General features: G+C 30.2%; 5 protein-coding genes across 7 annotated transcripts in view; 3 read left to right on the top strand and 2 right to left on the bottom strand.

Moving 5' to 3' along the window:
* Positions 1–7,419: 7,419 nt before the first annotated feature.
* Positions 7,420–9,290, bottom strand: LOC25487871 (dof zinc finger protein DOF2.4). Of its 2 annotated transcripts, none has more exons than XM_013609929.3 (2): positions 9,042–9,290; positions 7,420–8,803 (listed from the first exon to the last, which is right to left on the bottom strand). In XM_013609929.3, the coding sequence occupies exons 1-2, from the start codon at positions 9,090–9,092 to the stop codon at positions 7,988–7,990; spliced, it is 867 nt and encodes a 288-aa protein (XP_013465383.1). In that variant the 5' UTR covers positions 9,093–9,290; the 3' UTR covers positions 7,420–7,987. The 2 variants fall into 2 exon arrangements, with proteins under 2 accessions (XP_013465383.1, XP_013465384.1); XM_013609930.3 differs by having other exon boundaries at positions 7,433–8,848; positions 9,042–9,288.
* Positions 9,291–34,565: 25,275 nt separating this feature from the next.
* On the bottom strand, positions 34,566–36,260 carry LOC25487870 (uncharacterized). The gene has a single exon (XM_013609928.3). It carries the CDS (start codon positions 35,602–35,604, stop codon positions 34,786–34,788), a length of 819 nt encoding a protein of 272 aa, XP_013465382.1. The 5' UTR covers positions 35,605–36,260; the 3' UTR covers positions 34,566–34,785.
* A 13,411-nt stretch (positions 36,261–49,671) lies between these two features.
* On the top strand, positions 49,672–54,237 carry LOC25487868 (ubiquitin-conjugating enzyme E2 7). Its single transcript, XM_013609924.2, has 6 exons — positions 49,672–49,860; positions 49,950–50,052; positions 51,267–51,364; positions 51,608–51,708; positions 52,497–52,574; positions 53,790–54,237. The coding sequence occupies exons 1-6, from the start codon at positions 49,818–49,820 to the stop codon at positions 53,865–53,867; spliced, it is 501 nt and encodes a 166-aa protein (XP_013465378.1). The 5' UTR covers positions 49,672–49,817; the 3' UTR covers positions 53,868–54,237.
* An 8,312-nt stretch (positions 54,238–62,549) lies between these two features.
* LOC11411472 (uncharacterized) lies at positions 62,550–68,480 on the top strand. The gene is made up of 3 exons (XM_003597305.4): positions 62,550–63,150; positions 66,147–66,314; positions 66,631–68,480. Exons 1-3 carry the CDS (start codon positions 62,587–62,589, stop codon positions 68,281–68,283), a joined length of 2,385 nt encoding a protein of 794 aa, XP_003597353.3. The 5' UTR covers positions 62,550–62,586; the 3' UTR covers positions 68,284–68,480.
* A 2,669-nt stretch (positions 68,481–71,149) lies between these two features.
* Positions 71,150–72,089, top strand: part of LOC11420132 (UDP-glucuronic acid decarboxylase 6) — a 4,839-nt gene continuing 3,899 nt past the window's right edge. Inside the window, exons 1-2 of one of the 2 annotated variants that reach the window (XM_003597303.4) lie at positions 71,150–71,314; positions 71,763–71,892. In XM_003597303.4, the coding sequence (XP_003597351.1) occupies positions 71,788–71,892 (105 nt within the window). In that variant the 5' untranslated portion in view covers positions 71,150–71,314; positions 71,763–71,787. Of the gene's footprint in view, positions 71,315–71,512; positions 71,655–71,762; positions 71,893–72,089 lie in introns of those variants that run through there. The other variant, XM_024777173.2, reaches the window with a different exon arrangement.

The following is a 72,089-nucleotide window of genomic DNA, read 5'->3' as shown; positions in this document are numbered from 1 at the left end:
TCATTTATTAAATGTATGGATGAGTCATACGACATGGGCTCACAACGTTTTTCTTTTAAGGGAAAGGAAAGTTTTTCATTCATTTTTGAAACATAAAGAAATTTCTCATAAGTTTCCACGAACCGTACTCAAGTGTCACTCATTCTCTAGTAGTAGTTAAATGCCGTTCGATATAACCGATTTAAAAAAATTTCCCAAACTGCAGTTAACGGGAGTATTTTGCTATTTTTGGGGTGGCTGGGAGAAAAAATGAAAGCCTAAATAGCAATTTTCTAATTTATGAGCCACACACAAAGCAGTCAAGCTGTCAACCCTTAAGATTGGGATCTTGGCCCAAGAGTCTAACATTCAATTCTTATCAATAACATTTTGCAAATTACTTTTCACACCCTTCAGGTTATTAAAACACCACTTTTTAAAGTATATCCTACACTTTTCAGGATAGCCCGTGCGTATTTTTCTATATTTTTACATTAACTTTTTTTTTTTGGTAGGGTATACATTTATATCAACTACTCAAAGTATAATAGAATCCGTTTATTTTGTGAAAATACATTTAACTTTTGAAGTGAGTATCCTTAAAAAAAAACTTTTAAATTGAATAAAGCAAAAAATAATGCAAGTATGTTATTTACTTATTTTATCTCTTTATCCATGATACTCACTATTAAAGTCTATTTTCTTCTTCTTCTTCTTTTTTAAGTATAATAAAGTCTATTTTCTTCTAGTTTACAAACAAATGTTTAAAAACAAAATAGAAAATATTTTCACAAAGTAAACTAACCCTAACAATTCAACCATTCATATTTTGAATTTCACAATATAACATTTTCAGAAAGTAAGCCGACCCTAACATTTTTAAAAATTAAATTTAAGAACTGATATAATATATTTTCATATTTAAATTTCAGAATATCAAAAAGTTAGTTGTATATGGTTAGTTCTGAAAGCTATTTGTTTTGTTGATTCCAAACTTAAATATTCTAGAAACAATGGTTACATGATTCACTCTATCTCATGAAACATGTTTTGAAAGATGTTATCTAACCATTAGGGTTATATATTGGATCTAATTCATCCATACATAACATGTTGTGTAACGATGATTTATGCCTAATTTGAAACTTTAATTTGGTATCAGAACATGTGGACTCGAGCTATCCACCATTTAAATTTATGCACCTAACTCAATAGTCTTTAACATAATAGGTGCATTGAAATGAGTCAAATTCCACATAGAATAAAGATAATGTATGAAATCAATTTATAAAGAGTAACACCCCTTACATCATAAGTCGGATTTCTAAGAATGATTTAACCTTATAACGTGCAAATCTAACACTCATGGTATCAACATTTTCTTTCAATCAATTTTTGTATCAATCTTTCTGTCAAATTTCTTTTTTTTTTTCCTTTGTTGGACTTTATCATGCTTCTCAACATAGTATGAGAATCTATCCAAGATGTATTGAGCATTCTACTATTAGAAAATCATTAGGCATCAATATATTTTATTTGGCCGTTAAAAAAAAAAAAGACTCGTTGAATTTAGCGCCATCATAATTAGGCATCTTTTTTTCTACAAATTCAAATTTAAACTTTTTTAAATGACAAAAAAAATTAGATATTAAATGAAAAACGCTAGTAGTTAGTTGTTAGATTAATATTTATTCTTTTGTTCGATTTTGAACTCAAGACCTATAACCAGTGACGAATCCAAAAAATTTAATAACTGAGGTCAAAGTTATATCATAAAAATTTATATAAAACTATATAAACGTGTAAGCGTGTAAAAATTATATATGTTATGTTTATAATTGCTTTAAAATGTTGATTTTTTAAATGTTTTTTCCAAATATAGTAGAGTATAATAAATATAACCCTAATTAATTATTATTTTTCAACCACCAACAACAAACAGAGAGCCTTTTTCAACAATTATAATAATAGTTTAGAATATCATAGCAGTTTTACGGTTTGTTATCGATATGTTGTAAGAGAATTGGTTAAAGATTTCATAAAAGAAAATTTTATCTTAAAATTAAGTGTTATTTTCATCGATATAATAATTACAAACCTTTTATAAAAAAAATTACTTCTTTTAATTCTAAACGAGTGCTCTTAATTAAAACACTCATTAGAATCCTTTTTAGTTTGGGTATCGGCTAGCCATGCTTTGGTTTTTGATTGTTTCTGTTTGACTCTTTGTTCTTTTTGAGTGGTTTCTTTATTGTAACACCCCCAATATTTTTAACTATCAATTTTATTATTTTATTAATTGGTCATTTATTTGATAATTTATTTTAAGTTTATTATTATTCATTAATATTTTCATATATTTAATTGATAATATTTGACGTGACCTAGCCTTCTCTGTTTTACTTCAATTTGGTCATCACTTAGTCACTCCTTGAATTATTCCACCAATATTTATTGGCCTGTATACACGTGTAATTGGAGGTTGAGAGAAACATGCATAATTGATTTTAACTTGGCTGCATAAGGATTAACCTTTGATGCCTCTTGAACTAATAGAACAGTTACCTAGATTGAGTGCATGATATCTCTCTCTTCCCCATTATCTTTCACGGTACCTCTTAGTGGCCTTTTGTATTGTGTGCATACTAAAATCCCTTCATATACGGTTGGTCCCTTTCTAAAGAAGTAGAACACTTCACTTTGTTTCTCCATGAGAATACATTAACAAACCTGAGAAAACCACGTTCCTTGCCATTCATTACATTATTTCATGATGATGATATTTGTATTGGATTACCTTGTGTTTCATACAATTGCATAACGATATTCAAAGTCCATCAATCAATTTCTATTCTGGTGAGTCCTTGCACACATATGTTTCTAATTTATCTCTTGTTTCACTTCATGAAAATTCTGATTTAAGTCATTTTCGTTTTCCTCAAACCAGTCAGCGTAGAACTGCGACTACGCCTTCGTTTTCAACCGTCCATCCGTCAAATAATTCTTGGAGTGAGAGAAAACGTGTCTTAACCGTAGTTGTGAGTTTGAGGTTGTTTAGAGTTCGCCTAGGAAGAAAAGCTCTCTAGGTAAGGGCTTTTTCCCATACGTCCATACTAAGTGTTAGAGATGTGTCATTAAATAGTGGTAGAAAGAAAAATAATTAAAATGTATTTTTATGGTAAAAATTATTCTTACTTATGTTTTATATGAAAGTTGTGTATGTGGATGTGATGTGAACTGGTATGTTTTATATTATTATGCTTGATATGTTCTTGTGATGTAGGGAAAGGGATGTTAGATTTTTGATAAATTAGAAAAAGGAAAAAAAATGGAAATGTGAGTTTTATGAAAATGATATAAATTTTAGAAATAATGATATTATGATTATGATACGGTACTTAAAATCTTTCTTAAAAGAATTAATAGAAGTCTAAATTTAAGTATATGTGTGGCTAATCATTGTTTAGAGAAAATATACCACAGTCTTATTATTTATCATTTACGGCCATCCTATTCATACCTGGGAGACACTTTTGTAGGATTTGGCAGCTAGATAGTCACATAGCTATATTTGGTGATATTGTGTTTTCCTATGTTGAATGCTTGTGCAGCTAAGTTTGATGGACTATAAAATTGGTGCTTGCTTATTATTCATGAAATATGTGTGTCTATGACTTGTTATATGAAATTTGATTCTCTTTTATGTGTGGGTATATGATCATGGATGTTGCATGTAAAATTTGAGATTGTTATCGAACAGAAATAATAATAAGAGAAATAAGCTTTTTATGAAAGATTTTTTTTGTCGTGTGCATGATGTGGTATTATTTTCTGTGTGGTTGTCTAAGTTGTGGGGATTGCATATATTTTTATTCTCATAATATGTGCATTTTTGGTGTGCCTTAGTGGTGCCTTAGTGGCGGGTTTTAGTCTTCATTTTCATGACCATGCATGGCATATGCACCTGTGTGGTGCCTTAGTGGCGGGAATTGCAATTATATTCTCTGTGGATGCCTTAGTGGCGGAAATTGCAATTATATTCTTTGCGGATGCCTTAGTGGCGGGCATTATATCCGGATCATGTAGTATCTAAGAGCATGCATTTTACACATCATTGCATTGGGTCTGTTATACATCTGTGTGTTGATAAGTGATTAAATTTTTATATATACAAAAGAAATGTGTATGAACTTTACCTTAAAGACTTAAATGTATTTTTATTATTTCTTTTTTATTGATAAGTTTTGATATTATCTACTTTATGACTTTGTTTATGGTGCTTTTGAGTATGAACCAATTTGGATAAGGAAATTGACCCTTACACTAATATTTTAGGTACGAAAGAAAAGATGGTCCATGCTTTGAAGTTTTTTGCTTGAAGTGCGTATGGGGGACAAATTAGGTTTTTTATCGAATTGTAAATTTTAAAGGATATTTATTTTAGGAATTTTTATTAAATTATGTTAAGAATTTTGTATAGATTTTACTAAGAATGTATTATTGATGATAAAAAGAAAATAGTAGTAATTTTTGAAAATGAGAATGAATTAGGCGTAATGTCTTGGATCAAAATCCGGGGCGTCACATTTAGCATACCTTGTGCTAAGGACCGACTCAATGTTTGTTAATATATATAATCCATTTTTGATTCTTCAAATAAAAAGGATCCTTTTTAGTTTTGTTATTTTTTGTATTGTTATGAATGAACTATGTGAGGACAATAATATCAAATAAGTGGGATCAAACCCCATAAATATCTAATTTTAGGTTAAAAATACAATAAGTAAGTGGAGGCAAGTAGGATCGACCGACCTCAATGTCCCCACATTGACTCCATTTGAGTTACCAAACCTTAAATATAAACAATGTAATTTATTTATATAGTCTATCAACATTGAGATTTTAACTTCAAACTCAAATCACAATACGAGGGCGGGAGATTCTAGCATATGTACCATTTGTAACTTTTGGTTGGTTCCATTATTTGAGTTTGAATTTTAGACTAGAGAAGAAAGCCACTAATCAAGTTATAAAAAGCTTTTTATTGTCAAAAAAGAAGTACAAAGCACTTTTGATTAAAAAAGATGTCAAATAATGTTAAATTACTCAGATAGTTCTCCTAAACGAAAATTTAACTTTTTAAATTAAACAGGAAAAACAATTTTATTCTATATATGTATGTTAAGGTTTCCATAGGTGACCCAATAACTTAGTATTCTGAGTTCCATGACCAGTCCAAATCTATAAAACTGGTGATGGATAAGTGAGGTCCCACGCATATACACGTTATTTACGTGAAAAGAAAAAGTAGAAAAAAATAGAAGATGCAAATAAGGGCAAAGAAAGCAAATCTAACGGTTCATATCACGCTTATCCAAATAATCAACGGTCAGCAGCAGTTATACATAAAGCAAATCCAATGCCATTTCATTTCACGAAGCATTATTATTTTGCATGAATTTTTGAGCCCTAGTAGATTCATAATTCGTACCATAACATCTTCAAATTTAACCCACACATTTCTCTTTACTTCTTTAGTTATTTTCCTTCATAACCCTCAAAACGTTTTTTTGCAATCACAAACCGACATTTTTGGAATGAAAGGGCAACCCATGTTACAACCTACGTGATGACGACACAGACATGAAGATAGCTTTTGTCTGAAATATATCGGTCTCTGCTGCTCATGTTGTTACTTGCTTTATTCGTTCTTTAAAGCCAACATTGGTTCTTACAAAAGTTATATATATCTTCCATATTGCTTTTCCTTTTTTTCATTAGCTAATAGTTTTGTTTATTGATTAAATTAATACTATAGTTTGTAATAATTATTGAGTTGTATATGATCTGTTGCTTGATTAACTTTGAAACACAAAAGCTACTCGGAATAAGAGGCATAGAGGAATAAACTCGATCAATGACAAATTGCCACAACAAAAAGGTCGATCATACACATATTTTGACCAGCTACTCTTTTACTTTTCTTTTGAAGTGTATGATAGTATAATAATAAGGGACTTAAAAGGATTTTATGGCTCTGATTGACAAAGCAAATTTTTAGAGCTAGTAGATATACTGCCTATAGTTTATAAACCCGTTTAACTAGAATAAACTCATTTGTTAACATTTTTTTCTCATGAGTTTATAAGATTTTTTCTAGCGTATAATTTTTTGACAAGCTACTTTAACTAGTTTATAACTTATGGTCTTAATTGAAAAATAAATAAAAAATTCGTTTTGTGATTGAACATTTTTTTTATTAAACACTATAATTTCAATTTATTAGCTTATTTGCTGCTAGTTATAAGCTAGTTTTTTTTTTTTTTTTTTTGTGGTCAAGATAAGCTAGTTTATTATGCTATCAACAATAAATTCATCTGTTATCATTTTCTTATTAAATAAAGCTTATATATCCAATTGTATTTTTTTCCTTTTTAAAGATAAACTAATAGTATTATTATAAGAGTATCAGATGTCAACATTTTTTATCAAACAAACCTTATATATCAATCCAATTGTAATTTTTCATTTTTTTTAAGGTAAACTAATAGTATTAATATAATTAATAAAATATATAAAAAATATTTAATAGTATGAATTAAGAAATATATTTACAGATAAAAATTCTAAGAAAATGCTACAAGCTTCTTACGTAGTAAGTAGTAGTACCAATGTTCGTATCTAGTCATTTCTTCAGAAAAGTTCTACTCTTCAAGAACTAATGAATAAAATGTTGTTAATCTCTATCTTTCCCTTCCATTAAGTCATTAACTAACACTCATCCCTAGTGCATATATACATATCTAGGTTAAAACGGTTAACTAGAATTTTCAAACCTAGAGTTGATTCGGATAAAAACTTGCCAACACAAATCTGCTAAAAGTACAATGATTTGAGCTTTCTTGGAATTCCAACCTTACCGGTCTGTATTTTATTTTGAGGACAAGTAAAAAAGAACTACCTGTGAACATTAAATCACTGTCACTCTCAAGTTTCCAAGAACCTCTTTGACGAAATTAAGAATCACATATAGTACGAAGTAACCTAGCCAAATTCTTTGTCTGGATGCAAAACCCCCCAATGTATATGGAGCAGAAAAAGAAAATAAAACAGAAAGAAATTGAAGAAGAAACTTACCTTACTATGCATATTTTGAATATTATTTAGATTATCTCAACTATATGGAATAATATCTAGCTATATGCAAAAGATCTAATTTAATTTGCGGGTTTGCATGATGAGTATTACTTCATTTCTAAAACTTAGTAAAAAAAAAATTCATTTCTATAAAATTAAGATAATATTATAAACTTGTAAATATAGAGGCACTGCATGTGAGAGATTTACAAAAAAAATAAAAAATCTGACAAACATGTCCACAGAATCTTACTAGCTTATTGCCGTACGTGACCAAAACCGTTGCATAAGTGTAAGTAAATATAGGAGAAAATGATGTACCCAAATAATATTGATATCATAACATTTCTGAAAGCAATCACATAATAGTTGATGATTACTACAAGCACACATTGTTATACAACTTAAAGAAAGTTCATATAGAACACACCATAAACTCACACAATACATAAACATAAACAATTAATCAATGACAATGACAATGAAAATATACAAGAACAAAAAACCAAATACTACCATGCCTGTGTTAATTTCTTTTAACACTAAGCCTTGATTTTCGCCATTCGAAGATAGTGCAACTTGTAAAACTTCATTTTTTGTCTGATCCATCAAAGATGATGCCCTGGATTTGATAACTGATGATAAGCAAAGAGTTACAACAGAGATGATGGAAAATTCGACCACAGATATTACTAGAAAAATTGAATTAGTAACAAAAAAATTAGAAAGAAAAAATACATGAAATTCACCTCTAATTTCATCTCTAAGTATAAGTTAGAGGTGTAAAAATTAGAGATCAATTTAAATATTTTTTTTCATCTCTAATTACTGCCAATAATTCAACTTTTTCTAGCAGTGCAAACGATGAAAGTTATAACAGACGACTAGCCGAAGAAGATGCAAGACCATGAAAATCATTCCATGAATTATTGTAATGGTTGTTATTCTCTGACATATTCATTGGAGATCTAAGAAGATTAAAACCTCCGTTGTGTTCCGATTTAACCGATGCAGGCATCAAAGTAGTAACCCTAGAAGTAGTTGTTGGTTCAACAATTTCACTTTGAAATGGGAAAGAAACATTTGAAGTACTTGAATCAAAGCCATTATTCATGAAAGGAAACTGCTGAAATCTCCACTGATCGACAACTCCTCCTTCTCCTCCACCAGTAGTTGAACTATAATCACCAATTTGAAACATATTTCCAACACCGAACCGGTTCAGATTCTGAAGAGATGTCATGTAATTAGGTCTATTAGTTGGGTGTAAGAATTCACCAAGAGGAGTTGAAGTTGAATGGATTGCACTTGCACTTGTTGAATAATCTTTGTCATTACTATTTGATATTGGAGATTTGGAGGGAGTAGAAGAGGTGTTACTCTTTTTGGTCTTTTTGCTTCTACGACACCCTCCACCAACAGGAACATTTCTTAATGCACCCCCTCTTGTCCAATAACGCCTACATGTCTTGCAAAAGTGTCTTGGTTGAGACAAGTTATAGTTGTTGTAGTAACAAAATTTTGTATTGGTTGATTCGCAACGAGGACACTTCAAATTTGTCTCTGAAGGTGGTGGTAACTTAGCTTGGTGAGTTTGAACCTGACCTGTATGAACTTCATGAGCTGCCTGAGCTTGAGCTTGATCCGGTATCGAACCAGGCCTGATAATTGAGCCTGCACCATGTACCTGTGATGAGGATAGTGGTGGAAGTAACTGATGTTGATTAGGTTGCTGCAAAACATATGTATAATGAAATTCATATATAGATATATCACAAGGTTACAAGAAAGGGAAAAAGATGAAATTATTCTTGAGTTGTAATGAAAAAAATCTGCAAGTATATTCAAGAAGATATTATTATTACAAAGGAATAGGAATAAATAAATTCACTCTTTAGTGAAAGAAAAAAAAAGAAAAAACTTACTTGCTGCCAATTGAGAGGATCTAAATAAGATGGAATAGAAGAGAAAACCATGGTGTTTCAATCCTTTAGCGTTTTTATTTTTTTTTGTCTTTAATAAAGTTTGATGGGCTCTTTAGGGAGATGGTGGAGAATCACACTATAGTGGAATAGCAGAGCTAAGAAAGTAATAAAGCATTAAAGTGGAGATGGGAGGAAGGAGGAAAGCAAGAAGAGGCTTTATCTTGTTTTTCTTTGTGGTTATTCTCATTATTCTTTTTGTTTTATTATATTTTTAGGGTTTTAAGTGGACGAAGTATCTTAACCTATAAGCATCTTCTTTTGACGCGTCGTTGGCCTTAAAATTTGTTCATAAAAAAGGATAGTGGCTCCCATGCACGGAACGGTGTCGTATACGTAGCAAAATTGCAGCTGCTAGGAAATCGTTAGAGCATCTTCAATGGTTCAATTTAGCATTAATCACTTAAGTGAGTTCCATTATTTTCCATCACATTAAAACAACTTTTTTTTTTCTAATTTTTTTAACAACAAAGAAATCGCGAATAATAATAAAATGAATATTCAAACATATTAATGTCAATCACTTCAAAAACTTAGAGAGTCCGCCTTGCATGATAATCACCGTGCATCTTGAGCCATCTACAAACCTCGTACCAAACAAAGAAAGAGAATTGCCTTGTAATAAACAAATGGTAATTGGTTTATTTAAATCCATAACCAAAAAATAAATAAAAATATGTATCCCAAATATATATCTCCAATGACCCTCCTCCAATACAAGTGGGAGGTGGATCATGTCTTGTGTTTGGGCCGTTAGTTATTTGTCATGTTAGTCGATTTAGTTTTATGTCTATGATTGTTTCGGTGAAGGGCTAATGTGTATTATTTTTTCTTTAGTGTGTTGCTCTCTCTTGATGTTGTGTTGACTTTTATATATATATATAGAGAGAGAGAGATGCGTAAAAATTGATTAGTTGGGTGAAGTTCTTCTTTGTTGATTTTTTTTCTTCTTTAGCTTTGTTTCTCTTTGTTGTTGTAGTTTTTGCCTTGTTTTCTTTTTACCTCTAAGAACACCTCTGATAGTGCAACTTAACATTAGTATTTTGAGTGGGCCATATTACTACATCACTTTGAAATAACTCATTTATTTTTCACTCCAATAGTTCAACTTTGAAGAACTTAAATTGGGACGCACTACTCTGACCAACATATTAATATTTTGATTATATTTGATTTTATATGCATTTGCCAAACAAATAACAATTGTGAACAACCAATAATCGAGTGACATGTTGGCGGACGTGTCAAAGAGTGTTACTTTAGAAAATAACGATGCTACGTCTACTAAAAAAATTTGGGTAGTGTTCAAATTTGATACTTAATTAACTAGAATAATATTATAGTTAGCCTTTTGACCGAGCTTCAAATTAGTATAAGAGTCCAATTTCGCAGAAAACCAAATAGTTAATTAGATAAGAAAAGTTAGCATAAATAAATATAAAAGGGTCATCCATGTCCCAAATCAACAACAATAATCAATGTTTTTTGAGACATATGCTCTTAGTTGACGGTAGTCCCTATTGCGGGCCTCATTACATTACCGAATATATGTTATATGAGCTTAACTTTCAAATTATGTGGACTCTCCCAAAATGTAAATTGCTAACGCCGAATCTTAACGAGCATCTTAGTTACTTATAGTTTTCTTCCCTACTTCTTTAAGTAAAGCAATTAATAAGAACGTGGAAACATTTGAAATTACTAAGAAAAAGATATGATATGTAACGTTCATTTCGGCGCATATTTATCATTTAAGTAAATTTATGTTGAAAAATATTTCTGTCTTCAAATAAATACTGGTTTGAGTCGCATATAACGTCGCTTTTTTTAAATTGTTTCGTGACACTGTACAAATTATACAATTCTGTCTTCGGTTCTATCGCACTTCTACGGTACACATTCTAAACATACACCTTTGAGTATGTTATTTGTTCTCAAGTGTGTAATCATGTAAGTGTTTGTAACAATGACAATAACATATTAAATCTTTTATTTGATATTATAAATAGTGAGTGGTATCTAGCAACACATCATTGTTATTCAAATGATGTGAATGTCAGTGTGATTAATTTGATGTAATATTTACTCTCCCCGATCTCAATAATAAGTAATCTTTTACTTTTTACATTTATTGAATAATTGATGTATTTTGTCTATATTACAAACCAATTCATTAATTATTCAATGAACTTAAAAAATAATTTTTTTCGCTTACAATTGAGACCAGATGGAGTATGTGCTAATGTTCATGTCTATAGTTACCATTTTTACCCTTATAGATATATATTGAACACAAAACATAACATGTGTCACCATTGAACAATTCATTTTATTCCTTGATAGGCGAGTATTTTAGTAGAAACAAATTATTTCAACATTCTATATTGACTTATTTCAACATGGTCATGCATTTTTCATTCACGCCCAATCCACAGAACCACAAATTTCACTTTTGTTATGTAGGAGGGGAAAAGCTCACATAGATCTAAGGTTGGCAATGAACCAAACCAACTCGAATATAGTTCGAAACTCGATTCGACAATTAACTTGTTGAACTTGGTTCATAAACCAATTGAGTTGAATTTGAGCTGAAAATTAAGTTTGTTAAATAAATGGGCCGAACATGAGTTGTACATAGTTCGACTCGGTTGGTTCACGAGCTTGCTCGATTATATATATTAGGTTAGTAAAAATTAATACAGTACAAGCTTAAATATTAAAACATAAAATATGTAATTTATAACAAACTCCTCTATTGCTTATGTACTTGTTTTTAGAGAAATTATCACTAATTTAATTAACAAGAATTATAATAAAAGAGAAAAAGAAAAGGAAAAGGAAAAAAGCTAATAACATACTTGTGCAGGTTTTTAACCAAATATATGTGTACGAAAGTCCCACTTTGGGGAGTATAAAAACATTAGAGAGGAGGAGTAGATATAAAAAAGAAGTGCATGTATATGGACTATAAGTAATTAAAAAGTGCAACTACATGTTTCCTTAGTGGTCTTAAGACCGACATGAACCATAGTTTTATTTTAGTTCAATTTTTGTTTTTTTGAATAAATCAAATGGTTAAGATATACATTTTTGACAAATACAAAATAAAAGCTTTTGAATTATGTTAATCGAACAAATGAATCGAATCTAACAAACCAAACCGAGTTGTTTGTGAACTTTAAACGAACCGAACTCGAATTGAAAAAAGGTTCATATGAAACTCAAATTGAGTTTCGAGCTGAGTCAGTTATTATCGAGTCAAGTCAAGTTCAACTGAGTTCGACTCGACTCGATTCATTTCTAGCCTTATCTAGCTAGATACAATTTTTATGTAATTTCTAGAAGTTATGCATTTTTGCTATGTAATATTGATACAATATATGATTATGACTTATTATGTTATCAAGTTTGAGTTTTATCAAATTATGCATTTTTAGAAGTTATGCATTTTTGCTATGTAATATTGATACAATATATAATTATGACTTATTATGTTATCAAGTTATAGACACTAATAACTTCTAACAGTAGTACACGGTCTTTGTGACTTTGATTCATAATGTCAAACAAAATAAATTTTGAGTTTCATTAGTTTACACAACAATATATGTTGATCAAGTTTTAGGCAATTTGCAGATTATATGTCAGGTTCTAATAGCACTTTTGTACTTTTGTTACCAAATTTTAGTCTATTTACACATTATATGTTATCTGTCTTGTGTTGTTATTGAGCTTCATCACTAAAATTTCTTCACCAAATCCAAAATTTTGAGTTTAGTCACTAAAAATTTAATTAACTTCATAATGATATATTAAACAACAATATACCAAATTAAATAATACATGAAATCAATCAGCAACAATTACATTAACTTTATAATAATAGTACATTGGATAGAACCATTACATTCATTCATCATAATCAAACTACATTACAAGTGAAACAACTACTAAATAAACTCTCATTGTCATATCAAATAAAATCCACTTCAAATGGACGTGGTTTTGCAAATTAACATTGTGCCTAACACCAAAGCATACAAATCGAAAAATCAAAGCCATTATCAACCATTTTTTAGTATTTGTTAACTTCAACTTCATATTCTTTTTCTTTTGTCTCTCAATCTTCAATTCCCTTTCGTCCATAACATCAACTAATGTCTGTGTCACTAGAATTTATGTAGTTTCCGCAACCATAGAACTGTACACTTACCCACTATTGTGATTAAGTTTTTGATGACTGGTTCAACATTTTAGCGATAAAAAATGAGAGAAGATGAAGGTGGAATAAGTAAAGATGAAAATAAAAGAATGTATTTTGGCGCGGCTAAAGGTGGAAGAAGATTAGATGAAGAACCCTAATTTTCCTCAATTCATCCCCATTTATATTGTTGAATCACCTGTTGGTTTCGCCAAGTAATAGGCCACCTAGACAAAGTTAATGTTTTCTAGAAAAACTAACAGACATGACCGCAATGTTAAACAATACAATACTTACCAAGCCAAAATCAATTTTTAATAGTTTTGAGACCAAATTGAAACAAAGAAATAAGTTAAGGACCGACTGATCAATTAAACCTAATTTCTATCATTTTTCTAAGTCTTCGTGTGCCTCTAATGATTTGACTATCCTTCCTTTGATATGTTCTTCTTACAACGTAATTCTCTCTACATGTTCAAACCATCTAAGCCTATTTTTGATCATCTTTTCTACTAAAGGTGTTACCTCAACTCTCTAATTTATTTCTAATCATATCCTACATAGTTTTACCACACATCCAACACAACATCATCATCTCAACTATTTTTTTTTTTTTTAAAACTCGGTATCCGGTCCAAGAACCGACTAATCTGAGGGGACCAATCTCACCGCCCACTTGTGGGGGCCCCATTTAAAGCCAGAGCAAGCTCTTATGGACTTAGCCCGCCAAAATTGGCACCAGAGGGAATCGAATCTGAAACCTTTGGAGGAGCAAACTCTAAGATCCCAAACTAACCACTAGGCCAACCCCAAATTTGTTCATCTCTACTACTCTTATTTTATTTTTGTGTTGGATCTTGGTCATATTAGCACATTTAGCCACGTTAAAAAATTATTTGTTAAGTAAAGAAGATCACCTTCACTGAAATAAATAAGTAAAGAAGCGAAGGAATTTGGCGACGAATTGAAACTTTGATGACTAGCAGCAAATCTGGGCCATTTTAATTTTTGAACTACCCGCTCATGATTTTGTTTGAAATTGATGAAGGATCGATATATAGTTATATGAATCATATAGATATGCACTGCTTTTAATTTACACTAACTACAATAACGATCGATCATTTCTTTAAACTATTGTTTCCCTAACAAATTTTAATGATTACAATATGTTAGTGGTGTTGGAATCTAATTCCCTGTCTGTTTTGACAGGTTACTGCTTTTTTTTCCTCTCATTTTTATGTGAAAAGCTTACAACTTCATTTTGCGAAATTTTAGTAGGAAAGACCCTAAAATGGCAGCTTTAACCCTACACACTCACATTGTAGAGAGAATGATAAATAATAAACCATTAAAGGTAGCCATGCACGTGCATGAAAAAGAAAATGAAAGTGGGACCTACCTAGTTGCATTGCATGAAGAAATGCATCCCCACAAAGGCACAAATGCTGCAAATTAAAGAACGGAAACAACGTACCAATTCCATGGATGTAATGTGGCTAATTTTGGGCCTAATGGGTTGCAATAATTTAATTAAATTATGCAATGCAATTTCATATAGTTACGGGAGGCATTTGCTTATTGATTTGAATTGTTCAATTATTAGCCACACATACAAACCCCACAATCAATGTGTCATATTACAAACATATAGACATGTATAATTGCACATGCAACCTATCACTAATTAGATTCCCACACCAACAATCGCTTTCTTTCTAATAATTGTCGTCATCATCATCACAATCCTAAAATATTTGTACCATCTTCTTCTCTTCTCCACACAGTTCATTTTCATTGTAACATTAGGACGAAACTAATTAATTCACATCAACTAGTTCGTACCAATGAATTAGTTAATGTATGTACGAGTCAATGAATAAATCAGCAGTTCATGAATCATGAAAAAGACATGAGTTTTAATGTTTTAATTAAAAAAATTACTTTTAATAAATTTTTCATTTAAAAACTAAAATAATATGCAGCTTTAAAACATTTTTCTCTTTAAGGTCTTAGGTTTGATTCTCCTAAATACCAATATTTATGGGGTAGTTTATAATTTATATTGTATCACGGGGTATTATTTTGTTTGTGTGTTTAGTAATTCTTCGATTTTCATTAGGCTTTCTTTGTAATGGCCTCTAGTGTGAGTTTTCTATGTTTCTTTATTGGTGCCTCTGCATAACTATATTTTTTGTTTGTTGGTGCTATTTCGGTGGTGTTTATTTCATTCATTAGCTAATCAACATAACCACGATCTGGTAGATGTTAAGTGAGGACCAAGTCAGGTGTTTCAAGGTGTATTCTTTTATTTTGCATGCATTTTACTCTGATATAGGGTAATTGATCTATACTTAAAAAAAGCTAATTGAAAGCACATAAATTATTTTTTTGATGTAAACGCATAAAAAAATTAGTTAGATAGTGATTTTACTATCAATTACTGTGTAAGAAACGGACCCAATGTCATAGATAAATCGACAACAAGAATAGTTACTAAATTAACCAAAACCAAATTAGGGTTGTGTTATTTGAAAGTCAAAATATAAATATGGTGTGTGACACATGGTTCTATAGATTTATTTATATCTTTTTCTTCTTCATCTTTTGACAAAAACAAAACGATATTCATTCATTCAAATTGATAGAGTAAATTGTATACAACACAGTTTCAAAACTTAAAGGGTAGATATGCGAATAAACTCACATCACCTAAGTTAATAGCATACAATGCCAAAATGCCTACAAATAATATGATATTCCCTCCGTCCTTGTATGTAAGCCCCCTTTGTATTTTTCACATTTCATAAGAAAAGTTGTCAGTGCAATTAATGTGCATTAAATTTGACTTTTCATATTTCAAGACAAAAGTTAGTAGTATGAATTACGGGTATGCTTATGGGAAACAAATGCATCTAGTAATTTGAAAAGAGATTTACATTTATGGACAAAAATAAAGTCAAATGGGTGCTTAGATATATGGACGGAGGGAGTAAAATCTAAGTGGTCGGGATACCCATGTTTATGGATCTGTAATGTTGACGTCCAAATCATTGGTTGAATTTGTAATTGACTGAAATAGATCTTTCAATAGAAACCAAACGAACACCGCAACAATACGTGAAATCAAACAATGCAGCGCAAGATAAAAAATAACATAACGTCATACTTAGACGACAAAATCACGAGAAAAACACAAGAAAAACTTGAAATATGTGAAACAAGTTATTTATTGAAAGAAATATATAGGAAAAAAATGCAGGGGATGATTTTAAGTTAAAAAATGACCTAAAACCACTCCCTCGTTAGTGATTGAAGAAGAAAAATAACTTAGAGAAAAGATTGAGTTTCTCTCACAAAAAAACTAAGACCGGCAAAATATTCAAATCTATTTCTTATTTTTATCTTCTACTAGATTTTTAACCCGTGCTCCGCTCGGATTTATTGTAAAGGGATTGACATACGAATAATAAAATGCAATATATAATTGATAACGGTGAAAAAAATAAGTTGTAAGGTCATGTCTTTCTATTTGCAAAGCTCTAAATATCAAAATATATGATTTTTGAGTTGTGTGTGAAATTTTTACACGGTTTAGGTTTTTTTTTTTTTTGAGAGAAACACGTTTAGGGCTTGGTATATATAGCCGAGTTTGCATGGAAATTAGGGTAGCCGAGTTTGCATGGAAATTAGGGTATTCTGTTTGTAAACGTATTAAATAATTGTAGAAAATGTTGTAAAAAAAAAAAAAAGGCAACATGATAGGAATGAAATAAAGGCATGAAATTGGTTCAAAGAAAAGTGTACAAAATATTGTCAAAAAAAAAAAACATGAAATTAGTGCGATGAATTTTTCTAGTATTGTGTTCAAAATATTATCAAAAAAAAAAAAAAAGGCAAAAGGATAGCAAAAAAAAAAGGCAAGAGGATAGAAATGAAATTGGTGCGATCAATTTTTTTAATATTAAATAAGTGTTCAAAATATTTCCTTAAATAAGAAAATGTACAAAAAAATTATCAAAAAAACATTCCAAAAAATATATATATAAAATAGAAGGCATCAAAGGTGATCATTGATATGCTCATAATTTCTAGAACAAATGTGCAGCATCAAATAAGTGTAAAAAATATTTTCTTAAAAAAAAAACAAGAGGATAGAAATGAAATTGGTGCGATGCATTTTTTTAGATAAGATTTATTAGGTTAAATAATTGCAAACTTAATAAAACAAATGAGCGGGGAAAAATTAAGTTAAATTGTTGCAGACCTAACAAAATTAATAAACAAAAATAAATTACACGCATTTGAAGAAACATCATCTATAATTTACGCATATTTAAAAAAATACACATTTAAATTAAAAGACATTATATTTGATATCGAAACTTTGATGTCTACCTTATCATTTCTCTTTTATTTTTGTGGTGAATTAGTTAATAATGTCGTGCAATGAAGGTGTGTTTCCAAAGTTTAAACTTATCCTTTTCTTTATACACAATTACATAAATATGTTTTCAACCATAAAAAAAATACTAATGTTTTTAAAATTAGACATTTTTAAAAAATTATCCATCTTTAATCTCTATATTATCCAATAAATATGTGTGTATTTCATTTGAGGTCTCTACAACTATGATTAATTCCCTTAAAAAAAACTATGATTAATTATTTGATTTGCATACAATAATTGATGCAACACCTACCCCACTATGTCTAAATTGTAATGCAGCCTGTTTATTCAAATCAACCCTTGAGAACACTCTCAGGTATCTAATATTTAGTCTAAAATTCTAATAGACGATTCTGAACCCTAGAATCTTTATTATACTTTTTCTGCAAGTACACACATAATTTGATTTTTATTTTTTATACCAATAAAAACGCAAGACAAAAAGATATGGAAAATTTCTTTTTCGTTTTTGGTATCTCATAGAAAATGTAAATCAATAAAAAAAAACTATATAATGGCTTTTTATACTCTTAATAATAACTACTTTTTTTAAGAAGCAAAAATCGTATATATTCATACTATCGAAACGCCTCTTTAGCACAAGACGTACTAAAGAGGTCGCTCAAAATACAAAGTGTCTGTCAGATAATAACAAAAACATAAAGCATGCATTAGCCGATACCTAAACAAGACAACGAGTCCGACCACCACTGCCGACAACCATATACTAAAGTGGTATTATTAACCCTCAACCACCAATATAAATGAAATTTTACCTTTTTCACAAGCTCCGTAATGAAAGTGTAAGTATTATTAAATATTCTATTGTTACGTTCTTTTCATATTAGCCAAATACAAAGGAGTCAAATCAATTGGAGGAATGATCGACGAGTCCTCAAACCACTAAGTGACTTTTATATTATTATTTTTGCATGAGTGATTATTGCTAAGAGTGCCTTGAATTGTTGATTCACAAATATTGTTTTTGCAACTTCATGTGTTCTTTTAATTACTTGCATCTCATGGAATCTTATCTCATCTCATGAATGGTTTTACTCTGTCTGTTGGAGAAGGACTTAGAAACCATGTTTCATTTGTGTCCTAGGCAGCAGGATTGCTTGGAATGGCTTAGAACACTAAGTGTGCTATTTTGACATCCATTGTTTCTTAGAAACACATGGAAATAACCAAAAACATTTCAATGGTAGTTAACTATCACTGACTTCAAAGCAGAAAATCGGCGGTAGTTAACTACTGCTGGACTTTTTGGTAATTTCAATGTGTTTCTAAGAAACAATGGATGTCAAAACAGCAGTTTCCTAGAACACTAGCAAGTCCTTTATTGGATTTTTTTAATAGGCCCAATTGATGGGGTGATAATATACTGGGCTTTTACTTTTCCCACCCTATCTACTTCTCACATGCTCTGTAATTTTTACCAAAATGTCCAGGTGGTTTCGGATTATATAATCTGAACACTATTTGAATGTGTTCGGATTATATAATCTAAAATATGTTTATACGTAATCAACAATCAGAATCTCTCTCATTTCAGCAGTTTTGAATTTTGATTTTAAAAACAACCAAAAAACAAAGTGAAAAATGATAATAAAAAAAAAAAAAACTAGTCAAATTAAATCATAAAAATACCATAAAAAAAGTTCTAATAATTAAATAAAACTAATGCAAATTTTTCCGTGTTTTCCCGAGAATATTAAAAATTATGAAAAAAAAAAAAAAATGGGTTTAACCAACGGAATTTTTAATTTTGGAATCCCTCTTTTTTTCTATCTCGTAAAGTTTGTTACATGTGAAGAATTGAATCATAGTACGGGTGCGGGTGCGGGTATAATACGGTACGGGTATGCGGATATGCGATTTTTTTAAAATTTAGGATATGATACGGTTAAGATACGTTAAAAAAAATATGATAAAACTTATATGTATGTAAAATACTTGAACAAAATAAACATTGATTACCCTTCATTATTATATTATTATAAAAGTATCAATTTTTTAAAAATAATACATGTGATCAAAATATATAAAAAAATATATATAAATTTTTTTTATAAACCATATTATATTTTCATATGTTGGGATATCGAGAGAAGTATCATTAAAAGAACTCAACACAAATTGTATCTAATGTTATAAACTGAATCACCTCTCTCGTTACCTTCATCCACAAGAAGTATAATTTTAAGCGGTTCATCGAGAAACAATTTTACTGATGCATATCTAAAATTGAATCATATACATCTCTACTGAATTTTTACAACATTGTCTCACTTTTTTACCGTTCATCTTTTTCTAGGATACATATATGTGAAGTATCCTTATGTATCTGCAGAGTATCATATAAGTATCCGATAAAATGTTTTTTTAAATTTAAATATTTAATTATGATACTTCATGGTACGTGTCAGTGAGTATTCGTATAGTATCAGTATCTGATACGGGTACGTGTCCGTTTTGGAGTATCCAGGCTTCATAGCCACACGGTCAAACTGCATATAGAGTTAACAAACAACACTTTCTGATAATGTTAACAAGTCAAAATCGTTACGATTGTGAATTAAATAGTTGTTCTCTCCTATAGATTTAGGCTCTGTTTGGTAAAAATAGCGGATAGCTGATAAGCTAACTGATAGCTTTTAGCTGATAAGCTAGCTGATAGCTTTTAACTTATAAGCTAGCTGGTAGCTTTTAGCTGATAAGCTAACTGAAGTGTTTGGTAAAAATAGCGGTTCAACTAGCTGATAAATGTAAAATGACATAAAGGGTATTCTTAATTCATAATAAAAATTATATCATTAATTTAAGTATTTGTAATTTTGTAAACTAATTTTTCTTTAAAAAAATACTTTAAATTTATTAATTTAATATATCCTATGTATTATAAATTAAATTAAATTTTATTCACTAAAATTTTATCTTATATTTATTATTATTTAAGTGTTTCTACTTTATAAAGAAAATAACATTTACATCAAAAACAAAAAAAAAAAGGTAGCACTAATAGAGTAATATTAATAACAGAGAATAAAGAAAATAACACTTACTTCAAAAAAAAAAAAAGTAACACTAATAGAATAATAGTATTTTGTTTCGTAAAAAAAAAACGAAGGTATATATTTTTTCAAAAAAAAAAAAGGTCAGCTGATATATATACAAAAATTGGAATAAAGGGATAGTAGTCTTTATTACGTAGCTTATTATAAAAATTATAATGGATAAAAATACAATTTAAATGAAATAATAAGGGTAAAATTGGAAGAAAAAGTGAGAAGCTATAAGCTATAAGCTCAAACGCTACTTGGAATAGCTTCTGAAAAATAGCTTATAAGCTCGTGAAATAAGCTATAAGCTCATGGTGAAAAAGTGTTACCAAACAGAGCTTTTTTTGTCAAACGAGCTTATAAGCTATAAGATAAAAGCTAAAAGCTCTTTTTTTTTATTTCCCAAACAGACCCTTAGGCTTCCTTTTTTTGGGTCAAACTATGTTAACAAACAACACTTTCATTCCTCTACTCTCTATCTTTGTGTTCTTCGTTTGATTGTTTGGATTTGCACTTGCATATAGCGTTATTTATGCTATTTCATTTTGTTTTCATTATTTAATAATTTCTTTCTAAAGCCTTTTTTGTAATATTTTCATGATATAATTTCTTTCTAGAAATGTGACAATTAAAAAAGAAAGAATATAGTTCAATTGATAGTGAGATTCCCATGAATATTTGTACTTAATTATTTGAAGGTACAATGTTTAAATCTCACATAAGGTAAAACTCACCATTCATTAAAGAGGGTGAGAAGATCGTTCTTTTAAATAAGAGATTGGGTCCTCCACTTGAGTTCAAACTTAACCGTGGAGAAAGTGGCGGAGCCAAAAAATATTCTAGTTGTGCCATAAAATATTTGTTGTAATTAATGAAAATAAAAATAAGATATGAACAATGGACAGTGGCTGGAATGTAATCAGGTTTGTATATTATGTTCACTGATATCTCTAAAGTACATGTTACACTTACATATATATGTTGAATAACCAACGGTAATAAACATGATATAAAGAGATATACATTAAGGGTGTGTTTGGTTTAGAAGAGAAGTTGTGAAGAGAGAAATAGGTAAGAGAGAGTATGAGAAGAGAGAGAAAAGTGAGAAACGGAGTAGATTTGATGGGTTGTTTGATACAAGAGAAAGATAAAAGAAATAGAGAAGAGAAAAATTTTGATTGAATCAAAAAGTACAAAAATACCCTTGAGATCAAAAAATCTCATAAAAATAATTTAATTAATTCAATCACTTCATATAATTTTGAGTTCTTTAAATAACTAGATTAATTTAACTACCTATTATATTACTTATTAATTAAAATTTTAAATTAATTCAATCACTTAGATATAATTTTGAGTAGTTTAAATAATTAGATTAATTTAACTTATATTACTTATTAATTAAAAGTTTAAATAGTTTAGTTATTTTAATTATTAATTAATTTGATGAATTTAATGTTTTAATTAAAAAAATAACTCACGCCTTAAAAAAATAAGAAAGGAACTTGTAAGAAAAATAATAATAAGGGAACTCACACCTTAAAAAATACTCACGTAAAAAAAGAAGTTTGAAACAATGAATAAGACAAGGAAGGGCAAATATGGAAATCTGAGAAAAGTACCCCTTTCTCAACTCTTTCTTCGCTCATGAGAAGAGAAATAAAAACACTAGTATTTAGACCCGTGCGATGCACGGAAAGTTAGATATGTCAATGATTAATAAATAAGGTAATCTTAAATGAAACAATAATAGTTGTAAGCTAAGTGAGCATGAAATAACGTGTCCAAAATAAAATCAATAAAAATTTGAAGTAATTTAGAATTCTCGTTATCACATCGGATAGACAAATAAAAATAACCAAATGCAACTACTAATATAAGTTTGTCTTGAGTAATAATATACAAATTTGTGAATAATAAAGACGTATCAATTCTCAACAATTGAATCGGTAAAACTCAGTTTTGTGTCCATGACTTTTGCTGATTCCAAATCAAAAATTTATCATAAAGATGATGATCAACTTGGCATGAAATAAAATAAATTTGTATGATTATACACGATTATTTTAAATGGCATAAGGTATAAAGAGAATTACAGATTACATAACCATATAAAAAAGTATAAGAAAAATGCATAACATATTGTTAATTTGTGAAACAAATTTAGTTGATAAGTTTTGACTTTTTTGTCAACAACAAAATTCTAAATATTATTTCTTACACACGCGTGTGCGCCCACACACACACACACACACACAGATATATATATATATATATATATATATATATATATATATAGAGGAGAGATATTTTGACTCCAATAGTAAGTTTATAGACTTACTCCAAATCTCCACCTTTCATCTTATTTTAATCTAATGGTTTAAATGTGAATTTTAATTGTTAATCATGCGACCATCTTTTTGGATCTCATTTTTAGAAATATTTTCTCCATTTAATCTCCCTTTTTAATTAACGTAATAAATACCTCCCCGATTTTTTCTTTTCTTTTTGGCGGACCTTTGCCAATTCAAAAAGTGTTTTTTAATCTTTCTCTCCAACATTAGAGCAAGGTTGCAGTTTGAAATATAAATTAAAATGTAAGCTTTCCACTCTCACCTCTTGAACCTATGGATGAGAAGATTTTTTTTATTGAAATCTAAATCAAAAAGGAAAGAAATGGGATTGAGAGCCATCATGTAGAATTGAGGTTGGAGTGAAACGGAGAGCCATCACTCTATATCCTATTGTGATTTATATGATTATCCAATCAAAGAAATTAGGTGTATACAAAATCCATTAGGTGAGTTAGGGTACAAAGCATTAGGAGGAAATTTTGTTGTTTTCTGAGAGTTAAAATAAATAAAAAAAGTAATTAAGGGACAAAGGAAATTTGTTTTATGAGAATAAAATAAAAAACTTAAAGAGTGCATTTATGAGAGAAAGGAAATTTGTTTTATGAGAATTAATTAAGGGAGAATAATTGGAGAAGGTATTTAGATCCACAAAGATGGTCACATGATTAACAATTAAAACTCACATTTAAGCCATTAGATTAAAATAAGATGAAAGGTGGAGATTTGGAGTAAGTCTATAAACTTACTCTTGGAGTCAAAATATCCCTCCTCATATATATATATTTCAAAAGAAAGGCATTATTTTAAATAAAAGTGCTTTGAAAAACATAGCTAGATGCACGCAACAATAAACAGATAGAAAATATATACGAATATACAAAGATAAATAATATCATATAAGATGTCGTTAGATTCGTCTCGATGAGTATTTTCAAAATATCAAATTTTCATAATTTTTTTCAATATATTATTCAAGATATTTAAACTCAAAATTACGCATTGGTATGCGTAATTGGGTCAACTGTGTCACTTATTAAGGGACGGAGGGAGTATTAAATAATAATAATAATAATAATGAGATGTCAATATTAAAATGACAAAATTAACCTCAAATTTTGGCTCCAAAAAGTTGTTTAAGACAACTTAAGACCTTTTATAAATAAGATAATTAAATAATAATAATAATGAGATGTCAATATTAAAATGATAAAATTAACCTCAAATTTTGGCTCCAAAAAGTTGTTTAAGACAACTTAAGACCTTTTATAATTAAGATTTAGTAAATGTTTGTTCAATTGCTTAAATATATATTAAATAATAATAATAATAATAATAATGAGATGTCAATATTAAAATGACAAAATTAACCTCAAATTTTGGCTCCAAAAAGCTGTTTAAGACAACTTAAAACCTTTTATAAATAAGATGTGGATCCCATGTGTTTTAACTCTCTCTTCCCTATTTCTTTGGTTTCCAAACAAGAGAAATTGTCAACTTCTCTTCTATTTCTCTCGCCTCAACTTCTCTCTCCCCTAATTTTCTTCTTCCAAACACAGTGTAAGTGTCTTCATGGCTATTATTTGCTTTTGATAAGTCAACGGTAATAAACATCATATAAGTAAATATACTTATGGTTTGACTCCATGTATTAAGGCATTGCATTCACACATATTCCTTTCCAATGGTTTGTTTGATTTCTCTTGATTTGATTCATTAAGAGAGGAATCTTCATTATTCTTTACAGTAATAAGCATTAAACACAAATGTAATCACGTTGCATGGCGATGAGTTGATTAATAATATGTTTGTTTTCACGTATGACCAAATGTATGACCGGAAAGAAGCTGGGAATTCTAGAGTTTTAAAATCACAGCAATATTGCTTTGGGGCGTAAGAAAAAAGAGAGAAACGTGAAAACAAACACACTAAAACTATTACAGGATAATCTAAACACTTGGACGGGTCTATACGACTTATATGAGATTCAAACCTCGTAGCTTAGAGATAAGTACAAAATTCATAGTATCCATCTAATTAATAGGCAGTCGGATTGCAAAAACTCATCAAGAGAGTTAGGAATTCTAGCAGTCGGTTCAATCCTGAGATTAAATTTGAACCAGCGGAGGAACAAAGCAGTTACATATGAGAATAGTTGTAATAGTCATATATTTTGTTGGGAGGATCTTAATAGTCAAATCTTGTGTTGTGGTCTCTATTTTTCTTTCCATAAATTTTGTGTGCACCCTTTGAGGGTGTATACACCTTAAACCAAAGGAAAAAGAAGTGAAATGATAGATATGATAGTTTAGTCAATGGCGGAGTCAGACAAAAAAGTTTGGGGTGGCCGCCATCAAAATAAACTAAAATATATAAATCATATTGCATAAACACATTTAAGTTGTAATAAACAAAAAATCGATCATTTAAAATTTAAACTACATAATATATAGAGCCGATCATTAAATATTTAAAGTGACACTTTACGATTTTCGAGTGACTTGAAATCATCAATAATTGACTCGGAAGTAATATGTGCACTAATTTCCCTTTCAATATAACCTGACATGATATTTGCTAGAAATATAACGCTTTCCGAATGATATTTGTTTCTCAACTTAGATTTGATAATTTCCATTGTTGAAAAAAATCTTTCGTGGTAGTAGAAACTTAAAGAGTCGTAATAAGACGCAACAACCTATCAATCAAGAAGTATTTTTTGGTTTGTCTATTGGTAGCTAAACATGAGCATAATTCTTGAATAGTTGATAAATTTTTCAAACAAATAACCAATTTGGCCAAAACAATTAACATTACTATAATTAATACTCATCACACCAACACTAAGTTTCTGCATTGTCATGATCCCACTTATGTTAACTATGACATTGTACTATTAATTAATGACTTGACAAAATGCTTTCTCATGAGTCATAACAGTTAAATAAGCTATTGTGTTTAGTAATTGCAACTAGTAAAAAATTAACAAGCTACTTTGTGTTTACTATAATTGCTACTCTGGGGTATAAAATAAAAATTATTTTTTAAGATGGGGTGGCCATGGCTCCCCCATGCCACCCCTGGTTCCGCCATTGAGTTTAGTGATGTGATAGAAGTAGAGTGGTAGAGATAAATGAGATGTTAAATGATTGTAGGAAAATAAGGATGTTTATATATCATTGTTGAACTATATGAGCACTTTTAGCGGTTTCTTTTTCAAGTTCGTCCACCAGGTGTAATATCAAATATGAGTTTTTTAAGCCAAAAATCATGCAAGGAGTTGGCCATGTGTAATAGAGGAATGATATTTTGACATCCAATTTTCAACAACTTTTTGGGACAATCTTTTTTCTCTATTCTTATTGAACAATGACAATAGAGAGAGAAAAAGGAAGAGCAAGAATAAAAGTATGAAAGAGAGTTGTCCCTAAAAATTGTTGAAAATTTGATGTCAAAATATCATTCCTCGGTGTAGTAATCGTTACTTCAGAAAGTAACGTTACTTTGAATAAAAAATAATAACAATTGTACGGTTCCTAACAATGGGCAGGCATGAATATAAATTTTTAATATTACTTTTTGTTACAATCAATCAATATAATATTAATATGTGACGAAAATTTGTGGGACCCAATATGTGTTTTTTTAGAGTGCACCATTGGAGTCAAAAAATGAATGAGTTATTTTAAGATGAGGTGTCACAATGAGACTCGCAAAATAACCATTCATGAAATGCACCATTGGAGGTGCTCTAACACTTTGAGGAATATGTATGTTTAGTTAATCACACGTTCAAATTGTCATGACTTAAATATCAACTTTTTTACACTTTTTTGTTTTTTTTTTGTACGGTCACAAAAAGCTGTGTTTGTTGGTGTGAGCTCTAGATACCAATAGTTTTATGTTAAACTTATATTTCTTATAAGATTAATGAAGTTCAGATGATTAATAATTCAAGTAATGAAACATTAAGTGAGACTTAATTGTGAGGTTACATTAAGTCTATACAAGCATAGTAGTCCATAGAATATAAAGTTTTAATATAAATTGGGATAGTAATAAAGTGTATAGACTATTATGTATGTTGATTGATGACCACGTCTCACAGGTAATAAATATGATATATTAAATCTATACATAGGTCTCCTAAAAAAAGTCTATACACAAATGTAAATATTATGAGTAATATTTATACTTAATCGACCCACCATGAGAATATTATATAGTATGTTATGAAAGTGTCATAAGATATTCTCATACTGATAACGGAGAATACCATTCTTAGACCTGAATCCACTATGATCCCTAGATGTGGACTTAAGGGCTTTATTGTCATTCAAACGTTATCTGTAACAGGATAACTATAAAGTTGATTATTGGGCAATTGATGAATCATGTTGAGACTTGACCCTCATGCATAACAGACGATATATCTTTAAGATGTGGTTTGGGCATGTGTCTTAGGGATGATGATGGTGCTTTTGTACTTGCAAGAACAGAATGGTTTGCCCCTATTTGTGATATAGATGTGGGGGAAGCTGTTGGACTACACACGGCTTTGGATTGGCTCTCTAATCAACAATTTGATAATGTAGATTTTGTTCTTGATTGTAAAAAGGTTGTTGATTGTGTCAATTCTAGTCTAGAAGATAGTAGCGAGTTTGGATGTATTATCACTGCTTGTAAACAGCTGCTAGTTGATAGATTTCAGAACTCTCATGTTGAGTTCAGCCGGAGGCAAGCAAATAGGGTAGCTCACGAGTTAACTCAGGCAACCCTATCTAATTCTAGCCCCCATGTGATTGATGATATACCTACATCTATTTGGCATATTTTATCTAATGAAATGCAATGATTTCCTTCCCTAAAAAAAAAATATCTTTAAGCCTATTAATGAAATATGACGGTTAAATTGCATGGGCTTGCCAAATTGAGTCAATATAAGATATTGGACTTATTCGTAGCTCGATATATTCTAGGATCAAGAAATATAAATATTGGACTATATAAGGGTGACACAATCTATGTCTTGTGTTCAATATAGATATAAGGAAAAATGAGTAATTATACATATGACCTTTATCACGAAAAAAGTTTCGTCAGATCACATGACATTCTCGTCATTTTGGTGACAACTACTTATTGTCAGAAGCTTATCGTTGTTTATCATATAAATATATAACTAAATATTATTACCAACGTGACGGAAACTTATAGGGTCACTCATATATGATAGATAGATAGATGAGAGAAAATAAATAAATAAATAAATAAGTAAAAATTATTTATAAATTAATAAGTGAGACTTATTCGTAATTAAGTTAATAAATATGATTTATCAATTAAATTATAAAATGCAATACACTGTAAGGTACAATGTGTTTTAAGTGAAATGTGGTTATAGTGGGCACATGTGAGTCTATAAATAGAATTCATTTTTGCAGAATTCAGTTACCACTTTACAAAACCTTAAATTGCAAATCGTAGTTCTCTCTGAAGCTCTCTGATCACTTGGATAGCATCGAAAATCAAAGAAAATGTGTTCGTCTTGATGAGTAGAGACACAATTATTTTGCTTTGATTGTGATAAAAATTATTTCTATACTTCAAGAGGTAACAACACTTTCACTAACTCATGTTAAATTCATAATGATCAAAGGAATGGAACACAAAATTTTAAATTTCAATGCCTATTCTGTATCATGGTTTCCTTCGGAGAAAAATCCATTAGCATTAGTACAATTTGTCCTACTGTTGATGCATATGGTTTCTTGTACCGTGCAAGTGTCTCCGATTATCTTGAGTTAGGCTATCTAAGTAAGCTTGATTGATTACCTATTAAGATAGTTGTCTATTACATACATATTTCATTAAATTGCTTAGCTAAATGCTTCTAAATATCCTTTGTCTATTACATACATATTTCATTAAATTGCTTACCTAAATGCTTCTAATTATCCTTTTCATATATGCAAATGCAATAAATTTTAGTTTTGGATCCTATACATGGGACAAAACTATAATGAGGTTTTGTCAAGTACCTAAGAGAAATCTTAGGAACTCAAATGTGAACAAATAATTGATATATTGAATGGTGAGAGTTAGCCATTCACGATCGGTTGTAAGGTTGTTAAATGCACCTATTTCATTTTTTGTGCAAATTACAAACACCTACCTCTTCGGTTTTCAATTATAAGTAAATTTAACTTCTTACATTCATTCAATTAATTATGTATGTATTCTATTTTTGAAAATTTGACACAACTTTAAAATAAAAAGAGAAATTACATACTAAAGAAATACAAAAAGTGATTAAGTGATATATTGCTGTCACATGAGTACATGACGACTGTAATGTGACCATTTATCTACCACATAATCACTTTAAAGAAACTACATGACAACATGGACTAGGTGCTTGCTTTAGTTTAAAAGAACAAGAAACCAAAATCAAACAAAAAGTTTAACAAGAGATTTTTTTTTATTTGAAAACTTGGTATCCGATCGAAGAATCGATTAATCTGAGGGGACCAATCCCACCGTCCACTTGCGGGATCCCGTTTAAAGTCAGAGCAAGCTCTGTATAGACTTAGCCCACCGAAATTGACACCAGAGGGAATCGAACCTGAGACCTCTGGAGGAGCAAACTCCAAGATCCCAAACCAACCACTACGGCAACCCCAAATGGGTTAAGTTTAACAAGAGATTAGAACTAAACTTTGGAATTTGACCGATATATATGTCATATGCAATTAAATCTACATCAAACAACAAATGTCTCCAATTCATGACTAAATTGAAACTTTGTGAAGAAGGAAAGAATTAAGGAAAATGATAATGTAGAACAATTATCACAATTTTTGAAAACAAATTCATGTAATTTTTGGTTTATGCTCATTGAATCCAAATTACATGTCAAATCTAGAGAATTAAAATAGTGGACCCACGCAATTGACTTGTACAGAGGACCACGACACTGTTTGTTCCTTATTTCACATGGAACCTAGCCGAATTTCCAATTTTCCAGCTATTAAATGAAACATTGTTTTATTTTATTTTTTATACTAAGAATAAGAATGAGACTTTTTTAAATGTTTTTTTTAAGACATTGTCAAATGTTAATTCCCGGATTGTAAGCCATCGTGTAACAAGTTTCTTTATATTAAGTTATAAATTAATAACTTAGACTTTTCCTCTTAGGATGTGTTTGGTTTGGAAGAAAAATTGGAAAGAGAGAAGTAGATAAAAGAGAATGTGAGAATACATATGAAAAATATAATATTTTTTTGGCTTAATACATGTTTTGGTCCCTTAACTTATTTTCGAATTTTATTTTGGTCCCCTAACTATAAAGTGTCTGAATTTGATCCCTTATGTCTTTTGCCGTTACCTCTTTTGGTCTTATCCGTTACATTTTAACTGTTTGATCTATTTTTCAAATAGAAACCGTTGGATCATTTTTATAAAATCTTTTCCAAGATTTAAAAATTTGAATTTTTTTTTTTTATGAAATTTCAAAAAAAGGTCAGATTTTTTTTCCGAAAAGAAAATGTTTTTTTAAATTTTTTATACAAAATTCTGGAAAATATTTTAATTTAAAAAGGTTATAAAAAAGATCATATTTTTTTTCGAAAAAAAAGGTTTTTTTTATTTTTTCTACAAAATTCTGAAAAATATTTTAATTTTGAAAAGTATATAAAAAAATTCAGATTTTTATAAAATATGAAAAAAAATATTCCTGAATTTTATAAAATATTTTTCAAAATTTGAAAAAAATATATTTTTTTATGAAATTTAAAAAAAAAGGTCAGATTTTTTTTTCTACAAAATTCTGAAAAATATTTTAATTTTTAAAAATCTAGATACAAATTATTTTAAAAATAAAATGATGAAGATTGATGGTGATTTTAAATTTATATTTTTAGGAAAATCAAGAAAAATAGAAATGATTATATGTTGTGAGTCCATTGTATACCTGTGTACTTTTCAAATCTAACCCTTGATCACCAATCTTAAATGACATGTGGACAAGGGTTAACTATTTTTGAAAACAAACTAACGGAGAGGACCAAAAGAGGTAACGGCATAAGACATAAGAGACCAAATTGAGATACTTTATAGTTAGAGGAACAAAATGAAATCCGAAAATAAGTTAATGGACCAAAGCATGTATTAAGCCTATTTTTTTAAAGGCATACGAAAAATATAATAGATTTGATGCATTATTTGGTAGTATAAGAGAAAGAAAAGAATATATATTCTTTTTAGGGTTAAATATGTTTTTGGTCTCTATAAATATACCAACTTTTCGTTTTAGTCCCTTTAAAATTTTCAATCACTACTTTTGGTCCCTATTTTTAAATCAATTTTTTATTTTTTTAATGAAATTGCGCAAAAATATGTAGAATATTGTAAAAATCACCCCAAATTTTTTTTGGAATTTTTTAACAAAACATAAATTAAATATGAATTGTTAACCGCAAAAAATATACAAATTTATATTTAATCTATGTTTTGTTAAAAAATTCTAATTTTTTTCATGAGAAATTCTTATAATATTATAAATTTTTATACAAAATTTTATTCAAAAATATGAATTCTATATGTGATTTTTTTTTGTGGTGGTCATGGTTTGAACCACAAATCTTGCATATATTATGCATTGTCCCTGCTAACTGAACTAAGCTCACAATGATTAAAATATGTGAGTTTACTTTAAAAGGAGAGCAAAAGTGAAGAAGAAAAACTTTTGGAAGACTAAAATTTGAAGAAAAAATTTTAGAGGGACTAAAACGAAAAGTTGACATATTTACATGGACCAAAAACATATTTAACACTATTTTTTAATGGATCTTGCACACCTGTTAAGGATTCAAAAATGTAAATGATTTATAAATTTTATGTAGAAAAAATTACTTTTTAAACTTTCAATTTGTTAAATGCATAATTTTCAAAACAAAATTTTCTCTTTAAACTTCTTAACAAGAACTTGTTAGCATTTCCTTTTTTTAATTCCCTAAAGATAATATATCTTGCAATTCATATGACTTTAAGCCACAAGATCAATTACACCGCGAACATCCCCATCTTCATCTACAAAAAAGACATAAATTTTTAAGTTTGGTTCATCGAGAGACATTTCTACTAATTTACCTTTTAAATTAAATCATATGCAACTTCATTAAATTCTCAGAACTTTTTCACCCTTCATCTTTTCTAAGATACGTATTTATGAAACATTTTGTAAGTATCAAAAAAAATATTTTTTATAAAAATTAAAAATTAATTATGATACTTCATAAATACATATCTACAAATATCCAAAAAGTATAAGTATCTTCATGTTTAGAACATCCAGTGTTCATAGTTGCTCTCCTCTTTCTCTCTTTATGTATCTCACCTCTATTTCTCTCCATGTTTGTTAGATACATCAAATTTGAAAGAGTGCAGAATTGATTTGCAAGCTGTTAGTTTGGGAAAATTGGAAATTTGAATTTGAAAAGCAGGCGCTGTTACTTTGTAAGTTGGGTTTGGTTTGGTTGGAGAAAAGTTTGTAACAATTCGCGTGATAACAACGACATCACTTGTTGTTTAGGTAAAAGTTCATAGACACAATAACCTACCCATTCATGACACGCACCGTTTTCCACTTTGTCACTTCATGGTTTGATTAAGACACACTCATGTTATGGGACCCGCCGCTAGCTTATTAATTAAATTCATTCATCTACAAATTGCACAATTTCCCCTCCAACAACATTACTCTAATCTTAATTTTGAATACTTCTTCTATTCTAATGGAGGTGGTTAAGAAAAACCAAATATCTATTTTTATAAATTGTTTAGCAAATAGGTAAAAAAAAAAGTGTGGAATTCTTAACTATAAAGCTTTCTATATGTCACAAAAACTCAAATTCAAATACTATCTAAAATAATTGTTGATCAATTTTTATTTATTTTTTCAGAGAATTCCTAATTATTTGTGTTTCATTCTCTTAGAATTTGAGAGTTAAATAAATAAATCAAAACTAAATGCATCTGGTTTGGTTTGACGGTGTTGAATAAAGACTTTAGAGTATACTACTACTCTTCAAAGTTTTAGGTTCGATTCTCCTTGATGATAATTCAGGTAGATTAGTTTAGCTTCTTCAAAGAAAAAGACAAAGAAAACAAAACTTTCTTACAACATTCTAATAATCTTTTAAAGGATAACTTTTACATGGTCACAAATACATCTTAAAATTTGAGAATTAAGGCAAAGAAATCAAAACTTTCTTATGATGTTCTAACAATTTTTAAAAGATAATTTTTATATGGTCACAAATTCAAATTTAAAATCTAGGGACACAGATGAATGTTCTCAATAATTATAGTAAATTGTTTTTTTTTTCTTTTTTCTTTCTATCTTTTACAAATTATGTGTGTATAAACCATTTAAATTTATGATCTTGACTAGAGAAGTGTTACTCCATTTTCAAAGGAATTTCAAACCTATTTCTTTCTATAATAAAATTCCAAACTTATTATCTGTACAACACTTTGTAAATTGGATTAACATGAAACATTGACTTTCCATTTTTGTAGAGAGCTAGGCAAATTCAATCAATAACATCATTACTACTTTACAATCTCTACATGTGAAATCAACATTGGAACATGTTTACGCGTTAACCTTTTGTTTAGAAAGCTAAAGTTCTCATTTGATAGCTAATTGTGATTATGATAATGTAATGTGAATTAAGCAACTAGGAAAGAAAACAAAAGACACAGCTAGATAAGCGAATACAACTAGTACAATATATGATTGTGGGGGTTTTCTAATAAGAAAAACAAATAAATCATGAAGACTTTTTAAATTTAAAATTTTGGTAATGTAGCAAACATGCATCATCACATCACATGAATGGTAGCAAACATTAGAATGGACAAAAACACATTGCCCCACGAAGTTGCTTGCTTAATAACTAGCATCAATTTTTCCTTAAAAATAAAAAATAAAAAATCTCTAGCATCAATTTTAAATTGTGGTCCGCAACCGTAATTTTAATTGCAACAGACTCTTTTATTTCTTCGCATTTTACTGTAATATAAAGATTTGCAACATAATCAAACTTCAACCACAAATGCAATTTAGAATCATGACTAACAAGTTTTGTTTGTGGAAATTCAATATTCGATATGAGGGCAAACTAATTTGGTGATCAATCACATTGTCTATTATCGGAGGTTCAATCATGTACTTATTTATTCAGCATGGGAATCGTTAATACTCGAAGATTCGAACCTAAGACTTAAAGAGGAACACGTCTCAAACCTATACCACTGGAGCAACCCTAGGGGTTTCTCTACTAACAACTTAAGTACTTAACAACCATCTTGAAGAGTATGTCAGTTTGCATTCTATTTGTTGGCATAACATCCGCAAATTTGCAGCATATTAATCATAGCAACCAGCAATAATTTAAGAGAACAAATAATAGAGGTACATAAAATAACTAAAGAAACCAACTTCTTCATAAAACATTAAAAAATAGTAAAAACTAGCAAATGAGTCATTTAGAAAAATTAATCTAACATAAGGTAAAAAAATATAAAAAAAAATCAGACGCCTAATTGTATAGATCTAATGCACCATGGATGAATTTTCATGTGGTTTGAATGTTGTAGGAGAAGATGTCAAAGGAAGAACCTGAGATGAACTTGTAGTTGTAGCCTTTGTTACATTAAGTGAATTTTTAACCTCAAATTCTGAAACAGAACCATGATTTTCCTCTAGTGCTTTTCTTTTAGATTCCTCCATCAATCTTCTATACAATTTCTCCTCTGCATCCCTTAGAAACTTGAACTTTGGTGGTGGAGAAGATCTAAACCTGTTGAATTCAGATTCTGCTGAGACTTCAAAGAGAGGATTGAACCCTTGATGCTTATAAGATTCAAGAGGGTCTAAAGAACACTTCATAGGAGAATCAATAAAATCACTTAAACTCTTTGTTCTAGACCCTTTTCTGCTTCTACCACACCTTGATCTACCATCTTCAGATTCCAAATCTTCTTTTGTTTCTTCTGTGATTGTGAACAAAAACCTTGGTGGACCAGGGAGATTATGCAACCTCATCAATTCTACTTCCAAACTTTCTTCACCATTGGATTTCAAAAGCAAATCTTTTCCATCAACACCTAATTCCAAATCATGTTCTTGATTTGTACCTTCTTTCTCTCTAATCACACTTTCACTAGTGTTTGTTGCATGCAAAGAACATGGTGTTTTCTTCCAACACCCCCAATAAAACACCCCTTTTGCATAATTACTCTGTTCCATTTCAATATCTATGTGTGTTCTTCTCTTTTTCCACCATAAGAAGTAGAAAATGTGTGCAAATGCCATCAAAACAATGAACCCAAACACAAGGCTTAGAGTAATACATAAACTACGAGAATACATTGAGCCTTTTTTTTTTTGTGTGAGAAATTTCACATCTTCATACTATCAAATATACTATATACTATCATAAAAATAAAACTAAATAGCTAGGAACCAAAATTAAAGGCTAAAATTTTTCGGTTGTAATTGAAAGCTATGAAAAAATTTCGGAGTTTTTAAGGAAGTAAAAGAACTAGTATCCGACAACAATATTGTTACCTAGTAATTTCCTAGGAGTTTGCTAAACTTTAAAGTTTAAACCACAAGAGGATGGACCATGCAGCTTCTTAGAATCAAGGAGTATCTATTCCTTCCAAATTTATTGAAACTAACGTTTCAATGATATTGGTACTATTTTTTTAGACCCCCAAAAATATAAGCCTAATGTTTTCTTCTAAGAAAAAAGTCTTACCTTACAACTAGAAGCTTATGACTTATGAGTTGTGTGAATTGACAATTTATCATGAAAACGCGGAAACACAGAAGCTAGAGCCACAAAACTTATAACCATAATAATAAAGTAGTAAGTATCACTATCTAAGGAACCGAAATTAAATATATTTTGATGAAAAAGGATAGGTTAAAAAGAGAGCACTTTTGAGGTGTTGTGTGATAATATTTTTGCAAAATTTGGATGGAATTGGAGAGCACGTCACATGGGTTGGTAAAGGCGTGTGTGTGTCACTATTGTCAACGAAGAGGTAGGATATATACTGAGAAAAAAAATCACTTATTCACTTATTTATTTATGTAAATAATTTATAAATATAAATAAGATTGATTTTATTTTGGTATGATTTTTAATTGTGTGTATTAGAAATAAATGCTAATTAAGGATTGATTGGTATTGTTTCCTAAAAAAAAAAAGATTGATTGGTATTGTATTGATTATTCCACGTTGTTTTTATTGGGGTATTGTCTCAATAGGAGAAAAAAATTCACATTTTAAACGATTGGATTCGGATTTTTTTTATATAAAAAGTCATAATTTTGGTTTTTTTAGGAAAGAGAACTGCCAGAAAATTGTGTTACTCAATCATAATTTTTTTGATTAATAGGTTTTTACTCCCCTGCAATATATGGTACTTTTGGTTTTACCCCTGTAAAATATATTTTTTAGATTTCGTCTTTGTAAAATAAATATTCTTCAAGATTGCCCCCCGAGCCCTTTGGGTCAGCAGAATCTCTGACGTGGCAACTACGTGGTTTTTTATTTTTCTTTTTTATTTATTTTTTGATTGCCACGCGTAAAAATAAAATTTACACGTCATTAATAATTAAAAAAATATGAAAATTAATTTTAAAAATTTATAAAAAAAAACAAATGAATTGGGAAAAAAAAATTAAAAAAAATTTAGAAAAAATCTCAAATTTAATATATTTTGAATTTTTTGAAAAATTATAAAATAATTACGAAAAAGAATATCCAAATTATAATATTATCTAATTTTTTTTATTTTGAAAATTAAGTTTCAGAATTTTTTTAAAATATTTCTAATTTTGTAAAAAAATTGATTTTTTTTTAATTTCGAAAAAGATTTCATAAATATTCAGGAATAAAACGGTCCAAAATAATCTGAAAGCTTTTCTAAATTTAAATTTTTTCAAAAAAAACTGAAATTAAGATTTTGATTTGAATTAAAAAATTTATATTCAGAATTTAAAAAATTAATAAATCTTCAAAATTTCGTAAGATTTGAATTCTGGAACATTATTTAAAGTTTTATAAAAAAAAATTCAAAAACAAATATGAATTTTTCTAAATTTAAAATTTTCGAAAAAAAATCTGAAGTTAAGATCTTAAAAATTTTAAAAAAAAATCGAATTTTTTTCAGATTATATAATTCGAATTTAAAAACATTTATATAGATTTTTAAAAATTAAAATATTTTTCAGAATTTTTATTTTTTGTAGAAAAAATTTTAAAAAAGAATTATTTCAAAAAAAATCTGAATTATTTTTAATTTCGAAAAAGATAAGAAATTTTTCTATATTTCGGGAAAAAAATATAAATGTTTTTTAATTTTTGAAAAAAAAAATGATTTTTTTGCGATTTTGAATTTTAACAGAATTTTTGAAAATTAATTTTCAAATTTTTTTAAAAAAAGATTTTCGTTTTTTTAAGTTTTATTTTATTTTTTAAAATATAAATAACGTGTAAACTATTTTTTACGCGTGGCAAGCAAAAAAAAATGAAAAATAAAAAGAAAAAGTCACATAAGTGCCACATCAGAGATTCTGCTGAGTCAATGGGTTTAGGGGGCAATCGTGAAGAAGCTTCATTTTACAAGGACGGAATCTAAAAAAAAAAAAAATTACAGAGGGCAGAACCAAAAGCGCCCTATATTACAGGGGTAAAGACCTATTAACCCTAATTTTTTTATGAAATCTAAATAAATTTTGTATTATTTCATTAGACAATCATATTTTATTTAAAATTGGATGTACAAATTCAATGCTATTTAATCAATTTATTTTTACCACTAACGAAAAAGATTGCACTACTATTTGAAAACATTCTTGACCAAAAAACAAAAATCAAATTTGAATGAATCGCTCTCTAACACAACTTTTTTCGTGGAAAAATCTTACCCTACCATATCACACAATCTTTTTTTTTATATCGATAAAAAATATGTTTAAAAATATTTCATTAGCAATCAATTCGATAATATATGTTGGTACATCATGAAAGATACAAAAGCTAGCTAGATAAAGATGTAACTGGTCATGCTAACATGTGAGTAACCTCGTTTGCTATATGTTTATATCATTTCATTAGCAATTAATTCGATAATATATGTAGGTGCATCATGAAACATACAAAAGCTAGATAAAGATGTAATTGCTCGTGGTAACACGTGAGCAACCTCATTTGCTTACCTTTGTAATAAACTTAACACGAGAGTAAAAAAAAAAAAATCGTGCCCCTCAAACGAAAACAATCATCAGTCCACTGCCATTGACGTGATACAACATTTCTAATTTTTTTTCTACAGATTTTCTGTTTTTTATTGAACGCTTGATTTGACTTTTTTTTATCTTGTCCAAATATCATTTTTGTATAATAAATTTTGAACTCATAGTCCCCATGAGCATAGCTCAGTTGGCAGAGGCATGTATTAGTATATGCAGGGGCTGAGGTTCAAACTCCGGATACCCCACTTATTCACCTTGAAAAAGGTGAATTCGAGCCACTAGGCTTCGTGACTAAAAAAAAAAATTTGAAACCATAAATTTGGATAATTATGAGGTCATAACGAAATCGATATTTGGACCTGTTGAAATTGACTCAAAATTTGATGGATGAAGAAGATTTAAAAATATAAAAGATTTGTCAAATATATTTTGTGCTTCCAGAAGATTGTTGCTGACAATATATTTATGGATAGTAAATATATTTTTGTACATATGAAGGAAGATTTGATGCAAATATATTTTTAAAGGAATATTTGATGCAAATATATTTTGCGTCGAAGGAGGAAAAAAAAACGTATCTTCAGCGTGATATCCATTCCAAATTTATGAGTTATATTTCTCTATAAATACAGATCTTGCATTAGATGAAAGTTGTAGAGAGTAGAAAAACAAGGGTTTAGAAGCCAACAACAAAACTAGGGTTTGTAAAGTTTTCTATTGGCAACAAACATTAGGGTTAAGATTGAATATTTTGGATAGAATTATGTTTGAAGACTGATTCTTGTAACCTTTTGGAATCTTTTCTAAAGTTACTCATCGTTATAGTGGAACGGAGAGCTACTTTCTCTCTTTCTCCTTTGTTGGTCTATTTTTTGCTTGTGTTCATAACTGTCTCCTAGGTTGTTTTAGTTGCTTGATTAATTTGTTCTACACGTCAAGTATTTTATTGGTGTGACTTTTAACGAATTCACAACAATTGGCGCCTACCGTAGGGCACAAGGATCAAATCAATAAAGTACCATGGGTTTGGAGTAGGATGTTGAGAAATTTACCGAAGATAATGATTTAGGATTATGAGTATGCGGGTGCTTTGGTGGTGTCTCGTTGGGGAGACGAAGAAGGTGATGCCTTTCACCTTGTGACTGATGCCTTATAGAGCGGTGTTCATCTGGAGAGACGTTAAACACTCAAAATCAGCTTGGAGATGCGGTGGGAAGAATACTCAGGGTCAGTTCATACTGGATGTACACATTGCTAGTTGAGGTAGAGATAGCATAGCTTGAGGTGGAATTGATGACATCGGGAATGGTACAACTATGGAGATCTTGGGTGCTAGGCTCTAGTTGTGAGCAAGGGAATTCTTCAAGAGGACAAAAGAAATTCCGGGGTTTGAATAATGTATGGCATGTATCTAAAAGACCAAGGGTGATTGGAAGCAATGAGATCTTCACGAAAGCGGGAGACATTCCGTGATTAAAGAGGGTTTGGTGTATTCTTGTGGAACTACCTAAGTTCTTAGTGTAGTTGGATGCAAGGATCTTTAAGAGGGCGAAAGGCATTCTGAGGGTCGAGGAGGCAAAGGGTGGAAGCTTGTGGAGCTACTTGGTGTAGTTGGAAGCAAGGGAAAATAAAATGGAGAGAGAATCAAAGTGATTGATGGTTAAATTGACATCATTATTAATTTAGAGTCAGGGTGGAGAAATATGAAATTGACTCAGAATTTGATGGATGAAGAAGATTGTTGCTAAAAAATATAAAAGATTTGTTTCAAATATATTTTGTGCTTCCATAAGATTGTTGCTGAAAATATATTTATGGACAGTAAATATAATTTTGTACCGTGTGAAGGAAGAATTGATTCAAATATATTTTTAAAGAAATATGATGCAAATATATTTTGCGCTAAAGGAGGGAAAAAAAATGTATCATCAGCGTGATATCCATTCCAAATTTACGAGTTATATTTCTCTATAAATAAATATCTTGTATCAGATGAAAGTTGTGGAGAGTAGAAAAACAAGGGTTTAGAAGCCAACAACAAAGATAGAGTTTGTAGAGTTTTTACTTGGCAACAAACACTAAAGTTGGGATTGAATCGCCATTGTTTTACCTTGGAGAAAAATTATTAGGATTAAGTCTCTTGGTCACAGGAAGAGATTCGGGACTTTGGGTAGAATTATGTTTGAAGACTGATTCATGTAACCTTTTGGAATCTTTTGTAAAGTTACTCATCATTATAGTGGAACAGAGAGCTGTTCTCCTCTAGAGTAGGTCCGTAATGAACCAAACTAGGTAAACAAATTTTTGTGTGTTCTCACTCTCTTTCTCCTTTGTTGTTCTATCTTTTACCTGTGTTTATAACCGTCACCCACGTTGTTTTAGTTGCTTGATTAATTTGCTTCACATATAAAGTATTTTATTGGTGTAATTTTTAACGAATTCACAACCGAACCTTTTAAAATTTTATATGATAAATATATATGTATTAATATAATTTAAATATATTTCATACAAAAGTATTTACCTTGCAAATTTCTTTCTATTACTCACTGTGTGTGTATATACAAGTCTGAACCATTTCATATCACACCTACTTCTCTGGGCTTAAGTTTGTTAATGTTTTAGGCCCTTTTGGCAAGATTTGCTATATATACCCTCATATAAACAGAGATTTTTATAACCCTCCCTATAAAAAATTTGATTTTTCTTTATAATGTGCCAAAAAATTTATTATCGAAGAAATTTGCGATATTTTTAGGGCCCTTTGTTCGTAATAATGTGCCTCACTAATATTACAAATATTGTTGATATTTATTATCCAAAAAATTGGGATAATTTTCATAACAAAACAAATTATATTTTAGTTCAAAAATGAGCCTACGAAATTGATCTTAATCTTGTCTTTCTAAGATTCCAAAAAAATAAATTATATCAATATCGCAATGTCAAATTTTATTGAATTGATTGAAAGGATTGTAAAATTGAATTTAATATTACAAGATCATACGAGACACATTCATGATCATGAAACTGATGTGAGATGTATTAATGATCATTTCGCAGGTGCTATTGTTCTCTTCTACGGTATTTTAATTTGTTTTGGTGTCTATAAAGTTTTTGATTTATTTTCAGATGTTGCCTAAAAAAACATTATGTGGTAGTAAAAAGTGAAAAATAAATAAATATAGAGCTAATAAAATCACAACAATGCGCTAAAAAGATTTATGACGTATTATATAAGGGGCCCTTTTCTCATATTATGCCTAAGGCCCGTAAAACTCTAGGAACGGCCCTGGGCTTAGTCCCTTCACCATGTTGGGTATAGGTTAACGGTTATCTGCTTTCTGAAGTTATTGCGTTTTATTACATTGTAAATAAATATTTTTGTGATTCTCGTGTCTTTCTCTGGCATACTGTAACACCCCGTTTTCCCAACATATTAATTTCATAAAAATAATCAGAGTATTCACATGAACGGAATGTCACATTCTTTTCTTAAAATCATAAACTGAATAAATAACTATTTATCCTTCAAATTTCAACAACGTAATAATTAAAACTTTGCAGCGGAATTATTTCAACGACGATAAAAGCTTCAACAACATGTTCCAAAATTGATACATAAATGAATGATAAACATAGCAACAATTCCCCATCCCGTTACGTATCAGACTCACTGAACATCAACAGTATTTTAATAAACCTTCATTCCTAACCCAAGGATCAACTCACAACATGGGTTAAATACTCTTAAACACCTTAATTGAACTCATAGTACTTCTAGTTTTAAGGGTTGGAATTATCTCATAAGTTTTGGATTAACTTAGAAACGGTTTTGCTGAATTTTCATAAAATTTCACTAAGACCTCCTTGGAGTATTTTCATCATATCTCAAAAACCAAATATCACTTTCAAGTCAAACCAAAGCCATTGGAAAGCTAACAAAATTATCTACAACTTTCATGTTTACACCAAAGGCCAATTCAAAACAGAAACATGTGAAAATGACGCAAAAACATAAAACAAGGTATGCTGTCACTGAGCAATTAATTTCGCTGATAGCGAAAAGTGAGCTAATAGCGAAATAGTTACAGGGAGTTTCGCTAATAGCGAAATCCTAGCGAGTTTTTCCCTTGCTACTACGACTTCTGCACATTTTTCACCCAAAAAATCCAAATTTCATCTACCCAAATCCCAATTTTGATAGGAAACTTAACCTATGATTATTCTACAACCTGAACATCAATTCTTAACACAATTTCGATGGTTTCTACACTTTTCAATTCAAAAATCAATAATCAAAACCTAATCACAATTATCCAACCTAAGAACAACAACCTGTTAAATCACAAATTCAGAATTTATACACTATGATTACTGAATGTTAGCCTCACCCTTACCTTAGTTTTGATGAACAAACTCTTACACAATCAGATTCTCCCCCTTTGGCTCTTCTCCTAGCTTTCTCTTGTTTTCTCCCAAAACCTCTGTTTGTACGTGAAACTGGTTCTTACTCTCAGTTTCTATTTTTCCAATCTATTGTAACCTCCCAAATATTCTTAACTCCTCTTAATTCTATTAATTCTAATTTAAATCCCCAAACTCCAAAACAATTCTATTTCTCCCATTATTCTATTAAATAATGAAAATAGTCATTAATAAAATACACCACACCACAAAATCAACATAAATCATTTAAAATCATATAAAAGACTTTAAATCAATTAAAAATAATTAAATAACAATTAGGGCGTCACACATACCTTGTGCTAGGGAGGATCTTTTGATGTGGTAATATAATTCATTTTAGCCTCTTCAAAAAAAAAATATAAAACAAAATTTTGGACATAAAAATGCTAACAAATACGGTAGTGCTTGTTTTAACGCTCAGTTTAGCGGCAGAATGTTTGAGAAGTTCTAAAAAAAACACTCTCATTTTGAAAATGAGGGCCAGCCTTAGGCATAGGCAGGGGATGAGGCGGCCTAGGGCCAATGCTCATAGGGGAGCCAAATTTTTTATGGAAAGGGTGTATATAGTAATACTTGATTTAAAGCGGATATATATAGCAATAAGCGCCAGGAAAACCCAAACATTTACCAGATTTCAGCCCATCAACCGCTTCACCTTTTTTTTACAACATAGCAGCATTTCATCTTTACACCCCAAAGTCAGTGCTTTCATTTTCACTCCCAACATTTCATTAGTCAAAACTCAAAACTTTGAAGTAAAACGTAAATCGTAGAAGCAACACGCAAATTGCAAAATATCTTCTCATTTTCAAGACCAAATTTATTTTTTTATTTTGAGAATGTTTTTTGATGTTTCAAGAATAAATATAACCCAAATTTGTATCTAGATCTCATAAAATAATATGATTTTCATAATTTTTTTTTTTTTTGAAAGATGATTTTCATCATAAAAGTTTCATGTTTGAGATAGACCCGAAAGAAATGTGTTGAATTTGTTTGCGTAAAAAACAAAATATAAACTTAAGACAACCAAGTCTATTTCTAAAAAAAAAAAAAAAAAAAAAAGAAAGCAGCGGTAGAGCAATTAGGCATAAAATCTCACCAATGCAAATCATCATGGAAACACAGGGAAGCAATCTAATCTAATATAAGATTACCCTCACGATGAATGTGAGAACTTTTTTTGTATATTTGTGGTGATGCTATGCAAATTAACCATTTGTTTTTAAATTCTAAGGTGATAAGGAACAATATCAAAAAAATTGAAAGCTAATGTTGTCAATTGAGAGTCAGTATCCAACCAGAGAGTGATCAACTTTTTTTGAAAGCAGTTTCAATGGCCCGTCATAGATCCAATTAACTCAACATTAAAGGAAGTATTATTACCAATGTTGACAGGAAAACAACCATAAACATTTGCATGGTGATCCCTAATGATACCCTCGCAAGCAGAAGGACCAGAAAAACCTCTAGCTGCCTTGTCAATATTGCATTTTGTCCAAGAAATTATAGGAGAATGCCAATGAACCTGTTTGATGTTGAGAGCCTTTGGAGAATGAATGTTAACCGAAAAAGACATCCAAAATCTGAAATTCTTGCATAGAATGAGAGAAGGTAGCCTTGAAGATATTACTTGTCAAATAAACACTAGAAACAAAGGCTCACTATGTTATATCATCGCATTGGAATAAGAGCAACCAAGCATATGAAATTGACCTATATTTTAACTCCAAACCCTAAAACTTTCAATTTATAGAATCTATCAGTTATATGTTGTTCACTCTTAACTTTTTCATCCAATGTAAAACTTTAACTCATATTTATATCATATTACAACAGCTCTCAATCAAGTGTGAGACTCTCTTTGTTGATGGTCTATCACCATGAATCTCTTTTGCTCTTCTAACAAGTCGAATCAAACTCTTATACTACTATTGAGTCATGAGGGAGAGTTTCACTAGGTTGGATCATCACATTGGTTAAGAGAAATCCCACAAGTAAGATGAACACCACATCATCACCTAAAACCCTAAGTTTGTGATTTTTCTCACTAATGTTGTTCAACCTCAATTCTTTTCATATAATATGAGTTTTTAACTCACACTCGCGATACATCTATGTACTGCATCACCAGCTGTGGTAAATTTATCTATCCGTAGTGCATCGTTATGAAGAAAAAAAAAACTATTCCCTCGCACTTCATCTTTTATCAAGTTCTATTTCTTCTGTAAAGGTGGCGTTGTGATTGGTTATTGAGGGGTAGTTTTTTTTTTTTTTGTCAAGTAGTTTAGTGGTTAGAGCTCACACAATTTAATTGTAAAAAAGTGGAGTGTCCGAGATTCGAAAGGAATTTATTATTTATGTTATTAATAGCCAATTTCACGGGGAAGAAAAGAATTTTCAATTAAAGTGTTATAATAATACAAATAAAGACAACATTGGAGATATATCAGGAGGCATGAAGGCAAGTTTCATGAGGAAGAAAATGATATATTTGTAATTTAGCGATTGAATAATAATTTAATTGAGGGTTCATCCCATTCTACCAAAATTTGAGGGGAAGCAAAACAAAAATAAATCATGGAATGTGATGGAATGTATGTTATATTTGTTTTAAGTATATCAAATTTATTTTTAGGAATAACATTCATTGGAATATAAAGATGAGAATTTTATTTTGTATTTAAAAAAAAGATGTTTGTTTAACATTATAATATTCCAAGGAACCATAAGAATAGAGATTATAATAGGTAATTATAAATGAATATATTCTCATCTTCATGAGAACTTTATTCACACCCTTTGCTTTGGGAAATTTTTTTTATTTCTAAAAACATTTTATATCCGGGAATAAAATTTAATAAACTTGTAACATACATAAATTTGTATATTTCTTTCATTTTATTCATAAGAATCTACGAATATAATTTGAAACAAACGCACCTTAGCCTCTATCTTCTATTCCATTTCACCATTTTAATGAGAACAATTATGTACAAATCACTCTGTCCATATTTTAGTATTGTGATGGACCAACTTATTCATTTTTAATTGTTGTCAAGAGCTTAATTATCAATTTTGAAACAATAATACTATCATCATACAAAACAAAATGGTTATAGTTGTCTCGATTTATTTTTTCAAGATGATAAATTGTTTCTTTTTTTTCAATAATCGAATTGAACCTTGTAATTTTTCTGAAAGACTAAAATAGATACACACTAAAAATATTTCGTATTCCAAACGCAAATTCATTCTGCTTATTTTTCCTGTGTACGTCACTCAAAAGAAACTGTTCTAGGTTCAAGGATGGTCCCACAGATGACACCCATTGGGGGGTGGCAAGAAAAGCATAAAGACATCTTACGTGGCATGATGTGGATGGAGAAAGGAGCATCAGAAAGAAAAGCAGTGTTGCAGAGAATCAGACCTCACATTCGTATCCCCCGGACACGGATGGATGCATAAAGCCAGTAAGCCAGTAACACAGCTCATATTCAGATGGCACCTCAAACTCAGGACAGGACTAGAGTAGAGTACTTACTTCTTCTGTCTCTTTGTATCTTATTAAAAATCAAATTAATTTATAACTATCATGTCATTATCTTTTATTAATTTCTTAAAGCATTTTTACAGATAATATATGAAGAGATGTAATTAAATCATAAATGCACCTTTAAACAATTTATATTTGATCGAGTACATAATAACCAAGTATCTGAAATCAAATGATAAATAGAGTTCCATTTTTGGGTTCAACAATTTTTAATTGAATTATTCTTGTCTTAACTTTAAATTCTGGATTTCTAAGGTATCTCGCGGCTGAACTCTAAAAACAAAAACACTTTTCCTCTGAGAACCGGATCATTAACAAAAAAAAAAAGATAATTAATCATAAATCAGAAGCAAAATCCAATCAAACAAAATCATCACAAGCAATATGAAATGAAAACTAAGAGTTTAATAAACTATATATCCTATGAAATAAAGTTTTCTTTATACAATTATTCAACGGTATTTCACTAGTATATTATTCTATCTCTGTTTCATAATTTTTTTTATAAATATCTTAAAAAGATATACTTTTAATTTTAATTGATTTTTTTAATTGTACTTTTTTTTTTTTCTTTCTGAAAGAACTAATTGTACTCTCTTGTTAATATTATGTATACCACTCTCAAATTTTTTATTTTTAATTTACACTTATGATAAGAAAATTCATCAACAGTATACTATAGTAAAATTCCGTTATTTCTGTTTCATTTAACATAATATTTTTAATCTTTTGGCTTAATAAATTATTTAGTCCCTTAATTTAATTCTTTTTTTTAAAATGGTCCCTTAACTAAAAAACGTTTCAATTTGGTCCCTTATGTTTTTTGTCGTTATCTCTTTTGGTCCTCTCCGTTAGTTTTTAACACCAAATGTCTAAAGTGAATCATATTAAAAGGTGGTGCACCATGGATCTTAGTAAATTTTTTAATATTAACCTTTTGATTTTTTCTTTAAAAGAGGATTGTTCGATCATGTAGGATCTATTGTATTTTAGTGTGAATCACTAACACCTAATATTTTTCAGATTTTTCTTCCTCTTCTTCTCTCATCTTCATCATCTTCATCAATCTTCCATTAATCCAAAAAGAAAGAAATAAATAAACTTGCACACCCAAAATCATCATCATCTTTGTTCTTATTCATTCATTCTTCATCATCAAAACTCATTGTTTGTTTCTCAACACCAACAACAACCACCTAAAATCATCATCTTAATTCTCATTCTTATTCATTCATTCTTCAAGAATCCAGATTCAACCCCTTTTTAAATTCCTTATCATGAATTAAAAATAAAATCTCCAAATTCTCATCATCATCAACACATCATGAATTAAAAAAAAAAAAAAATGAATTTCAACCCTTTTTAAGTTCCTCATTTTTCTGTGTGTGAGATTCATTCCATTATTTGTCATATTATTGTCATGATTTTCTTTTTTCTTCTTTTCAACTAATAATTTTCGAAAACTGTTTCCAAATTTCATGTGGATGAAATGCATGACATCAACATTATTGAATGGAGCAAGAAAAGAAAATTACAGGGTTTTCAGTTAGATATGCTTAGACCAAAACATAAATATCAGGTTGAGAGTTTCTCTTTAGAAGATACATTAATATCTAATGGAAGTCCAATTTTTTGAAGTGTGAACAACCACACGGTTAACAGCAGAATGGACGTTGATACAAGTTTCGTCTTCGATTTTCCGCTTCTGTTTAGTTTTCGATTTCGAATTTCAGGTCTGATTTATCTTCGGTTTATGATTAGGTTGTATATGCTTTCGTTTGTGTTCAGTTTATGGGGTGTTGGATTTTTGTTCTTGAAAATGATGTTGAAGAAGGGGGAAGAAAATGAAGAAAAAGAAGAAAAATTAGGTGTTTATGGTGATTTATTTGTATTAATTGTGTGTTGTTAGTTGTTGTAAGGAGGAAGAAATTGAAATGGGTTTGAAGTTTGATAACCAGAGGAAGAACTTGGAAGGAGAAGAAGAATAGGAAGAACAAATTGGATAAAGGTGGTCCACTGTAACATACTATGGATCTGCAATCGAACGGTTATAATCATATTACAAATATTAAGAATCAAAAAACTAACTGCGATGACCAAAATAGATAACGGTAGAATATATAAGGGACCAATTTGAGACGTTTTTTAATTAGGGGACGAAAATGAAATCCAAAAATAAGTTAAATGACCAAAGCATGTATTAAGCCTAATCTTTTTGAAACGGTCGAATGCTATAATTTGAAGATTTCATATTAGTTTTAAAAATACCTCAACAAAATATTTACACACACATTATCTACGACCGATCAAAATTGATACCCAAAGTAGGTGCCACGCAGCAGAATGCGGATGATCTTTGTCGGAGTATGACTAATTTTCATAAGAGTAGAGTGTTGTACCTGCAAAGACACTCTAACACTCAAGTGTGTGAGGTTTGAGAGGGCTTTAATTTTTTTTTTTTGAATGAGCTTGTAAATGTTTTTGCAGTGATTTGCTATATTTATAGATTGTTGAGCGTTCCATGCAGGCATAAACGGTTAAATGTTTGCACCCTTCTCAATGCAAAGGTCAATCGACTGTTTGATCATTTGGATAGCTTAGATTGGCTTTGATCACCTTATTATCGACAACACAACTCTTTGATGGCGTAGGTGGTTCATGTCTAGACTCGCACACCGTCACCTTTGACTTTCGAATTAGGTCGTTAACTTATGGATCAGGCTTTGGTCCAAAACGAAACAATACATTTAATGTGTCGGTTTTTTTTTTATTATATCAATTTATAAAAAAAAAGGAATAATTTATAAAATACTTCATAGTAAATCACAATCAATTACACATGTGACTTAAAAACTAATCAAGATAAAAATCAAACATCAACCGTTTTTAATAGTTGGTATTATAAATGATAAGTGAAACAACAAACATCGATGTATACAAACCTCCCGTCTATATTTATTAAATGAATCTAAAAAATAAACTTTATCTTATAATAGAGATTGAAGTAGTAATATATAAACGTTCAACTAAATATATACATATATTCTTAATAAAAAAAAAACTAAATACGCATATAGTTTTTGGCGATAGTTAATTATGAAGTTGCATTTATATATTCTATTCACTCTTAGCCTGATCGACATGAATTAAATCCTATGATTAAATTTCTTTATAATAATAGATTGATACAAATAATCGAAGTGTGGGCTTTAGAACTTCTCTTTCTTTCTTGTTTGTTCATTCACAATCTCACAACAAGCAAGAAGAACTCTCCAAACTCTTCTCTTTCATGGCCTCCCAAGCAAGCCTCCTCCTTCAAAAACAGCTCAAAGGTAATCTATTCTCTTTTTTCATTTCATCGCTTATTTCAATTTCGCGTCAATTTTCCGCTATTTCTTATTAACCTTACTTTTTCTCACAGATCTTTGTAAACACCCCGTCGATGGCTTTTCCGCTGGTTTAGTCGACGAAACCAACATTTTTGAATGGAGTGTAACCATAATTGGGCCACCAGATACACTTTAGTAAGCTCTTATTTTATTTTATTTTAATTAATACCCTTTTTTAATTTTTTTATTAATTTATATGATTTTCAATTGTTATTTTCTTTTTTAGCTTATATAATTATGATTTATTGGATTTTCTATGATGGGGTTTTGGAATTTTCACTAAAGATCGTTTTTTTAATTATACTTATTGGTGGGTTTTCAGAGTTTGGCTCAATTGGTTGGTTTTTGTGATTTTAATGTGCTTTTGAGTTTTTGTTTTCATGATATTGTTTCATGAGGATTGAATTTGAATATCAAGTAAAAGAAGTTATAGTGAAGGAGAGTGATATTTGAAGGATTGATAAAAAGAATACAGACATTTGCCCTGTTTGGATAAACAACTTATTTTTGCAGCTTATAGCACAAGTGCGTATCATGGTAAGCGCGTATGTGTAAGCTTACATAAGTTATTTCGATGCTTATAGCACAAAGCAGAAGCACATATCATGATAAGTGCTTATGTTTAAGCTTACATAAGTTACTTCGATAGGAAAATATAAAATCGAATTGTTTTTGTATATTTTATGTGCAAAGTTTTGATAAGCTATCCTGGAGTACTTATGAATATAAGCTGAAAACAGCTTATGCGAAATGTCATAAGCTGTTTTTATAAGTTCTCCCAAATAGTCTCACAAAACTAATACCAGTTTATAAGGTCAAATAAAACAGTTATGTTTATTTTATTTTCAGTGCAGCTTCTCGGTTGCAAATTATTATACTTTCCTGGTTTATTGATTATGATGTTTATTCTAGGTTTTTTTTGTTGGTTTCATTTATTTGCACTGAATTTTAATTAGCTGTAGGATTTTCTTTCTGTTCTTGTTTTACAATATATGCTCCTCATCATTAATTTACTTCCTATGATTGGATTGGTTTTGGACTGGTTTTGGACTTTAGTGCTTTAATAGTTTTTGTTTTGTTTACTTTCTGTGATCTTGATAACACCTGAGTTCGACTAACCTCTCAGCTTATTTGTTTGCACTGGATTTTCCTTAGCTTTTGGATTTGCCTTTTGTTCTTGTTTTACCATATATGCTCCTCATCATTAATTTACTTCATCTGATTGGATTGGTTTTGGCATTTAGTGCTTTAATAGTTTTTGTTGTTTACTTTCTGTGATCTTAATAACACCTGAGTTTGACTAACCTTACTTGGCTTATTTGTTTGTCAATACTTTCAATTTCTTGTAGTGAGGGAGGATTTTTCAATGCCATTATGAGCTTTCCGTCGAACTATCCAAACAGTCCACCATCAGTGAAGTTCACTTCAGAGATATGGCATCCCAATGGTTGGTTTTCTCTCTGATGCACGGATACGTTAAATATTGAGTGTGTCATACTCGACACATCTTGTATCTGATACCCGTATTGCAGTAACATCCTAAGTTTTTTAAGGAACAACATATTGTCGTTCCCGATACGTTTTGTATCGGATGCTCGTAACTTGTCCGTGCATCATTGGTTTTTCTCATTTGTGACATTTCTTTGATTAAAACAGGAAGTTGAATCATGTTGTTTGTTTGTATTTGCAGTATATCCTGATGGGCGGGTTTGCATATCTATTCTTCATCCTCCTGGGGATGACCCAAATGGTTATGAGCTTGCAAGTGAGCGCTGGACACCTGTTCATACAGTACGTGAAAACATAAAACCATAAATTCAATTCGTTTATTTCTGTAGTGTGATTTCTGCTTTTCATTATTCAATTGATATTGTTGGCTAAATCAATTAACTTAGCAATAGAAATGCAGATTAGCAGTGTCTAGTATTCGTTCAGCATGCTTGTATTTAATAGGGTGTGATTTTAAGCAACAATTTATTTACAAACTTCGATAGATGCAAAATACTTGTAAAGGAAGATAAGTTGATAGGTTCTCATTAATGTATGACTAAAGTGACACTTGTGATCACAATTTACAGAAAGATATTCGTGATCATAACAAAAGTTGTGGGGCTTTTCTTTTCTTATGTCATGTTGTATCCGTGATGCATCTCCAACTTATCCGATGACCAAATTTTTTAAAATTTATAAGTTAAAAAGAAATTGGATACTTATGAGATATGCATCCAAGAGTATCCTAGGAGTATCAGTATCCGACCATTACTCATTTTAGAGTATCTGGACTCTAGAGTAGAAGCTTTCTCGGGCATGAGCCTGTAACGTTTACCTGCTATAGACTTGTTGTTTAAGACCTGGCTTGCCTCTTTAACATAAAGATTTAATGCCTTACAGCTAATTTAAGTGTTGGTCGTTTCAAATTTGTTTGACATGAATAAATTACAATAACTTTGCTCAATGTCCTTGGGATATGGTATGCCACTTCTTGTCCACCATGAGTTTTTTGACATACTTGCTACTTGTAAATCTTTTAGAACCTGGCTATTTGCTTATGAATAAATTCCACGTATGCTCTCTTGCAGGTCGAGAGTATAGTGTTGAGTATCATATCAATGCTTTCTGGTCCTAATGATGAATCTCCGGCAAATGTTGAAGCTGCGGTAAGTTTGATCATTTTTCCTATTTACATGATTTTGTCATTGCCATCTTCACCACACTTCTCTTTTTATACTTATTTGCGTCTTAGAGAAGTAAAGGCAAACCGATATTGATCTAAGTAAAATAAACTCATGTCCTTGGATTGCTTTAATGCTACATATTTTCCAATTATTTATGTAGATATCTCTTTAAGATTGAGTATTTAATACAGTTCAGTTCTGATATATTATACAAGCATGTATAGTTTAATACTTCTCTAATAATGAGTAGATAAGAAAGTGGGATAATTTCTATGTTTACCAAGTTTGAGTTTTATGAGTGATTGAATACAATTGAAAAATTGATAATATCAATATAGTAGTTTAGGCATTACCCTTTAGGTTTAGACTTTAAACGTAACAACTTTTGTAATTGTTGTTATGAAGCACATAAGAAAATATGAGAATGTTTTTTCTCTTGGCATGTTGGCAGGCCTGGCAATGGGGCAGGTAGGGGCGGGCTTTGCTCAACACAACCCTCCCACCCTTCAAGAAAACACTCGACACCCCTACCTGCCACAAGTTCAGGGATGAAAATCCCAACTTAGTCCCACAAGAAAATATTAAAACCACACCCTAACCCACGTCTTGAATGCTTTGAATAATTAGTTATAAAAAATAATATTTAGATATATTTGTACAACAATAATCTTATAACTAATATATCATTTCAAGAAGAGTATAAGACATTTTAAAATGTGTTAAACTAGTAACTACTAGGCATGTCCATACTGATACGTGGAATGTCTTGTATGCAAAGGTCACTACTAGTAGTTATTATCAACGGACATCAGAACTTGGCGCCTAATATCTTTTGCCTGTTTTTTGTAGCTTTCTTAAAATTGCATTTCTGTTGAGTGATTTTTCCTCTGTTTTAAGATTCCTTTCGGCCAGGCATGTCTATTGAGATCCCTACACTTGGCAAGGGATGTGTAGTATTAGGAATTTAGGAGCCCAAAATAGCTGTTTGTTCAACAATTGTATGTGTCATTTGTTTGAGTACGGGAGGATTTAAATATATTATTCTGTTACTTTTTATTATGAAAATTCCTCTGTCCTAAAAGTACACATTGCTGTTGCTAATATCCTGATTGATACAGTGTATAGCACTTCAATCTTGACAGTTTGGAATATTGTTTTGGAACTTTTACTTAGACCCGTGTGATGTTTATATTGCAGAAGGAGTGGAGAGACAGGAGAGACGATTTCAAGAAAAAGGTTAGCCGGTGTGTGCGGAAGTCACAGGAAATGTTGTGATTCACAGCCGGCCCCTCATATCTTGCTATTGTGAAGTGAAGAACATACAACTAAATGTAAGGATTGGTTCACCTGTTACTGTTGATCTGTGTAGACTTGCTATTGGAAGTTGACAGCATATGCTTCTTTCTTCAGTTGCACGTTGTTGTTTTCTTCTCTACACGGTCATTTGTTACAACCTTGAAAAAAAAAATGTATTCTACGTGTTTTTGGCTAGTGTTTTGGAGAACTAGTAGTTTATTGGAAATTTAGTTCGTTCATTTGCATAACCTTTGCTAAAATTTGATATTAGGCGCCAAGTTTTGCCTTTTGCTTATACAATATTATGATATGGATGTTGCATTATGATTTTATCATTTTGCCTTCTTTACTGGTATAATTGCCATTTTTGCTAGCATATCCCTAACAAGTTGATATTTCTTTGGGGAGACATCACTTAATGTGCATATCTTTATCGAGTTCGATTAAATTGTAGTAAAATATTTTTGTAAATAGTATAAATGTAATAAATGGGAGGCTCGGTCTAGCGTGGGAGAGCTTGATAGGTCTCCTACCTTGCACAGGTGAAAGAAATAAGTTTTAGTTGATGGATACTGAATTTCTATGGCTCTTAGCATACACAGAAAACACCAAATTATTTTTTATTTTGATTCTCACTTTCCCACTTCCATCTCTTCTTAATTTGCGTCCTTTCTTTCTCACCCAGCAACCCAGATATGCCATCCTTAATCATGTTGCGATTTTTATGTCCATGAATACATATCTGCCATCCTTAATTATGTTAATACGGTTGAAAACTAAGATGAAAAATGCTATAAAATTACATAAATGCAGAGGTTAATCTGAGCACACACATCCATATTACTTTTGTAATACCATATTTTGAAGGAGGAAAAAAAATACTCCAAAACCAGGTTTACACAAATCCATGTTTACATTTTGTTACTCACTCCCTAATTTTGTTTACATCGGACAATATGGTGGAAAAAATTGTAGGGGAACAGTTCTTCAGCTTAAACAAGGATTAATTTATGGTTCAATTCCTTGTGATTTTGCTTGCGTAAAAGTCCTATTTATATTTTTTGCAGGTTTCAAATAGAGTTGTCTATACTTTTTGAAATGACAAATGTTAGCGTGAGAGTTAAACACACTACTTCCTTACAAACTACTGAACTAGCAACTCGTACTCAACTTTTGGAGGCACCTTAATTTACAAAACGTTAATCTTCGTGGGACATAATTCCCACTTTCATTAGCCTAATCTGTTTTCGTCATTGGTTTCAATAGTCATGTTGTATGGTTTTAAATTTAAATTTGAAAAAGATTGTTTTTTTTTTTTTTGAAATTTGAAAAAGATATATGTTGTTAGGGACAATTTTGTATAGAAAAATGTTCGACTAAAATTGGCAATAGGGAAGAATTTCCGGATGTTGCTTAGATTGAGCAATAACTACTGCATATTATGAATGATGATACATTAAACTTCTAATTCAATGGTGAAAGTTTACCTTTGTAATATAAAGATATATTTTTTATAGGATAAAGTTTAAATAAAATTTACTAATTTATTATATGCTAAATATAAATAAAAAATAATATTTTGTCGAACATTAAATATGCTAAATATAAATAAAAGTTTCACCCTGAAGAACGGTTCAATGAAGTGGAATGACATGGATGCCATGTTGGAGAACAGTTCTCCCTGAAGAGAGGGGAAGTGGGGTTGGGAAGGAAAAGAAGAAACAAAATTCTAATGTAAGGGACCCACTTAAAATAAATTAAGAACAAGCATTATATTTTTGGATTGGAGTAAAACTACATGGTTGCGTCTCCGTGAGTATAACTCAGTTGGCAGAGACAAACATTGTTATATGCAGAGCCGGGGTTCGAACGCCAGACACCTAGAAAAAGGTGAATTATAGCCACTAGACTACTTAACAAAAAAAAAGTTGTTCTTAAATCCTCATGTGGCAATGATGGACCCACCAAAATGCTTGAAGAACATAAATCTTGTTTTAGCAGTGTAGATGCTCTAACTAGTGAGACATAATAAGATAAGTTTCAGGATTAATTTATCATATCTTGTTGTGTAAGCAAACTCTGGATTAAGACAAAATATGATACATTTATCCTATCATGTTTATTATCGTGCGAACCAAAAGGACCATCAAATTATAAAGTTCAAAACTCTTAAAGCACAATTGTAAAATGATAATTAGTGTCACTTTAAATAAAGTTTTCCCTTTTCCCATACTTTTAAAAAATATTATGATTATAATAAGTAAAATTATTATTATTTTTAATTAAATTTAAGATTATGTGCATGTCAATAAAATTTATTTTCAAAATATTTCTATAATTTTAGAATAGCTTACATTTTAATACATTGTAATTTAAACAATAAATTAACCTCATCAAAATGATTGGCAATCATTAATTTTTTTTGAGTAAATAGTCAATTTCTCCCCTGAAATTGTAAGTTTCGTCAATTATCCCCCATAAATTAACAAAACTTCAATTACCCCCCTGAAATTGCATAACGTTAATCAATTTACCCCTCCGTCAGATTTTTCTGTTAACTGTTTACGGTTATGATCAAATACCCCCCTGAAATTTTGCACTTATGTGCAAAATGCCCCATAAACTTAAAAATTTAGATTTTTTTTTCTTACCAAAAATCATGCATTTAGTTCTTCAAGTAGTATATTGTACCTATTATCATAAAAATTCTATTCACAAGAAAATGAATGAATATATGCCAAAGAAATCACGGTTTTGTCATGTGCAGCCTTTTCATCCATATTTCATATTTATCAACAACCCTTGTTTCTTCTTCCTTCTGTAGATATTAACCTATGAATTTTCTTTATGGACACACAATTATCAAAGACTTGTGTACTTTATGACAGCATACTCTAACATAATTACCAACTTGTGTAAAAAAAAGTATTCAATATATATATATATATATATTTAAAACACATGAGAGTAACATACCTTCCATAAAGATTTATCAACAATGCTATATGGTACGAAAAATGCACGTACGAAAATAGACGAATGTTCAACTTGTCCAATTTTTATGAAATTAAAAACTGATATAGTATGCTTTGACGGAAATCATGGGTAATGGCTAATAAAAAGCTTGGCAATTATAACATGAGAAGTATTGAAAACAACCAATTTACGGAATACATGGCTGAATGACTAGCAATAACTACTTTCGTTAATTTTCGTGCTCACCGTCCCGTACTATTTATCATTATCCAAGATTTATATGACCAACAGCTGCATAAACATACATTCCATACATATTTATATGATCAATAATTGTTAATTTGTTTGCCTTTAATATCTTTTGAGTCAAAGATAAAAAAAAAATATAAATTTTTCAAGTTTAGGGGGCGTTTTGCACATAAGTGCAAAATTTTAGGGGGGTATTTGATCATAACCGTAAACAATTAACAGAAAAATTTGACGGAGGGGGTAAATTGATTAAAGTTGTGCAATTTCAGGGGGGTAATTGAAGTTTTGTTAATTTCAGGGGAGGTAATTGACGAAACCTACAATTTCAGGGGGAAAATTGACTATTTACTTTTTTTTTTTTTTTTTTTTTTGTTTTTTGTCAAGTAGTCTAGTGGCTAGAGCTTACGCATTATAAATGTTGAAAAGAGAGATGTCCGAGGTTCGCTCCATCATATAATATGCAATATCCCTACCAACTGAACCAAGCTCACGGAGATCAATCATTATTTTATAAAATATTGCAACAACCGTAGAGGATATTATTAGTTTTTTTTATATACAAAAATGCATAACATTATATCTTTTGGCATAGATTATTTATTTTATTAAATTCTAAAATACATATAATTTTTATTTATTTATGTAATTTCTAATCTTTCATTTTGTAATCTAAAATGTATTTCAAAAATTATTTTAAATTAAATATAGATGAGCTCGTGTGGGTATTATCTCTATTGTATACTCCATCCGTCTCAAATTGTATGTCGCTTTAGAAAAAAAGTTTGTTCCAAATTATATGTCGCTTTACAATACCAATGAAATATTAATGTTACTTTTCCTATTATATCCTTAACTATTAATTACTCTCTCTTCTTTCAATTATTTAATTTATCTTTTCCATACCATTTATTAAGGATAATTTTGTAAAACAACTCATAATTTCTCTTCCCTACACAATATTAATTACATTTTTTAATACGTGTGAAATAGCTAAAACATCATACAATTTGGGATAGAGAGTATTAGAGATGATGCACTACTTTCTTTTCTTACCTAAGATCCCACTGTATATATGTTTCCAAGAAAACCTTTCTAAATTCTAAATAAACTCGTCAGCGTCCCCGCAATAAAGATTGTTCGTGGGAGAGTACTCAGTGGGGGTCATTTTTCCCCCTTTATTTATGTTTTTGGTCCAATAAAAAATAAGAAAAATATATCATCCACACCTGCTTATAACTTTTTAACGTTGCCATAGAATTAAAGGATAAAATTTAGGTGCAATTTCTTAATTAAACACTTTTGTATGGACGAGCGTTGGGAATGTAATGTGCTAAGCATCTAAGATCTTTAAGATTTTGGAAATATGAGTTAAAGTTCTTATATGGACGAGCGTTGGGAGTATTTAACATTAAACCAATTCATATAGTCGACGTCAAATTAATCACTCACACTTAAATCCAATAATATTTCTTTCAAGGAGTCTTCTACATCATATATTTGATTTAAACATCATGACAACACTTGTTGAGATTTAGGGGGAGCGCTGAGAGCAACAATAAATTAAACATTTAGGAGGCACATACAAGTTACACGGAATACCACATCTTTACATACTTCATCTATGACTTCAAATTCATAATTTTCTCGAAGTTTATTATAATAAAAAACAAACAAAAAAATCAAAGTTAAGAACAATGTCAGAAAACATCTAATAACATGCACATAAATTTATTATGTAAACATAACTCCGATGGTAGTTTAATAAACATTTCATATTTTGAAAGTGTGTTTAAACACACAATATCGTTCTTCTTTACACTTAGTGTATGTGAGTTTCGATTTAAACTTTTGGAAAGAAAAAAAAAAGACACTTAAGTATTGGGAAATGTTAACCATTGCCCTGAGGGCATCGGTTAAGAAGTCTAAAAAAAAAGTTTTGTCTTAGAAATGATGCATTCAAGACACTGAAAGTTTAAAAAGTAACACTTTCTACATAAAATTTATAAATTATTTCTATTTTTAAATCCTTAACCATTGTTCCGAGGACACTGGTTAGGAACACCTTAAGTATTGTACTAGTTAATAAATTGTTCTAGAAAAGACAATACAGGATAATAAAGGATAGCCGTTCAGCTTTAACTAACTAATTATAAGACTATTTCACCATGATAAGTGCACTAATGTTCCCCCACTTGACCCTTCCTAGCTCTCAAGGGAAACATTTTAACAATGGAAAGGAAATTAAGCTAAGTGGATATCTAGGTAGATCCCATTTTAATCTAATCGTGCATGGCAAATTCCTTTTATTTAGTTCAATGTCTTGCTCTGAGTTTCACGTTGAATCCAATGCCACTAACAACCAGCATAAGCACACACCAATTTAAGACTTGTGATTTTTCATTTTAATAATGGTTTGAATATGACTTAGTTAGGTAAGAGTCTCAAGGATGTCAAATGATATAAGAATATTGTCTTACATATTACATATACGAGGAGTACTGCTAGCAACACTATCTTTTTAACACTCTCGTTAGCATCTATTTTCGTATTGGATGAAATCAATACAAGACATATACTTTGAAAATGATATCCATATAAAGAGGTGTGACCTATGTTAATTTCACTTAATAAAAGAGTGAATATTAAAAAAACTACTTTTATATAAGAGTGTTGTTAGCATTACTCTTACGTATATACTACGTTGAAGTTGAATGAACGACGTCAACATCAATAAAGTGAAGAGATAAAATTTGAAAGTTACAGCTTTAAACTAGCAAAAGGTAAAAGTCTTTTTTGGTAAAAGTAGCTAAAAGATTAACTTATATGGCTAAATAATTAAGTCACCAAAATTAATAATAATATATACTACTACAAGTTTAAAGCATATAATAAGCACAATTCTTAATTCTATATCCCTATTTACTTCCAGCCACAAGTAATTAAAGTAGGAAAATGTTAACAAGTACTTTAAATGTATTGTTTATGTTGGTTTGCAAGTGTGAGTTATATGTCCCATATCGGATAAAATAGTAAAGGTTGAACACCTTATAAGTAAGAGGACCCATAAACTCATTGCCTTAAGGTTTTAGGTAAGAGTGTGGCGTCTCTCTTGTTTGTGTGGTTGTTCTAGCCTTGATGTGGACGGTCCCCCATGCTCCCCTCACTTACCCAACAGTTTAAACATCTAAAAGTATTAACTTTTGTATTGAAAATTGTACGGTTATAACTTAACAAATATTTGACTTATATTTTCAAGGTATAATTTCTTTTTATGAGTTCCTTAAACAATACTTTTAGAGCATTTGTTAACGAGACTCGTTAGAGTATTCCCAACACATGTTGGAGAAAGAAAAACTATATGCACTAAAAAATTAAACTGTATACGTAAATGCTTTTACAAAAAAAAAAAAAAAACTATATGCACTAAAAAATTAAATGAACCGTAAGGTCGTGTATAATTTTTTAAGTCAAGGCCTGTTAAATGAATTTAGTAATAAATTGATGAGAAATGCTGATCTGTAAACAAATTCGTGTAATTTTAGCTATTCGCAACAAAAAAAAAAAAAAAAAATCGTGTAAATCCCACCAATGTGTTACGTGGAGTCCATCTTTACTCCATTTAAGTTTGCTCAATTTACATCATTTACCATCATGGATGTGTGACATGTGGAATAAATTAAACAAAGGGTTGAGATTAAAACCTTAGAAAAAACAAACTTGTTACTCTCTTGTATCTGAAACAACACGCCTGCCACCTTTCTTCTTCTTCTTCTCAGTTTGCAAGACTAACAACACTACTCCGATACTCAGGTGTGATGAGAAGAAGAAGAAGACAGGAGGCAAATGTGTTGTTTCAGATACAAGAAAGTAATAAGATTGTTTTTTTCTATGTTTTTAATCTCAATCCTTTGTTCAATTTATTCCACATATCACACATCTATGATGGTAAATGGTGTAAATGGAGCAAACTTAAATGAGCAAAGATGGACTCTATTACGTGTGGCATAGAGAGCTAGCCATACGATACTCAGGTTTCTGTCTTTTTTTATTTCTATTTTACCCAAACTTATCGTTATATCTCCTACTAGCAAATGACCTCAACGATGGAGTCTTACATTTCCATCTTTATTCAACGTTCTAATAATGCGGCGAGTCTGGGTTTATTTATGAGATAGATAAATACATAGATTTATTCGAGAAATTCATATTTTAATAAGTGGATTTCACTTATAAGTCTCATCACTTGTGTCAATTTTTTTTATAAATGGACAGTAAATTGAGAGTAAATAATAGAGCAAATCTAGTTAGTTATCTAGATAAAAAAAAAAGACCATCTCTCTAGTGACATCTTGTGACGGGGATGTACATCTTCTTTTGTTTTTCAGTTCAGTTCACGTCTTCTTTTTTCTTCTTTAATTCTATTTAATTTAATTTAAGTCGGTTCTTGTTTTAAAGGGAGAACAGATGGATAAAAATTTCATAAAAAGGAGTAAATTATTTCTTAAGGGAATTTGTATTTGAATTTCTATCCTTTCTTGTCATTTTTTCTTGAAAAATGTTACATGAACACCCTTTAATCATACACCCTATTGTACACCCCATGCATTAGGGACATTTTGATAATTTCATCTCACAACCATACTTTCTCTTTCATCTCCTCTCACTTTTCCTTGCCACATGTCAGGATTTTGTGTGGGTGTAAGAGGTGTATTGCCATATGGGGGTGTACATGTATCACCACTCTTTTTTCTTTGCTTTAATGAATCCAGAGGGTTAAAGACGTGCCGAAGTAATGATGAGTAATAAGGGACTGAAGACATTTTTATTACCTTATTAATGAAGGTTATAAACTATCTATTTTTTTTTAATATAATATTTTGAATGAAACAAACTACTTAATTTTGATGTACATTATATATTTTCATTCTCCATTTAGATATTTCATAGTTAATATTCGTATTTTATCTAATTAATCATAATAAATAAATTTATATAGGTATTAGTATTCTATAATTTTTACCTTAACAATGTATACGTGCTCGTACTTCAGAAATAAATTCTCTTGAGTGTGATTTTAACCTAAAAGGATAAAATAAGATCTTCCACTGTTTAAATTAATCCAATCTACAGTTTTAATTTTATTTTTTTCGAAAGAATCTACAGTTTTCATGTGTTGCTTATATATGGTCCTACGCATACATCACTTCCATTATCTATTTTTTTAATCAACAAAATATTATTCAGATACTTAGAGGAGAGTACCCAATGAAGTACTCAGACCTAATTTATACATCACATCACATCCATTATCACCTAAATATATAAATAAATAAATAAATCCCAAATTGAAATTATTTACCACTTATCAAGTTATCACATGCTCTATTCCTCTTATATAATCTCATTATATAAACCAAAGAGCATGCAAGAGTACTCCTCAGCTAGCAAAAACCCAAAAAATATTAAAACCAAAATGGAGAGATCACCACTAAACCTTATGGTGAGTTTCTTCAACATTCCACCATTGTGGAGAGAGTGTCTCTCTTCAGCATTTAGAACCGCCTTAGCTTGCACCATAGTAGCTGGTGCAACACTTTATGGACCTATTTCAATTACAAGCCTAATAACATTCCCTGCATTTTCATACGTGGTTGTGATTCTCATTATCATAAATGATGCTACTTTAGGTGACTCTCTACGTGGTTGTTGGCTAGGGCTTTATGCTACAATTCAAAGTTTAGGTCCAGCTATGTTGAGTTTATGGGCTATAGGTCCAAATCATTTCTCTAAAGGAACTGCTTCTATTGCTGTGGCATTGGCTGCATTTGTTGTGGTTTTACCTTCTCAATCAACACATTTGATAGCTAAGAGAATTTCATTGGGTCAGATTGTGTTGGTGTATGTGTTGGCTTATTCTAATGGTGCTCATATTGATCCTATTATGCATCCTATTCATTTGGCTGCTAGTACTGCTTTAGGTGTAATTGCTTGTGTGCTTGCATTGCTTCTTCCTTACCCTCGTTTTGCTTGCTACCAGGTAATTTTATCATTTTCTTTCTTGCTATGTTTAGAGACATTAATTACACTTTTTTTTTATGCTCATATGTCCATGCTATGAAATTGTTTATATTATATTAATGTTTGTATTATTCCTCTAAATACACACACACACACACTAGTATACTAAAATATTAAAATAATTGAGACACCTTTGTTACTCTCGTGTCTTTTTTGTTGTTGTTGTTGTGACTTCTGTGTTCCATTACATCATAATGATTTTGGTTGTTTTAAGTAGCAAAAAAAAGCAGACCATATTTTGTTGTCTTGCAGTGCATGTTATCATGTTCAAGTTCAACGGTGCTATATGTCGCGACGGAATTTCTCAAGAATCAGTATTCCACGGCTTTTAATTCTAAAAAAACTACAAAAATCAATTGTCAAATGAATTAAAGTAAGTCTGACACACTATAAGACATATCCACTTTTGATCTTGTTTCATTGTAACAACACACGTGGTTACCTATCCCAAAGCTTTTCTCCACCTACCCTGACTTGGACAAACAAAATTCTTGATATTTAAAACCAATTTTTATTGTTACGAGATGTTTATCCCATTGTGATAGAATAGTTGGACCATTTTGTTGCATCATGGGATTAAAAAGAGGGTATTAGTTTGGTGTCAAAGTAATTACATGCACGTCGTGAACCTATTGTGAAATAAAATTTTGCTATATTAAGCATTGCTCAAAGTGGATATATCTCATAGCGTGGCAGACTTACTTTAAATCATTTGGCAATTGATTTTAATAGTTTTTTTAGAGTTAAAAGCTGTAGAATACTGATTTGTTATCTGTTTTTGAGAAATTCCGTCGCGATATATAGCACTGCTGATCCACTTTTGATCTTGTTTAATTGTGCCATCACACGTGGTTACCTATCCCAAAGCTTTTCTCCACCTACCCTGACTTGGACAAACAAAATTCGTGATATTTAAAACCAATTTTTATTGTTACTAGACGTTTATCCCTTTGTGATAGAGTAGTTGGACCATTTTGTTGCATCATGTCATTAAAAAGAGGATATTAGTTTGATGTCAAAGTAGTTACATGCATGTCGTGAACTATCGTGAAATAAAATTTCGCTATATATTATGCATTACTCAAAGTGGATATGTCTCATAGTGTGGCAGACTTACTTTAATTCATTTGGCAATTGATTTTGATAGTTTTTTTTAGAGTTAAAAGTTGTAGAATACTGATTTGTTATCTGTTTCTGAGAAATTCCGTCATGACATTTAGCACTGCTGATCCACTTTTGATCTTGTTTAATTGTGCCATCACACGTGGTTACCTATCCCAAAGCTTTTCTCCACCTACCTTGACTTGGACAAACAAAATTCTTGATATTTAAAACCAATTTTTATTGTTACTAGACGTTTATCCCTTTGTGATAGAGTAGTTGGACCATTTTGTTGCATCATGTCCTTAAAAAGAGGGTATTAGTTTGGTGTCAAAGTAGTTACATGCATGACGTGAACCCATCGTGAAATAAAATTAAGCATCACTCTTTGTATCAGCTGTGCTATATGTTGCGACGAAATTTCTCACGAACAGATCCCGAATAAGTATTCTATATATAACATTTAATTTGAAAAAAAACTACTAAAATCAATTTCCAAATGAATTAAAGTAAGTCTGCCACACTATGAAATATATCCACTTTTGATCTTGTTTCATTGTGCCAGCACACATGGTTATCTATCTCAAAGCTTTTCTCCACCTACCCTGACTTGGACAAACAAAATTATCTCTCTGGGTAATTATTATTGTACCTAATTAAGATCACACATTATTTTTAAATGTTTTATTAAAAAATTATAGATATGAATTTGTTTATGACAAACAGATATATGAAATTTGAATACATCAAAATCATATGAGAAGAGATAAAGTTACAATGCAATTTAAAATTTAATCTAATTATCAAACTAATAGTTCTTATTGAGTTTATCACCTCTACAAATTTTCATTAAATTTTAAACTACTTGATACCTCTTCATATAAATTAAATAGATGTAAAATAAAATTTTTAAAAATATACTAGGTTCCATCAGCTGTCCAGCTAGTTTTAAAATTCTTGCCGTTGTTGTGTTAAACCTAGTCATATCAATTTAAACAATATATATAGTTTGAATAAGTTAAACCTCATACGATTTTTTAAGTGCACTAGTGACAAATATAAAAGTACAAGTTGTGAAATTTTCAATCCCTTTAACAACATATTGGACAAATATGTTGGTGCCATCCAGTACTAAAATGCTATTCTAAGTAAAGAATTATCCAAAGGTGATTTCGTGGCGGAAAGACAAAATGAGTGTAGTTCAAAAGTTGAACTTGCCCATCAAACACTGAAAATTCGTACAGAAATATATACTATTTATAGGAAAACATTTTCTAGAAATCTTTATTCCCCAAACATTTGACATTTAAGTGGAATCTTCACGTCATCCATCAATCGTGTGCTTCCTCTTTTCCGTGTCAAGTACACCAAAGCATAAAATTCTATTTTCTTCTTTGAGAAACATACATAATTCAACACACAAAATGGAACATGACACGTAAATCATTAGGATTAATTGGGTGACGCTATGCTTCAATAGTTTGCAATTTGGAGTTTATATGGATTCATATGTTCAACACCACTTTAGGAAAATAAAATAAAACAAAGCATTGAGTCGTACGGCATGCTCGACATTTCTTAATTAATTTCATAGTAGTGCTAGTGTTAGTTATTATTATTAGTGGATTCTTCAATCATCTTTCATTTTGTCCCAAGTGTTAAGACTATTCTCAAGATTATAAGACATATATAAGTGTAACTTATTTTAATAGTATCTTTAATTTTTAATTAGTGTCCAAGATCAAAAACAGAAATTGAATTAGTGTTGCTTTTAATAGACTAAATGTAAGATTTCTTTAGAGATTTAAAAAAAAAAAACTCTAGAGTCTAAGTTTTGTTTCATGTTTATTCCAGGTGAACAAAAACTACAAGCTATTAACAAATAATGTGTTGAAGAGATTGAAGCTTCTTGTAAAGGTAATTAGTGAGGAGGAAAATACTTCTGCATTTGGATTAATCTCTCGTGCTAAGTCTTTGGCAACCAAGCGAACCAAGCTCCTTTTCACCATCATGCGATACCTTGTAAGTCCAACAAACTCATTTGATGAAATCAATATATACACCTCCATAATGTTTGAATTAGGATTCTCGATAGTTACGAATTGCACTCATTTCACACAATCGGTATATTGATGGCCTTTAGATCAAAATATGGCGATCCATACCTCAATTTAAAATACTGAACTTGAAATTCATATATTTGATCTCGGCGGAACGATTGTCAATGCGTTATTGAATGCGTGCACTTGGTGACCGTCGGAAATTCAAATTCCATATCATGTATTAAGTGTTTCCTTTATATTACCTGTCTAATAATTGTTTTCATTTTTTTTAATAGGATGGCATGAAGTGGGAGAGGCTTCCAATTAATTTTTTCAAACCACATTACAATAAATTGGGAGAGAAACTTCAAGAGGTAGATACCAATCTAATAGGAATGGAATTGGCTTTAAGTTGCTACAAATCATTCCCAATCAACATTCTTGACCAAGACCTTAAACATGGTCTAAACACACTTGAGGAGCATGTCAGCCTAACCATTAAAAATGCTAAACACACTTTCCTCGGTAGTGGTTCACTTACTGTTCCTGAATCCAATGCAAAAAACATAACACATTTTCTTCAATCCCTTCATACCATTCCAACAACTCACCAAGAATTACCCATTTTTTTCTTCCTATTTTGTGCCAAACTCCTTCACATGAAACCATCAACCGAAGGCCCAACAAATGTCCAAGCCCAGCCCATTCACAAAAAAGAAATTTCTCACGAAGATAAAGATAAATGGGCCAATTGGGCCACAAAATTGAAAAGCTCAAATCTTCTCCCGGCAATAAAGTACTCTTTCGCATTGGGTCTATCAGTATTCATGGGCTTATTGTATAGCAAAGAAAGTGGTTTCTGGTCTGGGCTTCCGGTGGCCGTAAGCTACGTTTCAGGTAGAGAAGCGACTTTTCGGGCCGCAAATGTTAAAGCCCAAGGAACGGTGATCGGAACTGTGTACGGTGTGTTGGGTTGTTTCGTGTTTAATAGATTATTGTCAATTAGATTCTTGTCTTTGCTTCCATGGTTCATTTTCACAAGTTTCCTTCAACGAAGCCGAATGTATGGGCCTGCGGGTGGCATTTCGGCAGTGATTGGGGCAGTTTTGATATTGGGCCGAAAAAACATAGGCCCACCAAGCGAGTTCGCCATAGAAAGAATCATCGAAACTTTTATTGGGCTTTCATGTTCTATTTTTGTGGATCTTCTTTTTTGGCCCAAAAGGGCTTCAACATGTGCCAAATATGAACTCTCCCAATGTTTGTTCACACTAGTTGAAACAATTGGAACATTGAGCCTAGTTGGCAAAACTGATTCACAATTGGAAGAAAATCAAAGAAAACTTAAGGCCCAAGTTAATGAGCTTAGAAAATTTGTGGTAGAGGCAGAAGCTGAACCTAATTTTTGGTTTTTACCATTTCATAGTGGTTGCTATAATAGGCTTTTAGGCTCATTATCGAAGTTAGTGGATGTTTTGCATTTTGGAGAACGTGCATTAAAATCACTTCAACAAGAGTTTCAAAGAAGTGACAATTTTGTGAATATGTTACAAAGTGAACTTCTACATGTTAAGGAAATTATTTGCTCTTCCATCAAAGGTCTTGAAGAAATTTCCAAGATGAAATCATTCAAGTTTGTTGAGAAAGAGATTGAAAAAAAGAACATGTCTAGTGATGTTGAAATGGGAAAGTCAAGAGAGGATGACACGTGGCTTTCGGGTTTGGGAGAGGATGGAACAAGAGAAATCATAGAGACTTTTCTTCAAAGATCAAGAGATGTTGTTGAGAAGTTGTATAGTGATGAAGGTGAGAAGGAGGTGAAGAGTGAAGTTGTTTTGAATTTGAGTGTTGTTGGGTTCTGTTTGAATGTGTGCATGCATGGGACAATAGAGATTGAAAAGGCAATGAGGGAACTTGTTCAATGGGAGAATCCCTCTAGCAGTATTTAATTTGTGTCTGCATGCTCTCAACAAATGAAATTGATCTTGTCAAAAAGAAATGAAATTTAAATGGTTGAATCTATATAGGTAGTATACTATATTCTCAACAAAAAAGAATAATGTCCGATGCATACTACAATGTATTGTTAACATCCATATCAAAAAACAAAAAATAATGTACTATACATACCACAATCTATTGTTAACATCTATATATAAAAAAAATTGAATTGTTAAAATCTCATAAAATATTTGAACCTCTGTATATTTACATGATAAATATCTATGTGAGCTTTTTCAAAAAATATCTCTGTGCTTTTTCAATGTTCATAACAGGATGTGATGTAAAACCTGATCTTTCTTTTACGATAATTATATCAATCCTTAAATTAAATAGTACATTATATATCACATGATTAACAACATTCATTCATTAAGTTAAGACCGTGCCGACGTTTGATGGGCAAGTTGTGACTTCACTTTTCATACTTGTCACTTGAGAGATTGTGGATGGTGGCAGGTTTGTTGGTCGAGCCAGTAAATACATTCATCTTACAAGAGAGGTGTCAAGACGCCGTCTAGAATGAGTAACAATATTTTATACACAAATGTCTTAAGATTTTGGGTGGAGGTGGAACGTTTCCACACCTCTTGTGATATTGAAAAACATTGACATGTTTCTCCCGTCTCCGGACTCCCTCAACATCAAAAGTCTCGAGGATGTCGAGGGAATGAAGACATGGAGAGGATCAACAAGCTATCATAGTGAAATCATTGATATCATAATGGCTTTGATGCCTTTTAGAGCCCACCTCGTCGACATGCTTTACACGAGGACATGTTAATAGCCACCCACTAGCTCATAATGACGATGTTATTTGAGGATATTCATGGACGGAAATCACCCACTAGCTCTCTTCCATCAAAGGGTAGTGGTAGTACATTTATTTGAAGTGTTCTCTTTCTAATCTTGAATATAAGCAAATATTTGTGGCCTAAAATCTAAAATAATTTCTACTACATTTATTTTATTAATTAAGTTTTAGATTGGTGTAAACCCTTAGGACATTCAATCGAAAATTTTTATCAAATTTTCAATCACTACTTTTGGTTCCTATTTTTAAGTTAATTTTTGTATATTTTTTTAATGAAATTGTGCAAAAATGTGTAGAATATTATAAAAATCTCTCCAAAAAAATTATATTTTTTTAACAAAGCATAAATTAAATATGTAGCTTTAACCGCCAAAAATATAAAAATTCATATTTAATTTATGTTTTGTTAAAAAAATCTTGTTTTTTTGAGAGATTCTTATAATATTGTAAATATTTATGCAAAATTGTATTCAAAAATTTGGATTTTACATGAGTTTACTTTAAGGAGAGACCAAAAGTGAAGATGGAAAACTTTTGAGAACAAAAGTTGAAAAAAAATTAGAAGAACTAACAAAAAGTTCATATATTTATAAAGATAAAAACACATTTAACTCTAATATATAAATACAAAATTACAATTGTCAAAGCATTAAGTAGGAAGTCACAGTGGCAGAGTTTGATTGAAAAATTCGGGTGGATACTTTCAAAAAATTGAATTACATATTTTACTACTTTTGCAAAATATGGAACTGTTTTTATTTATTTATTTATTTATAGTACAATAGTTTATTAAGAGAATTTTCAATTGATAGGACAATATAAACGAGGTTTGAAACTTTTGCAAATTAGAAGGTCGATTTTAATTCTACACATTAAAACCAGTCAAGTATAAACATTAAAAAAAATTATATATGTCACTTTTGAAACTGCTTAAAACTAAATCGTTTAAAATCTCGCAAGATGAACGTATAGTTCTTAATTTTATTTTTTATTTTTTCAGGTGGACTAATACACAAATTTGTGTGATTTTGAATATTTTGATAATATAGGAAAAAAAAATAAGAATATAATATGAGTATAAAAGATAAAGTTGTCGCAAAAATTGATAAATATTGTACAAATATCATTTCCTTTATTTATTTGAGGATAAAGACAAATAAAATAAAAAGTGTTAGCGACCGTATTTGGTGTCTTTCAACATTGAGAATTGTTGTTTACACATTACATATGGCTGTGCCACACGAGTACTTTATGAAAATGCCCTTCGGCAGTTAACTGCCGAAGTTTTAGTAAATCGGCGGCAGTTAACTGCCGAGGAAAACTTCTGCAGTAAACTACTGAGGAATACTACTAAAAAATTCGGCAGTTAACTGCCGAGGAAACCTCAAACCTGTTTTTTTTTTTTTAACAAAAATTATAAATTGCCATTAATAATATTTATTGATTTTGAATGTTTCAATCATTATTATGGTACGTTTCAAACAACTGCAGTATTATATTTATGCGTATATATCTTAATAAGAATAGCATTTAAATCAATGTAAAAATTAAGCATTTGAATATTGTTTTGCACATTACTTAAATAAAAATAATAATAATAATAATAATAAATCGTTAAATGCTATTGTTATTATTATTATTTTATTATTATTTTTATTTAAGTAATGTGCAAAACAATATTCAAATGCTTAATTTTTTACATTGATTTAAATGCTATTCTTATTAAGATATATACGCATAAATATAATACTGCAATTGTTTGAAACGTACCAAAATAATGATTAAAATATTCAAAATCAATCAATATTATTAATGATAATTTATGATTTTTGTTAAAAATAAAAAATAAAAACAGGTTTCAGGCCTCGGCAATTAACTGCCGAAGTTTTCAGTAGTATTACTCGGTAGTTTACTGCAGAAATTTTCTAAGTAACTGCTGAAGGGCATTTTCGTAAAGTACTTGTGTGGCACTGTCTTATGGAATGTGTAAACAGCAATTCTGTTCAACATTTGAGGGAAAGACACGAAGACACGACATCACACATGCAATACTCAAACTGAAGAACAAAACAATCTCTGCATTTTAGATTCTTCACATTCACATTTTCATCACCTCTTCAGTTCAGATCAGATCCACAAAATCTTCGCACCCCATTACACTATAGGTAATCAACTATTAAAATCAAGCTTCAATTTTGTTCCTTTTTAATCAATGTTTGGTGGGTTTTTTCTGTTTTCAAATGTTTGTTACGATTTCACTTTTTCGGTGGACCCATTATCATGCTGTTCAGTGTTCAATTTAACTTTCCGTGAGTTTCAAGGCTTCCACACTTTTAGATTAATTTAATCAGTTTACGTTTTGTATCAAATTAGTGTTTGGTGGGAAAAAGTTTCATTTTTTAACAATTTTTTTTCTTCTATAAAATGGTGCTTTGATCATAGATTATTTGTAACATATTGGGATTAAGGGTTTTTTATTGGTTTTTTGTAAAGTTTAATTTTTAGGTAATTGTTCTATTTGCATAGATTTGAAACTGTGTGATTTTGTTTGTAACGTTTTGGTAACTGTTAGTGTATATTTGTGAGAATTGACTGATTTATAAATTTGTTCAGGAATTGAATTTTGAAGATTTTGACAATGGCGGCGAATTCGTCTAATGGAGATCAACATAATGGAGATCAACAGACAACAACAAAGCAGCCTCCCCTGCCATCTCCATTGCGATTTTCCAAATTCTTTCAGGTGAATTGCTGCATGATTGCATTTATTCATGCCGTTTTGTCATTTTGATTGTTTCTTGAATCATGTTTTTCAAAATTTGTGCCATTTTTATTCTATGTTTGGTGCATTGTTTTATTTTGACACTGATAATGTTGAATTTGATTCTGACATGTAAAGCATAAATTGTGCATCAGATGATTACTTAGTTGTGCCTGTGA

Source organism: Medicago truncatula, chromosome 2 (assembly GCF_003473485.1).
Source record: "Medicago truncatula cultivar Jemalong A17 chromosome 2, MtrunA17r5.0-ANR, whole genome shotgun sequence".
Lineage (NCBI taxonomy): Eukaryota > Viridiplantae > Streptophyta > Magnoliopsida > Fabales > Fabaceae > Medicago > Medicago truncatula.
This window is presented reverse-complemented; position numbering and strand designations above follow the sequence as displayed.

Excerpts from the sequence above, each read along its gene's own strand:
- LOC11411472 (XM_003597305.4), top strand. The coding sequence starts at position 62,587 with ATGGAGAGATCACCACTAAACCTTATGGTGAGTTTCTTCAACATTCCA. Across the intron at positions 63,151-66,146 it reads CTCGTTTTGCTTGCTACCAG|GTGAACAAAAACTACAAGCT; the intron begins GTAATTTTATCA and ends TGTTTATTCCAG. Across the intron at positions 66,315-66,630 it reads TCACCATCATGCGATACCTT|GATGGCATGAAGTGGGAGAG; the intron begins GTAAGTCCAACA and ends TTTTTTTAATAG.
- LOC25487868 (XM_013609924.2), top strand. The coding sequence starts at position 49,818 with ATGGCCTCCCAAGCAAGCCTCCTCCTTCAAAAACAGCTCAAAG. Across the intron at positions 49,861-49,949 it reads CCTTCAAAAACAGCTCAAAG|ATCTTTGTAAACACCCCGTC; the intron begins GTAATCTATTCT and ends TTTTTCTCACAG. Across the intron at positions 50,053-51,266 it reads GGGCCACCAGATACACTTTA|TGAGGGAGGATTTTTCAATG; the intron begins GTAAGCTCTTAT and ends AATTTCTTGTAG.
- LOC25487871 (XM_013609930.3), bottom strand. The coding sequence starts at position 9,092 with ATGGTTTTCTCTTCTATTCCATCTTATTTAGATCCTCTCAATTGGCAG. Across the intron at positions 8,849-9,041 it reads ATCCTCTCAATTGGCAGCAA|CAACCTAATCAACATCAGTT; the intron begins GTAAGTTTTTTC and ends TATGTTTTGCAG.
- LOC25487870 (XM_013609928.3), bottom strand. The coding sequence starts at position 35,604 with ATGTATTCTCGTAGTTTATGTATTACTCTAAGCCTTGTGTTTGGGTTC.